General features: G+C 44.3%; 1 protein-coding gene across 3 annotated transcripts; it reads left to right on the forward strand.

Annotated features, from left to right (window-relative positions):
- The first annotated feature begins 686 nt into the window (after positions 1 to 686).
- On the forward strand, positions 687 to 37601 carry PIAS2 (protein inhibitor of activated STAT 2). 3 transcript variants are annotated; one of them, XM_086630007.1, is made up of 14 exons: positions 687 to 741; positions 10077 to 10551; positions 16490 to 16574; positions 17212 to 17262; positions 17389 to 17479; positions 21862 to 21996; positions 25482 to 25587; positions 28415 to 28488; positions 29356 to 29516; positions 30129 to 30262; positions 30699 to 30870; positions 33159 to 33298; positions 35118 to 35155; positions 36860 to 37601. In XM_086630007.1, exons 1-14 carry the CDS (start codon positions 718 to 720, stop codon positions 37043 to 37045), a joined length of 1872 nt encoding a protein of 623 aa, XP_086486133.1. In that variant the 5' UTR covers positions 687 to 717; the 3' UTR covers positions 37046 to 37601. The 3 variants fall into 3 exon arrangements, with proteins under 3 accessions (XP_086486133.1, XP_086486132.1, XP_086486134.1); XM_086630006.1 differs by having other exon boundaries at positions 36863 to 37601; XM_086630008.1 differs by having other exon boundaries at positions 36889 to 37009.
- The last annotated feature ends 33866 nt before the right edge of the window (positions 37602 to 71467 follow it).

Below are 71467 nucleotides of genomic sequence, written 5' to 3' on the forward strand. Positions count from 1 at the left end.
TTTGAAAATAATATTCTCAGCTGCACCTCGCTCGGCGTTTATTTTTCCGCGAATGTCTCAACACGTCCCGTACAGCAGGAAACCCATTATCCAGTTTCGACGCTTAAATGTCAGTGGCAGTAAGCTTCATTTTTTTTTATTGATGTGCCACGTCGCGATTCTATGAGAATGTTTTTGATGAGACGGATAAAACCGAAAGCTATAAAATCACGGCGCGAGTCCAACCTTTCCGTTTAACGCACGTCAATCGCAATCGTCCCTTTCCGCGAATACACCGATCCCGTTTAACCGCTGAGCGAGCGAGTCCTCCGCGGCGTTACCCCCGTGGCGGACGGAGAGCGGCGGCCCCGAGGGGCGCTCCCTTCTCCGCCAGCGTTCCCGGAGCGCCGGGCTTCCGCGTCGGGCCCGCTGGGCCCGGCGAGCTGCCTCTTCCCTCCCGCACCGCGGGGGTCGCGGAGCCACCAGCTCGCGAAAAAGCGCGGCTACCGGAGGGACGGCGAAAACCTTCGCTTCCCTCACGGCCGGCCGGGCGGGGCGGCCCCGGGAGGCGGCGCGGAACTTCCTTCCCCCCCCCCCCCCCCCCCCGCCTTCCCCGTTCCACCGGCGGCCGCCGCCGGAGCCGCCCGCCCCCGTCACGTGCTGGGGGCGCGCACAGGGTGCACGATGGTGGCGGCGGGGCCCGGCGACGGCGGTCGCGGCAGCAGCAGCGGGTAGAAAATGGCGGATTTCGAGGAGCTGCGGGTGAGGAGGGAGAGAGGCGGGAGGGGGGGGGGCGCGCGCGCCAAGATGTCCCCCGGTCGTTGCCGTTACCGGCCCCCTTTCCCCCGGGCCCTTCCTCGCGGGAGCCCCCGCCGCGCCCCTCTGGTGCGCGCCCGCGGGAGGGCGAGGCGGCGCGGCGTGAGGCGGCAGCCCGTCACGGCCGGCCGGAAACCATCGCGGCCCCGCCGCCGCCTGTGCGCTCCCCGGGGAGGAAGCGGGGCCGCCCCGAAAGGCGGCCGGGGGCCGGCGGCGGCGCCGCCGCCTGAGGAGAGCTCCCTGTCAGTTCCGCGGGGGGAAGGGGGGTGCCGCGGGGCGCCTGCCGGCCATCTCCGCCGTGCGGGGTTCTGTCCCCCGCGCCCCGGCACGTTAAACCCGGTTCGGTGGCGGCGCGGGCTCCGGCGGGCGGGAAGCCGGGCCCCGGTGCCGGGGGCTCGCATGGCGCCCGGCGGGCTCCGCGCCCTCGGCAGGGCCCAGTGCCGTGCTGGAAACTGAAGGGAGAATGCTGAGTAATTACCGAGTTCTTGAAAATACTCGTAATTAGTGAATTCTCGAAAATTCATAGGGCTCTTTCTGACCGCGAAAAGTGTGCCTGTGAAGCGTGGAATCCAGTATTTCTTTTGGGAGCTGTTTTGTCTTGGGTTAAATGCCTTTTATACTGGGCTCGTGGAATTGCTGTAATGGATTTTTCGGGGGGGGGGGGGGGGGGGGGTGGCGGCCTTTCATGTTTTGAGGTCTGTACGAAAAGAGCCGACTGTGTTGTTTCTGGTTTTCCTCATGTTTCTTGAACAATCTGTGCCTATCTTTGTTCGGAAGGAGAACGTTCTCCTTCTGCAGCATCCACACCTGCAGAAGTGCTGCCGCGGGAATACTGCATGCACACCGAAACCCTCCCCGACCTGGACTTCCCTACAGAAGGAATAAAAACCGATTATATCGGAACCACCATGAGTTAGGCTTTAGTGTAGAGAAAGGTCTGATGGCCGAACTGACTGTAGTCTGAAATATGCTGCAGTTGCCAGAGGATTTCCTACACTACGGCTTCTTCTGGTGCTAGCAGTGCTTGGGTTGAAGTAGATGTGGTGTAGCTCAGGTGCTTGGGTACGAAATCCTCGTGGAAAGAATTGCGTTTCGTGATTTCTAGACAACAGTGCTCTATCTTAAGTTTGAGAAGGGTAGGCTTATTTTTTCTTAGGTTAAACATTGTGTTTTTTTTTTTTTTTAAAGAAAAAAACAACTTGTTTGTGTTTACATATTTCTTGTTTAGTGTCCTCACTGTTTTCAGCCTGCTTTCTCAGAGGGTGTAGATAGGTAGGTAGCTAACCCCCTCTTTGTTGCAGAGATAACTCTTCATTGTGTAGTTCCTCTCCTCCAGGCTTGAGCCAGAGTTGCAAAGTGCTGTAATCCCTTATCTAGATATGCGTAAGTATTGATAGAATTGAGTACCTGAGTAGCTTTGAAATTGCATGTGCAGCTGGGTTGCTTGCCAGAAGTGACACAGGAAGTACGGGGAGGAAAAGGCAACTGGGCTTCAGGCTGTCCTGGTTTTGCTGGGATAGAATGGTGAAGTCAATTTTCTGTTCAGAGAAGCTGCGTTTTTAAAAAAAGCTGCAGCGCCCGATTCAGTGAGATCAAAGTTGATAAGACACTTTGTTTTAGTTATACCACCATAGCCATGGTATGCAGGTGCTCAAGGACATTTCAGCTTGTTTTTTCGCTCATGACCCAGATGTCCAAGAACCTGGGGGGAGTGTGGCCAAGGTAATTGACACCTAACTTGGCAAATGGGTATTCCATACCGTGCAACATCACGCTCACTATCAATTAGAAACTTTGTTGGGGATGTTTGCCATCCCTGGAGGGTCTCGCCCATTGTTCTGCTCCTGATGCCTGCTCTCTCTGTTCTGGGATTGAGGTTTCAGGACTCTCATGCTGTGGGATTGCTGGCAAGGAATGGGCTGGGCGTTGGTCAAGGGGTGGTGAGCAGCTGTACCATACGTCACTCATCTGTAGATATTATTGTTATCATGATTATTTTTAAATTTTATTATATTTCAGTTATTAAATAGTTCCTAACTCAACCCACAGGTCTTCCTTCCTTTTCCCGATTCCCTTCCTTGAGTGGGGAGGGATCACCGGGTAATAGAACAGCTGGCTGTTGTTCAGCCCATAGGCCAAACGTAGACTTAGGCCAGCTACAGGACTGCTCTTTTGTCACTCAGAATAATAGATATCAGTAGTTTAAAAAAAAAAACAACAGTAGTTGGAAGAAATGTCTTTTGATGTTTCCATTCATCTTGTTTGTAAACTGGAGTGCCAGTAAAATGAATGTCCTGGCCTGGAGCTTCTCTAAATGTCTGTTCAATATCTAGCTGATAATAATTCATGGTCCGTTTTGGGAAAGCTGTAGATATTTTTTGGAAGAGAATACATTAGACTGCCATGTGTCTTCAAGGCCTTTACTGCCTTTTTTTTTTTTTTAAAAAAATGAGGATACATTGGGATGTGTCTGCTTGAGTATGAGGCATTTGGTTTGCAGGTTCAAGTTTTTTTTAATTCTTCCTGCTTTTGGGCAAAGAAGAGAGATACTACCCCCACCCCCAGCAGCTTTCATTAATTGGCCTTTAGGAGTGATCTTAAACTGCTGCTGTATGGATTCATGTATGGAACACTTTTATGGCAGTGTTGTTTGCTGCCCTTTTGTTGATTGCAGTTTCCTGTAGTGTGTGATCTCTGCCTGCCTTGTAGAGGGCCACTAAGGGCAATCTGGAGAGTGGAATTTGTTGTAGTAAATTGTTAAGAACTGAGTAAAGGCAGGAGGTCAGAGTTCTCTCTTAAATCTTGTTTTTGAGGGAAACGCGTGGGGGCAGCATTTTTCTATTCTCGGGGCAAACGATCATTTTAATATTTGTTAGTACCATCCCTGCTGTCCTCTGGGTCTTCAGAGTAAAAATTCTGGGGAACTATGACCGATGGGACATAATCGTGCAGCTACAGTGACAGAAAACAAAGAGATTCAAAGGAACGTGCTGATAGATCATGTCCTTTGGAAATCTTCAGTGTTGTTAAAGGATTTGTGAGTAGCTGTAACCACAGTCACTACTTTCCAAGATATTGGTGAAAATATCCAACATTAAGGCTCACCGTTCCAGATCTTTCAATTAACCCTTAATTAATTAGGAGTGTTTATTGTATTTTGTAGGTTACTGGTTTGTGGAATACTGGGAGTTGTTGAGAAGATGTGGTGAGCATAGCTGTGTCTTTCTTGTATTTTGAGATACAATATCCAGACCTACTGCTCACAAATGTTTTTAAACATAGCTTGTACCTTCATCCATAATCCTCACTCATGGGCAGCCTGCTGAGTGTCAGAGGGATCCCACAGGCATAGGTGAACGTGGAACAGAAGTCAGCAGTCTGGTGCGGAGGCCAGAGATGACTTTTGAACACATTTTTTAAACAGAACTATTAAATCAGGGTTTCTGAATGCTGAAAGTAAGTAATAGAATCACAGAATGGTTAAAGTCCCGTTTTAATTTTTGCTCTTCCATACCCAGAAGTCCTGCGATTCAAACGTGAAGAGTGGTGTGGTTCAGACACCGTGTTAAAATACAGAAATTGAAGTCTTATCCTCGTGTGTATTTGGATCTCTCGTTCATACCAGACTTGTTGCCTTTCCACTCCTCTTTGTTTATTTTTCTGGTCTGAATAGGTAGCATTTGCCTGCTTACCAGGTGAAGCGGTGTTTAGGGCTAAATTGTTAGCCGAGAAGAAGATGCTGAGAGCTATTTTCACGTGTCTTCAAGTTCATTGCAAAACACTCTGTCGTACTTTGTTTTGTTTTAGCAGTGTTAATAACATCGTATTGTATACGCCAACCAGTTTGGGGGCTTGATGTAGAAATCAAATTCCGCATGTTGATCCGGGGTAAACTTAAAATGGTGGACAGAATAAATATTGAGAATCATGGAATTGTCTGGTTGGAAGAGACCCTCAAGATCGAGTCCAGCCGTTCACCCTGCACTGTCAGGGTCCCTAAACCATGTTTCTCAACACCAAATCCACACGTTTTTTAAACACCTCCAGGGATGAGGACTCCACCACCTCCCTGGGCAGCCTGTTCCAATACTTCACAACCCTCTCTGGAAAGAAGTTCTTCCTGATTTCTAACCTAAATTTCCCCTGGTGCAACTTGAGGCCATTCCCTCTTGTCCTGTCATTCCTAACATGGGAGAAGAGACCGACCCCCATCTCCCTACAGCTTCCTTTCAGATATTTGTAGAGAGCGATAAGGTCCCCCCTGAGCCTCCTCTTCTCCAGACTGACCAGTCCCAGCTCCCTCAGCAGCTCCTCATAGGACAAGTTCTCTAAACCCTTCACTAGTTTTGTTGCCCTTCTCTGAACCCGCTCCAGCACCTCAACGTCCTTCTTGAAGTGAGGGGCCCAAAACTGGACACAGTACTCCAGGTGTGGCCTCACCAGTGCTGAGTACAGGGGGACAATCACTTCCCTGCTTGTGGTGGCCACACTGTTTCTGATCCATGCCAGGATTCCATTGGCTTTCTTGGCTGCTTGGGCACACTGCTGCCTCATGTTCAGTCGGCTGTCGACCAGCACCCCCAGGCCCTTCTCTGCTGTGCAGAAACAGAAGTTTCTGTTGGTGATGTAGTGATCTTTAGATTGCAATTGACATCGAGTGTATTAAATAAGATGAAATACTCTGATAAAATACTGTTAATAACCTATGATACCTTGTATCTGTACATATCTGTATCCAGTTGGAGAGGGTCCAGAGGAGGGCCACGAGGATGATAAGAGGGCTGGAGCACCTTTCCTATGAGGACAGGCTGAAAGAGTTGGGGCTGTTCAGCCTGGAGAAGAGGAGGCTCCGGGGTGACCTTATAGCGGTCTTCCCGTACCTCAAGGGGGCCTACAAGAAAGATGGGGAGAGGCTGTTCAGGAGGGCCTGTTGTGATAGGACAAGGGGTAATGGTTTTAAAATAGAGGGAGGTAGATTCAGGTTGGATATTAGGAAAAATTTTTTTACCATGAGAGTTGTAGAACACTGGAACAGGTTGCCCAGAGAGGTGGTGTATGCTCCATCCCTGGAGACGTTCAAGGCCAGGTTGGATGAGGCCCTGAGCAACCTGATCTAGTTGGAGATATCCCTGTTCCTTGCAGGGGGGTTGGACTAGATGGCCTTTGAAGGTCCCTTCCAGCCCTAACCATTCTATGATTCTATAATTCCCTCCTTCTTCCTAGATGCATAGTCCCTTTTTCAGACCAGTGAGTCTTGTGATACGTTAAAAGCTTATTGTATTTAGACTAGTTAACGACTGATTATTGTGCTGAGACACAGTGATGGGGGGAGAGGAAGGAGGTAGTGTAGTTTATGGTGCTTAAAAAGTGAGGCTGCAGTGAAATGGGTCCAGCCTTGTTTTGAGTGTCTTGCGTGAAATGAACGTAGGTGTTTGATTTAGGATTTTCACTGTTGTATTAAATGCATGCAACTGTGGAGACTAATGCCTAACTTGGAGCCAGACTAGAGTTGCTCCAAAGAAAATTCCCCATAATACTAAGGAACTGATGGCTGTGCTGTTTGCACCAACTGTTGTGTTCTTCAGAGCTGCTCTTGCTGTGCTGTAGTAGTTACACAGATTTAAGTGGCATCGTTGTTCTTTCTCAGGGCTTGCAGTTTTTACCTATCGTTACACCAGTTTCCAGAATACATTTATATTGGTATTTTGGGTCAGCATAGATTCGGATTGTTTCTGCAGGTTCAAGTGTAGGATTTGCTGCTCGAGCAGTTGTGGTTGCCCTAGAAGCTGCAGTCATTGGTGCTTCTTGTAGATTTGTGTCAAGAATTTAACAGGCATTCTTGGTCACCTATCATTCATATTTCTGAGCACAGTGGCTGCTAAAATTGCAGGTAGCTTTGGTAGGGGTAGTGTGGAGAATAACATACCCCTTATTTGAGATATGTTTGATCCCTTACTTTGCTCCGAAACATGCCTGCCCTTAATTTCAGTGGTGTGTCAGCATTTCCTGGACTCCCTAACATCATCATCCCTGTGAAATGAGTGCCGTTCCAGATACACCTACAGCTTAATGCCTCAGAACAGTATTTCTGCTTATGAATCATGGTTGCTATAGCTTAACAATAAAACAAAAAACCCTGTGAAGCGTCTTATGACCTTCAAGTGTGAATTTCAGGGGAATAAGTGTTTCTGGAATATAAAAGTACTTGAGTTTTCCAGTCTGATTTCCTTCCTTAAAGTTCTGTCAAACTACTCTTTGTGCTCATGAAGAAACATTAAAAATAAAACGTCTTCAGTCTTCTGTGTTAAAAAAGCTTTTTATTGGGCTATGCAGCTGTGAAGCACTTAGGAGAAAACCGGTGGTGCTTACATGACACAACTTGAATATCTAATCTTAACTCAGTGATGTGAAAAGCATGTTAATAACTAGGCTGCAGCATTCTGCCATATTACTGGCAGCTCGAAAGAAAGTAACCTGGTAGAGTTTGTTGGAAGTAGGGTCTGTCTCACACCGTGACTACAAACGCCTCTTGAGCTTGCGTTACGCCTTCGTAAAACCGTGTTGATGATAGCCACTGTCCCCTTTGATAGACCTGTAAATGGAGTAGTAAGCTAAAAAGTGCAGGTGAGACTATCTGCGTCTTCACGCACATGGTGGTTGTTGCCGTAAAGGGAATGTACAGTCAGCGTTAGGAGGAAGATGTTGCAAAAGCCACTGTTTAATTACTTCCAGTAAAACTCACTTTTGCAAGACTTCTTTTAGAAGCATATGTAAGATTTTTTCATTGATGGACAAAACTAGGTGTTGTTTTTTTCGTACTCCCAAGCGTTTTTAATAGCAGTGTCGATTTAAAATCTTGCTACCTGTGGTAGTGAAACCAGCCTGTGCCTTCTAATAAAATTAAATCCATCATGTAAGAAAACGCTGGTTTGCAGAATTTCCACATACAATGTTAGCTGTTTCCAGGCGTGATTGACTGCACGTTTCACCTTGATTAACTTGCAGGAATGCACAGAAGGCAGCGGGCAGGGTAATAGACAGTATTTTGCAGTACACGCTGTGTTCTTAATCTCAACATAAAGGATTATTTTATTCATTTGCATTCTGATTATGGAACCCAGAGTCATGCTTGCTGCCTGTATCTGAAATAAAGGAGCTGATGTTGCTATCAAGCCGATGAAACTATCTATGGAAGCACTCAATGTGAAGTTCTCAGTAAATTCTTTAATATCTGTGTTATCATTTGCAATTAACATGATTTCTCTTTTATGTGGCATGACTATAAAGTTGTTGGAGTTCTTCAAGCTATTTTTTATGGATACTGCAGTACTATTTTCTTCATCCTGTTTGACGGTGAGACCAAGGAAAAGTAACAGGAGAAGGCCAGGCAGAAACTAACCTTCTCCAGCACCTTACAAGCTAGATGGAGTTCTGTCTCCATCTCCTTGTTTCTTGAATCGTTTCGCTGTCGAGAGGAGTTGCTGGGATGGAATTAAGGTGACGTCTGTCTGCTGTTTGTCTCTACTTCAGGAGTTAGGGTGAGCCACTCAACACCTGCGTGACCCTGCTTTCACTGATGATTGCATCTGTGGTGTGTTTGTAGATGGGATGTTGGGGGAATACCAGTTTGAAGGCTGCTGGGTTAGCTCCCTGATAGCAACTGGTAGAAACATCACCATACCTGAATTGGCTGTCTGGAAATGTTGAAATATCTGAAATAGGATACTCTCGTCCCCTGAGCACTGAGGAAGGGGTGTGCCTGACGCACCACCACAGTGTGTTAGATGGTTGTTCTGATATGCACGAATAACGCGGCCCTTGAAAAGGCAGATTGTGATTGCTCTCTCCTGCTGCCTTGTAATGGCACAGATTAAGTTTTCATCTGGCTGGGCTCCCTGATCTGTCTTCCTGAAGAACGATTCTCTCGACGTTAAGGAGAGAACAGAGAGGAAGCAGCTGGTGACGCAGGAGGAGTTCAGCCTTTTTGGTGGCTGGCTGTGTGGTTGTAGCGTAGTTGCGTTGGAACTTCAGTTGAGACCAGATCCACGTTGGCGTACTTGAGTGTAGACCCCGTAACTCCACAGTAGAGATTGAGGAAGGTAAACACAAAACACTGCCTTTTGAGTTGCGTCCTTTCTGAAATCAGCGCCCAAAGCTGTAAGTGCTTATATCGGATGAGTTCTTAAAAGTCAGCAATGCACTTTTGAACTGTTCTTAAAAATACCTTCATCTGCCAGTCACTGAGTCTGGAGTGGGTACAGTACAGCAGTACAGATTGAAGTCAGATGTTCTTTCGTCTTTAAAACTTAACCTCCTTGCTGTGGTGGAAGAGTCCTACAGAAACAGGAAGGAAGATGCTTGGAAGAATTCTGGACAATTTTATACCTCTCTGGAAAACGAGCTTGCTCACACAAATGTGATGAGATGGTGGTGCCTGTGCTAAGTTACTCGTTTGTAATGGGGAGAGGATCGGTTCCTCTTGCATAGCAGGCTTTTTTAATTCTTATTTTTTTTTAAATCAGAATCTTTCTTTTTATGAACTTCAAAGTTCAATCCTTGGTCTTCCACAACTAGCTCTCATAATCAGGTAAATAGTAGTATATATTCCTTTGAAGTGGTCTGTGTGTTCCAGGATAGCAGAACCTGATAGGAAAAGGACAGGAAGTTCTCTGTGATGTTCGGGAATAATCAGTTACATTGATTAAACAGTTTGTTAGTATGATACAATGTAGCTTTTTAAAAAGCGTCCACCTTGTTGTGCCATCCTTTCGAGGGTGAAACCTGATATGCCTGTCTCTGTTCACGCATGCATTTAACATGTACAACATAAAGGTTGTTTCAGAATAAACCATGCAGAACTTACACAGTTGCTTGTTTTATTTCTTAAAATGTGTTGGAAGACAGATGATAATACTGATTCATCTGTTTTTTTTTGTTTCACGAAGTGAGACAGATATTTTGTGTTAGAACTTAATGCTTCTGCCTGTGAATTTGAGATAATGCTGCATGGGTTGCATTAAGATTTGTTGTTGTTTGAGTGTGGAAGCAATCACAAGTCTTTGGAATCATTAACAAAACCAAACTTGATCTTCATCCTGAACTCTTCGTTTCTTTCCTTTAAACTAACTATACTTTTGTGTCGGGTAAGGGAAATGAGTAGTACTTCGGATGGCAGGTCTGACACTGGAATGATGGAAGTTCATATGCTTCACTGTGCTCCTCAAAAAGGCCTGAATAGGGTACTGTTTGTTCACTTGTGCTTATCTCTCTTTCCTTTCTAGAATATGATATCAAGTTTTCGCGTTTCTGAACTGCAAGTGTTGTTGGGGTTTGCTGGGCGTAACAAAAGCGGGCGGAAACATGACCTCCTCATGAGGGCATTGCACTTACTGAAGAGCGGCTGCAGCCCAGCAGTTCAGATAAAAATCCGAGAACTCTATAGGCGCCGGTACCCAAGGACGATTGAAGCACTTTCGGACTTATCCGCTATAAAACCCACGGTTTACAATTTGGACAGCAGCTCCTCTCCTGTCGAGCCTGACCTGGCTGTGGCTGGCATTCACCCGCTCCCTTCTACTTCGGTCACGCCGCAGTCTCCGTCCTCGCCTGTCGGTTCTGTGCTCCTCCAAGACACTAAGCCCCACTTTGAGATGCAGCAGCCACCCCCTCTGATTCCACCCGTTCATCCCGATGTTCAGCTGAAAAGCCTACCTTTTTACGACGTGCTTGACGTGCTCCTAAAACCTACAAGTCTAGGTAAGTGTTTAATAGCTCTGCAGGTTGCTTAATTCGTGAAATGTGTTGCTGATGACAGCACTAAGTCCAGACCTAAATTGCTTTTTGCAGCTGGGCAGAAGTGGAAAGTCCCTTCCCTTCTTATGTCTACCCTTGCCCTCTCTCCACCATCTGTCCGCAAAAGTGTCGAGTGCAGAAAATAGCGTTCTCTTCTGTAAATATTACACGATTAATATTTAATATTCGAAAGACAAAGATCTTCAGAATAGTTCAGTTGGAAGGTACCTACAATGACCATCTAACTGCCTGACCACTTCAAGGCTGACCAAAAATTAGAGAGTAATAGTTAAGGGCGTTGTCCAAGTGACTCTTTAACACTGACAGGCTTGGGACATGGACCGCCTCTCTAGGAAGCCTGTTCCAGTGTCTGACCAACCTCTGGGTACAGGAATGCTTTGTGGTACTTAGTCTGAACCTCCCCGAAGTTACTCTTGACTGAAAGATTTGGACCTCGAGTCTCGGCCTGGTAACAGGGGGGAACATATTTGTCAGGGCCAACCGGAAAAGGATTTCAGGGTTACTAATTAATGAGTCGCAACAACATCAGGAGAACAAGCTCACTGGTTCGTTAGTTTGACTTTTCTCTCACTGCAACGATTGTGCAGGTTCTGGTATCTGACTCTGAAATAAATACTTTGTGCAACAAATGTTGGGTGTTGTACTCAGTGAAGGTTTCTCAGCCTACCAGTTACCGTACTCAGTGTTAAAGTGTAGAGTAGACCTTTGTCTTCCTGATAACGTAAAATCTCAGTTTAGCTTCCTCATATGCCTCACCTTTAAACAGATTTAATTATTTGGAAAGATGTTGTTTTCTGTCTTGCCATTCAACCTGTCTTACCTTACACAGTAGAGAACGTTCCCTAACTATTTAGTTAACTATTTAGTAATGTTTAGAAACGCTTCAGCACTTTGCAAGCTGTTTGCATCCTCTTAAACATTTTCATCTCTTAACTGATAATAGAGTCTTTCAGGTTGTGACTAGTACCTCAGTGAGACACGTACTGATGATTGTTCATCCTGAAGCAGCAAAACTAACAAGCATTGTTTCCAATGCCTGTTACCACTTCTGTTTGTGTGTCGTGACACCCTGTTGGAGAAGAGTTTAGTATTGAACCCGTGTGTTGGTACAATAGCTGCGGCGGTGTCGGACAGCTCGACGGCTCATCATACCGTTACCTTTACAGAGATAGTCTGTCAGTGCCATGACATCCTGGCTAGCCACTGCTGATGTTCGCTGTGTGCAGTAGCTGAGTATCGTACCTAGCTTCCTGAATTACTCTGTACTGTGGGACAGCTCGTAGCTCACCAGATTGGTGGCCAGCCACATCGTCACCCTCTCCCCTATATAGCACAGTGTGTGCTCTGCCTTATGTTTCTGCTATGCAGTTACGTTTTGTTTTCTGGTCAATGATATGGAGAAGTGGCGATGATATACTAGAAACTTCCTTAACAGCCGTTTTCCTCAACTTTGGAAATGATCCCTTTATCCTGAAAGGAGACTGCTTCCTTAGGGCTTTCATCGTGTTACAGATAGAGGTGCCTGTAAATTCCTCTTTCGTTTGAAGCCCATAGGCTCTTCGTTGAATATTGACCGTTTGTCATAGGAGTGAGGATTATCTAGTCCTGTAACATCAGGTCCTCTTAGGACATGAGTGAGGGGGACAAGACTAATTTAACTGAGTACTTGCTTCCCTTCAAGCTCTTTCCAGAGCACAGTTCCTGAAGGTGGCAGCAGCCAGAGCTACAACTAAGATCTGTGTGAAGAAGAGTGGAGAACTATTGAATTATAGAATGGTTTAGGTAGGAAGGGATCTTAAAGATCATTTAGTTCCAACCCTCCTGTCATGGGCAGGGACACCTGCCACTAGACCGGGTTGCTCAAAGCCTCATCCAACCTGGCCTTGAACACTTTCAGGGACGGGGCATCCACAACTCCTCTGGATGACCTAGTCCAGTGTTTCACCATCCTCGTTGTAAAAAAAAAAAAAAAAAAAAAAAAAAAAAAAATTCTTCCTTATATCTGATCTAAATTTACTCTCTCAGTTTAAATTCATTGCCCCTTGTCGTGTCATTACACGCCCTTGTAAAAAGCCCCTCTCCAGCTTTCCTGTAGCCCCTTTAGTTTCTGGAAGGCTGCCAGAAGGTCTCTCTGGAGCCTTCTCTTCTCCAGGCTGAACAGCCCCAACTCTCTCAGCCTGTCTTCATAGCAGAGGTGATCCAACCCTCGGATCATCTTTGTGGCCCTCCACTGGACCTGCTCCAGCAGCTCCACGTCCTTCTTGTGCTGGAGACTCCAGAGCTGAACGCAGTATTCCAGGTGGGGTCTCACGAGAGCAGAGCAGAGGGGCAGAATCGCCTCCCTCAACCTGCTGGCCATGCTGCTTTGGATGCAGCCCAGGACACGGTTGGCTTTCTGGGCTGCCAGCGCACGGTGCCGGCTCATGTTGAGCTTCTCATCCACCAGCACTCCCAAGTCCTTTTCCTCAGGGCTGCTCTCAATCCATTCTCTGCCCAGCCTGTATTTGTGCATGGGATTGCCCCGACCCATGTGCAGGACCTTGCACTTTGCCTTGTTGAACTTCATGAGGTTCTCACAGGCCCACCTCTCCAGCCTGTCAAGGTCCCTCTGGATGGCATCCCTTCCCTCCAGCGTGTCCACAACACCACACAGCTTGGTGTCATCTGCAAACTTGCTGAGGGTGCTCTCAATCCCACTGTCCATGTCTCCAACAAAGATGTTAAATAGCACCGGCCCCAGTACTGACCCCTGAGGAACACCACTCATCACTGGCCTCCACTTGGACATTGAACTGTTGACCACAACTCTTGGAGTGCGACCATCCAGCCAATTCCTTATCCACCGAGTGGTCCATCCATCAAAACCATGTCTCTGCAGTTTAGAGACAAGGATATCGTGTGGGACAGTGTCAAAAAATGCTTTGGACAAGTACAGGTAGACAATGTCAGTTGCTCTTCCCCTATCCATCAATGCTGTAACCTCATCATAGAAGGCCACCAAATTAGTCAGGCAGGATTTGCCCTTAGTGAAGCCATGTTGGCTGTCACCAATCACCTCCTTATTTTCTATGTGCCTTAGCATAGTTGCCAAGAGGATCTGCTCCATGACCTTGCTGGGCACAGAGGTGAGACTGACTGGCCCGTAGTTCCCTGGGTCTTCCTTTTTTCCCTTTTTAAAGATGGGGGCTGTGTTTCCCCTGTTCCAGTCATTGGGAACTTCACCAGATTGCCACGACTTCTGAAATATGATGGATAGTGGCTTAGCAACTTCATCTGCCAGTTCCCTCAAGACCTGCGGATGCACCTCATCAGGTCCCATGGACTTGTCCACCTTCAGGTTCTTTAGATGGTCTCAAACCTGATCTTCTCCTACAGTGGGTGGTTCTTCATTCTCCCAGTCCCTGCCTTTGCCTTCTGTGGCTTGGGCTGTGCAGCTGGAGCTCTGGCCAGTGAAGGCTGAGGCAAAGAATTCATTGAGAACCTCAGCCTTCTCCATATCCTGGGTAGCCAGGTCCCCCGTTTCCTTCCGGAGAGGGCCCACGTTTTCCCTAGATCTCTTTTTATCACTGACATATCTATAGAAGTTTTTCTTGTTGCCCTTGATGTCCCTGGCCAGATTTAACTCTATCAGGTCTTTAGCTTTCCTAACTGATCCTGGTTGCTTGGACAATCACTCTGTATTCTTCCCAGGCTACCTGTCCTTGCTTCCACCCTCTGTAGGCTTCCCTTTTATGCTTGAGTTTTGTTTGGGAGCTCCTTGTTCATCCATGCAGGCCTCCTCGTGTTTCTGCCTGACTTCTTCTTTGGGATGTCGCTCCTGAGTTTGGACGAGGTGATGCTTGAATATTAACCAGCTTTCTTGGGCCCCCCTTCCCTCCAGGGCTTCATCCCATTGTAGTCTAGCGAGGAGATCCCTGAAGAGGCCAAAGTCTGCTCTTCTGAAATCCAGGGTAGTGAGCTTGCTGTGCACCCTCCTTGCTTCCCTAAGAATCTTGAATTCCACCATTTCATGATCACTGTGGCCAAGGCTGTCCTTGAGCTCCACGTTCCCCACCAGCCCTTCTTTGTTGGTGAGAACAAGGTCCAGCAAAGCACCTCTCCTCGTTGTTTCCTCTACCACTTGGAGAAGGAAGTTATCATCCATGCATTCCAGGATCCTCCTGGATTGCCTGTGCCCTGCTATGTTGTCCGTCTAAGAGATATCGGGGTGGTTGAAGTCCCCCATGAGGACCAGGGCTTGTGAATATGAGGCTGCTCCTGTCTGTCTATAGAGGCCTCATCTGCTTGGTCTTCCTTGTCAGTTGACGTGTAGCACACCCTCACTACGGGTCCCTTGTACCTGCCCTCCCTTTAATCCTGACTCATAAGCTCTCGGTTCCTCATCCATCCCCATGTGCAGTTCCATGGACTCCAGCTGGTCTTTGACATAGAGGGCAACCCCTCCTCCTGTTTTCCCCTGTCTGTCCTTCCTAAAGAGCCTGTATCCTTCCATTCCGACACTCCAGTCATAGGATTCATCCCACCACGTCTCCGTGATGCCAATAAGATCATAGTATGAGATGTAAGGAATGGCTTGATATGCAAATAATGCGTCCTTTTGATGGTGGAAGAATATAAATATTGGCTGAAAATCACTGTAACATGGATTCATGAGCAAATTTGGAAATGAGCTGTAATTTAATGTCTTTAGATTGCTGTGGACAGCTTATAGTCCCAGTTAGTAGACTCGGGTGACTGGGACATGCAACAAACAAGGTGTTTTTTTTTTCTGTTTGAGAGTTAAAGATTCAGAAACCAAGTAGGAGTATTGTCCACTTCACCGTGACTCTTTCAGAGGGATGAGTGCAGGTATTCGTTTGCACTAGTGTGAGAACGCAATAACAAAATATTTCCGTGATCTTTTTGACACGTGCTGCAGTGTTATTTTAAAATACAAAATGCTGAGGGATGTGTGTGTGTGCATACGCACACAGCGTAGCTGTTTTGAGTTGTTTGAGGAATTTGGTGTGCGTGTTCGCTCCAGCTGTGTTCAATTTCGTGTATGTGTCCTTTTTGTGTGTGATTTCTGGGCACAGAGATTGTCTTCTCGGAATGTCACAGTGTAGAAGACAGTCTGGCTCTTCCAAGTTTGCCTGGTTTAGTTGTGCTATTTTTGTGTTTGTCCTCCTTGCTGGTTACTTTAAGACTGGACAAGTCCAGTCTTCCTTTATTTCAGGTCAAGATTTCTACCTTCTCACGTGAAAGAAAGTAGAAAAGTAACATCCACATACTATGAACTTTTCATACTAAAATATTAGTGCTTTTCATCACTGACGGACAGGTAGGATTATGATATGAAAGTTGTATTTGTTTGTTCTTTTGCCAAATGCTAGTGAGGGGTAATTCCTGGTGATGAAGTCTAGCTGGCTTCTCTGGCATTAGGGGTTGTGCTCCCTCCGTCCCTCCTCAAGGACTTCGTTACCTTTAGCTGTTTCTGAAGAGAGTGATTTTCCAGCTGTCCATTAACAACTTCTGGTGCGCATTCTCTTCTTGTAGTATCTTAAAATAGTTGTAAACATCTTCTCTATGGTCCTCTCTTTGTCAGGTATCCAGTGTTGTGCTGTGTTGTGTGTTTGTTTCTCCCAAGGGAGAAGGGATTACAGCACAGCTTGCCAAGCTTCTGTCGTACTGAAATGTGATGTGATATTAAGCCACCTGAATGTAGTGGGATGGATGATTTGTTCCGTTGTTTTCCTGTTGACAGTCACATGCAGTTCGAAAGCAATTTGATTATATTAAGTGACTTGTTCCAGGAAACACTCAACTGCAGATCCTGTTTTAATCAATGACTTTAATCACCGTGGCTAAAACCTCTTTTGTGTCTCTTTTTTTTTTTTTCTAGTACAGAGCAGTATTCAGAGGTTCCAAGAGAAGTTTTTTATCTTTGCTCTAACGCCCCAGCAGGTCAGAGAAATCTGTATTTCCAGGTAAGACGTAAGAGTGTGCATAGTGTAGGTACACACTTCTGCAAAATTTCAGGAGAAAGTGTGGGTTTTTTGGTTTGTTTTGTGCATCACTTACGCTCACAGATGTGGAATGATAACCCTCACTGAAGTTATGCTGAGTTTATCTGTTCTGTTTTCTTCAGGAACTACTGTGCACAGAATTTATGTGCAGTTGGGATAAATCCTACACCACTGAAGAAATAACAATTACTCAGTTCCAAAAAATTGTGACTATTTAGAGAGGTGGTAAGCTTTTCTTCCCTGCATGTTTCCTGGCTGCAGGAATGGAAGGCTGCTTTCATCTTTTGTCCCAGGGTTTGTGTCTTGGCAAGACATATGGTGTAAGCCGAAAGAATTCATAGGGTTTGTTTCCTCTCTGGCATCATCATACTTTATTGTGACTATAAGATCTTGACAGAGGATGATGATCCTAAAGTCTTGCTTAACTTGCAGTAGCTAAACAGAGGTGTCGCTCATAAGACTTGTTCAATAAAAGAAAAATAACAGCAAAATTTAGTGGTGTTGGGGCAGGTGTGCCAGCTCTTTCTGCATATGAGTGGAATATGAGATGTGCTGTCTAAATGAACACTTCTCTTTTTTTTTTTTCTCTCTGTCACAGGGACTTCTTGCCAGGGGGCAGGAGAGATTACACAGTCCAAGTTCAACTGAGGTACTTGTTTCACCATGTTCTCTTCTAGCTTCTTAATTGTCTAAACTAACATAAGTCTAGATGTTTGTAGAGGCGTGTAAATGTAGTGACACTTGAAAATGACACTTTCTCTTTTTGGGGATGTAGGTTATGCCTAGCAGAGACAAGCTGCCCTCAAGAAGATAATTACCCCAATAGTTTGTGTATTAAAGTAAACGGGAAGCTGCTTCCGTTGCCGGTAAGCTTATTTATGTCTGTTTGTGGCTTCTGTGTGACTCGTGCTGTGCGCGTGTTTTCTGTCATGTTAACTTGCTAAAACAGTCAAGTTACTTACTGTTACCACTCAGATTTCCCTGGTGGCTAATGTTAGCCATGTGGTTAACACATTTGTTGTGTGAGATAGCCATTACTGCTATTAATCACGTTACAGCCACTGCATGGATTGTGTTTTAGCCACCCGTAGCAAACCTCACTTGTTGCAGTTAACGCAACAAAATATGTCAAAACCAAACCAGTATCTGCATGGGGAATCCTCCTCATAGATCTTCAGACTGAGTTTGACTTGATTTTTAGTAGTCCTTGCTGTTCGGGCTGTCAGTGTTAGAGATTGGCTTGAGTTCCTCCTTGTTACAAGGGAATGGTGTCACCGTCTTGTGCACCAGTGTGCTGCTCTGCATCTGCCTGGTTAGAGCAGAATTCGCTGCAGCGATGAAGAACAGACACATTTTAGGGTTCCTAGCATTTGCTGAATCTGGAACAGAACAGTGGTGGCAGTCACACACTTCACTGGTGTCTGATGTTGCAGAAGTTACACGTAGGCAGGGTCACTTCAAGGCTTGAGTATGTACTGAAAAGGAAAAGCACTGTCGTTGTTTTTGAAAAATCTCTGGAACAGATGTCTCTGTGCAACAGAAAAGAGATGAACTCTTACACAACCCATTGTGAAATAGTTCTGGAAGCTATAGAAGGTGGAAAAAGGAGTAGTATAGAGGGTTTTTCAGCAGTGGGTTTGGAAAAATGCTATGTGGGGAGACAAGGTGTGAAACCTCTCTTTCAGAATGTTTATCACCTTCTTGGTGTGTCACATGTGGTGTCCTGTACCCTCCCTCCAGCGATATGCAACCATGACTGCTTTTTTTTCTTCTACTCAGCTTAAATGAGACTCTAGCTTCTCTTCCCTCTACTTGTTTAACCATTGCATCACTGTTCTTCTGTCTTCAGTGTGTAAGAGGATTTCTTTCATATGTTTTCAGGTCAGTATCTTCTGCAAAATCCAGTTATGTTCTCTGTGATAAACTTGCAGGGTTTTCTTGTTTCTTCAGCAGATTGTCTTCCTTTATTTAAGCAACCCACTAAAAAGCATTGGGTCTGATGTTACACTGGAGACATCAATGTCTTCTGGTTCTCAGTCTTGCTAATGCAGTTTATGCCCTGCTATGCTGTGTTATGCTATCCATTTTGTAGCGAAAATGGTTTGCAATCCTGGATTCTTGCTTTGCTTTAGATGTAAACCCTGTAGGTTCTTCCTGCACATTATAAGGTGACTCTTTAATCTGTTCAGCAGAAACTTTAGGTGAGAAAATGAATAAACGACTCTTGTCTTGGCAAGATCCTTTCCTCTCCTTCTTCAGTGCAAGCGGAATGACAAATACTGTCTCAGTTCAAGTGGTCCTGCAAACGTTTTTGTTAATTTTGTCACTGTCTGCATCGTTCTGGTGGTTCCTTTCTGTTGCAGGAAACGTCAGATAACTTCTTTGCCTCAAAGACTGCTCTTGTCCAATTCAGTGTTGGTGTTAAGTAATTAATCAATGATACCAGCCTCTATTGCCAACTTGTACAACTCTTCAGCGAGTACCGTTCCTTTGTGCAGCAGTTCATGTCTCTGCAGAGGTCTGTAAATGGTTCTTGGTTGTCTCCTTGGCAGTAATCCTTACCAGAAACTTCAGAGAAATGCTGCCAGCGTGCCAGTACTGCTTCAGGTTGTGCCAACTCACATTGACATGGTGTTTTCTTGTATTTCTGCCACTATCTCCTCTTACAGTGTTGCTTCTGACTTAAAAGGAGTAAACGTAGAGCTGTGCATACTGGTGTCTTGGCCGGTACCAAGGATTTTATACATAATGCGCTGCAGCAGGTGGTTCTCCCGTTGACTTCTCTTGTAGGCAAGACAAAGTGCAAAAGTCCAACAAGGTTATTTGCCTTTCTTCCCAGGGGACCTCCATAGACCACTGCAGGGCTCTTACAAAGGATGAGATCAAATGTGTCAGGGCAGGCTGGAAGTAGCCACGCAGAAGAACAGTCAGCCTTTCTGCTGATAGATTTTTCTGACTCTAGCAGATTCCACCTACTTTGACTAATATGGTTCTCGCAAGAAGCATGGAAGACTCAAAGACGCAAATAACTTCTGGCACTTGCAGCCACGAGAGTTGGCAGACTAACTGAATGGTGCTAGACCATGCTGATTGTGACAGACAAGCAGAGTGCTCTCTACTTAGCTCCTGGAAGGCTAGGAAGAGAAGGTTTTGAAGTGCTCTAGGAGTACAAGATTGAATCTGATCTCAAGGTCATTGCTCTGTGGAAGAAAACATCAGAAGCTTGGTTGAAATGAAGCATGTGAGCTGCAGAGGCTGTCTGTGAAAAAAAAAACCAACACAACCAAACAAACAAAAAAAAAACCACCACAAAAAAAAACCCAAACAAAAAACCCCAACAAAACGAAAACCCAAACAAAAATTCCCCAGAAACCTTGGGACATATAAGAGAACTTGCATCCTTGCTCTCTTGAAAAGAAGGAAGCTTCATTTTAGGTTGGAGACCAGCAGGATTATTGTGACAGGTACAGTGTGTGTGGAAACACTCTCCTAAATATTGCAGGGATGATGTGTTAGTCCACATCAGCTCATTATAAAGTCACCATAGTGGAGAAAGGCCTACTACAGCAAAGCAGCTGGGGAACACGCTCTGTAAATGGCTGCAGCTGTTGTGTCTGGTTAAAAAAATGGCAAATCCTTCATTCTTTTAAATGTGAAATTGTCAGCAGTCCCCATACATCTGCTGCCTCTGTGTTCTGCGGTAGAGCACACATGGGTGAGGTTCATAACAGCTACTGGATCACTCACCTGGGGCGAGAACAGTTTTGGAGAGAGCTCTTTGGCGGTGCTGTCTGCCGCTCTGGCCTGGCAGACCTGCCTGTAGAAGCTCTGAGTCCCTCCTCTGTCACTGCAAGCAAGTGTCCTGTCTGAAATTAATCAAGGGCAGTGGTGAGGCACAGCCAGGGCTTGGCTGTCAGGTGAAACGCATGGACTAGGAACAGAGCTGCTTTGGAAACCTAGGTAATGATGTGGCAACTGTCGAGTCCTCCCTGGGATAAGGACGGTGATTATCCTGTGGTATACGTGACTAACGAGTGGAAGAGGCTGTTTATTTCTGGATTTTCAAACTTAGCATCTTTCAAAGGAACTCTTTTTCCAAGCACTAGGCTGTGAATGCGTGTGCTTCTCTGAGTAAAAAAAAAATATATATTTATGTGGGTTTTCAGCTTATAATTTCTGAGAGAGTTTCTTGAGTAGAACAACACTGTCTTGAACTAAATGAAATCTGGCAGTCAGTCCTGCGCAAGACACAGGGCTGGAATCTCTTATTGGCATCCTTCTGGTGCAGGGTGAGCTTTTTTGAGATGGGTGGACTGCAGGCTGCCTGTGTGAGCTCAGAACAGAGATTCTGCGAGTTTCTGCTGCGGACTGGCTTGCTTTCATAGTGACAGGTGAGATCTATAAGCTGCAGTGCTTATGATCTCACATGGCACAAGTACTTCCTGCTCACGATACACTGGAGAGCGTGTGCTTGCCTAGAAGGAAAAGGGAACCGGATGGCTCCTAATTCAATTCGCAAACATCATAATATAGGAAATAAAACTGTAGAGAGAAGCTGTCCAGGTTATGGAATTTTTCATCAAAGCTGAGCAAACAGTATCTAGTTTATGTTATTTCTGCAGACAACGAACGGCAAAGCCTCTCAGCTCTTAAATACAGCTGATATTCCATGTACAGCCCTTCTTCAGGGGCCTTGGCGGAGTACAGATGACAACCTGCCACTTGTGGGGCCGAGCACAGCTGAGGCGAGGCAAAGCAGGCACCAAGGAGATGCAGAGCTCTTGGAACAAGACTTTATTATTTCTTAAATACAATCAATGAAGTGTTTTCTGGGTGCGAAACACTGAAAAAACTCTTTGTGACTTGCTATGTTTGTCGCTACGTCTGTGTCCTTGCAATGTTCTGCTCTCTTTCACTGGCGGGGGGGATAAAAGGATAAAGCATCAGCATTGCTTTTTACTTTCCCAGTAAACTTACCTGGACCAAAACTGTGTTCTCTTCCACCTTTTCAGCACTTCTGTAAAACCACTCTAAAACCTAAAAAGACTTCAAAACGGTGGTTGACTTACGGTATCAGACTGTTGAAGACTGATATTTCTCAAAGTGTAGAACTTAATCTCCAGCCTAGAGAGCCTCTAGGCTTACCTGCTTCCCACAGATCTGTTTAGAACTATCAAGCCTGTTTCAGCAGGTTTCAGGGTACAGCAGGGGGACTTGGTAACATTTTCATTGTCTTTTCTTTCCATAGGGATATGCTCCACCACCAAAAAATGGAATTGAACAGAAGCGACCGGGGCGCCCCTTGAATATAACATCTCTAGTTAGGTTGTCATCAGCAGTGCCAAACCAGATTTCCATTTCCTGGGCTTCTGAAATCGGAAAGGTAAACTGCATGTTCTGTAGGATGTGGAAAGTTGTCTAAATAACCTCATCTAGCATTCCTTGTCCCCTGCTGCCTGATGTTGCTGGCAAGGCATACACCTGCGAGTGTTCAGTATGAGGTGGCTAAACTTATCAGTGGCAGGAAACAAAGAATAGAAGTGTGGTAGCTTACAGTAATGTACATAAAACTTGCATGCTGACTCCAAAGACTTCCTTATGGAATTCACATTAGGCGGCCTGCCATTAGGCATTGCCTGAAACGAGTGTCAAAAATACCAGAATCTTTTTGTGGTGCAAGTAGTACAAACCAGTTCAGAGATGACAAAATAACACTTCTCAGTATCTGCTGTAACTTCCCATAGGAGAAGGCTCTTTAAACTGACCAGATGTGCCAAGGCCACAGGGATGGAGACAGGCATTTCCTTTTCAGGTTTTTGTGTTTTTCAACCTGGTAATACTAAGTAATTTTACAAAAGCAATTTTTATTTCATAGGAAGAACTGGTTAATGGATGTTTATTCTTCATTTTCATTCTTTTGAGATTACTTTTTTGCATGAAAATTACCTCTCTGAGTTGATTCAGAACTGCACTTCTAAATAAACTAAAACAGAGGTGGAACTTCTAGCTCAGAAAGCTCTTAGATGGCAGGTTGCTTAAAAGGGTTTACTGGGGAGGTGTCAGGCCGCTGGTGTCAACTGGTTTTGGGCTTGATGGATCTCAGTCATGCTTGGCTGGACCATACTTGTGTGGCATGTAATGCAGGATATCTGAACAGTGTGTGTTTTCTTAACAAACGAAGAGTATTCCTGGAAGCTTGGGTGACTTGAGGGAAAAGCAACTCAATGTGCGAAAGGATGGAGCGCTGGGAAAAAGTGTGAATTGAAGCCTCTTCATAGTGCAGTTCTAAACTTCATGGAAAGCTGCAGTGGAGGAAGAACACTCTAGACATCAGGTGGCAGGCAGTAAAGGGGCAGTGACTGAAATGATACCTGTTGCTTTGTAGTGCCTGCAGTCATTAATCATGGAGAAGGATTTGGGGGTGTTTATAGATGAGAAGCTCAACATGAGCCGGCAGTGCGCTCATGCGGCCCAGAAGGCCAACCGCATCCTGGGATGTATCAAGAGAAGCGTGGTCAGCAGGTCAAGAGAGGTGATTCTGCCCCTCTACTCTGCTCTTGTGAGACCCCACCTTGAACACTACGTCCAGTTCTGGTGTCCCCGCCATAAGAGAGACATAGATTTGTTGGAGCGTGTTCAGAGGAGGGCCACAAAGATGATCCAGAGGCTGGAGCACCTCTGCTACGAGGACAGGTTGCGGGAGCTGGGATTGTTCAGCCTTGAAAAGAGAAGACTTCGGGGGGACCTAATAGCTGCCTTCCAATACCTGAAGGGAACCTACAGGAAGGCTGGGGAGGGACTTTTTACAAGAGTGTCCACTGATAGCACAAGGGGAAATGGGTTTAAGTTGAAGGAGAACAGATTTAGATTAGATCTTAGGAAGAAATTCTTCAGTACGAGGGTGGTGAGACTTTGGAATAAATTGCCCAGAGAAGTTGTGGATGCCCCCTCCCTGGAGGTGCTCTAGGCTAGGTTGGACGGAGCCTTGAGTAGCCTGGTCTAGTTGAGAGGCATCGCTGCCCATGACAGGGAGGCTGGATTAGATGATCTCTGAGGTCCCTTCCAGCCTATGCCATTCTGTGATTCTATGATTATAGTTTAAAAGGAATTAGCCTTTAAAATGGCTGTGTGGCTACTCAGAAATCCCTCTGTGGATTTATTAAAGAACGAAAGGGAGAGTGTGAGGAATTTCTGAATTCTTCCTAGATTTAAATAGCTGTTACAGCAGCCCTTTCAGCTGTTGGTAAGTCAAGAATTACTTACTCCTTTATCTGTGGATAGTTGTGTCAATCTTTCTGGATTCAGTTATTGAAGTAGCTTACCTCCTGCTTTTTTCTTCAAAATCAAAATCTGTGGACCTGAGACACCATATGTTTCAAAGTGAGATTTCACTATAAACTAGAAAGAATTGTGTCTGATGTCACCCTATAGACACCTATTTTATACACTAAAATGAAAAAAAAAAAAAGAGAGAAAGCTGATGTTCAGGAAATAAATGAAAGGCAGTGCTGATAGCAAAGTTTTTTCCTAAAACAGAGATGGAGAAGAAGACCTAAGCCATTGCTTCCCAATCATAAAGCACAAGAATCTTGAAATGACTGCAGGGTTGTGTGTGGTCTCAGCCTCTGCTGCTGACCCCTGCTTTCTCCTTCCCCTCTATCTGCCAAAACATGTTCTGATGGAAGCCCAGGAGTTGGAGGTTGTCCCAGCATTCCCCCTTGCCCTCAGAGGTATGAAGTGGATTCTGTGGTCTAGTGTTGGCGCTCTGCTCTAAGTGTCCCAACTTGCACAGCAAGCCCTTGCTGTTCGTCCTCTACATGAGACTCTTGGGGACAGCGTGGGGCGTCATTGGGCTCACGTGGTCACAGCTTATCAGCGTGTACTGGACTGATAGCAGAGGGCTTCTGAGAAAGGGGGGCTTTAATCCCACAGAGGTGGTCAGCCTGGAGCCTGTAGAACTCTTTCTGTAGGCAATGTGTGGTCATTTTTAAAGAAAAATAAGTTTTTCTTAGTGGTCTCCCATGCGTTTCATTAACTTCATCCGCTCCTCTAGGTAAGAGCTGGTTTTCCTGTAGGTGGTGAAGGAGGAGCAGGGCTGTAGGTGCTTTTGTTTGAAACTCTTCTGCAGGACCCGGGTAGTACAGGAGCTGTAAGATGGCTGGCAGGGAGGGAAGGTAAGAGATTGCAAGGTCATGTTCATTACGCAGATGAAACCATTGTTATTCTGCAGTAGTGGGACTTGCAGAATTTTCTCCTCATTAGTGACCTTGAAGAGAGAGTGAACACTGAACAAAAGAAGCTGGGGAGTGGTGTGAATTAGGGAATAGTAGGAAACGATGGGGAACGTGGCCTCAGGGGTGCAATGTGGCTTGGCTTACAAGTGCAGAGCAAGCTAAAGAAAAGGTACTGGGAAACTGGTGCAGTTGTGCGCCCTTTCAAGGTGTGTTTGCACCTGAAAGAGCATTCATCTTTTCCTTGTCACATGATCTTCTGTGAGCTCCCTGCTAACGGATTGAGCCTGAAAAAAGGGAAGGCGTTAGGAGGCAAATATGAAAAGTTCCTAAAGACTGCATGTGTGAGAAGGTGTGTCACCAGTCCGAATCATCCTTCCAAGAAGAGAGCCCGGACTGTCTCTTGGTTGTGGGGTTACTCTAAGCTCAGTCAGAGCTGGAGTAAGACAGTTGGACTGGACTGGCAGGAGAATTTTGGCAGAGTATTGGACTCTTTCACAGTAATGGAGTTGTCTGTTAAGTCTTTTCATAATTTTGAAATGCTTTTCACTTTTTACTGTGCGCTACAACTAGTAATCTGTGTCATGGTAGAAGTACTGTGTGAAATCAATGTTTGATCTTTAATCACTTTTTGTAGAATTACTCCATGTCTGTGTACCTCGTTCGTCAGCTGACGTCAGCTATGCTTCTGCAGAGGTTAAAAATGAAAGGTATCAGAAACCCTGACCATTCCAGAGCACTGAGTAAGTCTGATTTGCTTGTCTCTACTTCTTGAGGGTGGGTGGTGGCTCTTTAAAACTAGAACTAGTAATACTTCGGGGATTCGAAGCATTTTGAAAAGAAAGTCCATGCCCAGATTATCAAAGGTTCCTTTTGCTGTTGCTGAGGCATTGTGCAGTTCTTCAGTGACAGTCCCTGAGCTGGTGGGGAGGCATGCGTAGAGATCCCATCTGACATGTTCCTGTGGGAATGCTGTGAGGTGCAGGAAGATGTCCTAAATACAGGTTCTCTTCACTTGCACATGGTGCCGATGGTTTTTATGCCTCACTCACTGATGATTACTTTTTTTGATCTCTTCACATGTTGGGTTGAATTTGCTCTATTGATCGTTGTGGCTGTTGGTGCGTCTGCTGCACACCAAACAATCTCGTGATGCAGAGTGTTTGCCAGTTGCTTACCAACAGTGGGACTGTTGTAGTTTAACCCGGCTGGCCACTAGCCACACAGCCAGTCACTCGCCTTCCCCCACTGCCAGGGCAATGGGGAAGAGACTCGTGGGTTGAGAGAAGATCAACTTAATAATGAAATAAAATAAAAGTTAAAGTATAAATGCTAATATATGATAATATATAAAATTATAATAAGATATACAAACAAGCGATCATAGAATCATAGATCACAGAACGGTTTGGGTTGGAAGGGACCTCAAAGATCATCTAGTTCCAACCCCCCTGCCATGGGCAGGGACACCCACTACTCCAGGTTGCCCAAAGCCTCATCCAGCCTGGCCTTGAACACTTCCAGGGATGGGGCATCCACAACTTCTCTGGGCAACCTGGTCCAGTGCCTCATCACCCTCAGAGTGAAAAACTTCTTCCTTATCTCTAATCTAAATCTCCCCTCTTTCAGTTTAAAGCCATTGCCCCTTGTACTGTCACTACATGCCCTTGTAAAAAGTCCCTCTCCAGCTTTCCTGTAGGCCCCCTTTAAGTACTGGAAAGCTGCTATAAGATCACCCCGGAGCCTTCTCTTCTTCAGGCTGAACAGCCCCAACTCTCTCAGCCTGTCTCCATAGCAGAGGTGCTCCAGCCCTCGGATCATCTTAGTTTCCTAACCTGATCTCTGCTTGCTTGGACAATTGCTCTGTGTTCTTCCCAGGCTACCTGTCCTTGCTTCCACCCTCTGTAGGCCGTCTCTTTGTGTCTGAGTTGGTCCAGGAGGTCCTTGTTCATCCATGCAGGCCTCCTTGTGTTCCTACCTGACTTTCTTTGTTGGGATGCACCGCTTCTGATCTTGGAGGAGGTGATCCTTGAATATTATCCAGCTTTCTTGGGCCCCTCTTCCCTCCAGGGCTTCACCCCATTGTACTCTAGGGAGGAGATCCCTGAAGAGGCCAAAGTCTGCTCTTCTGAAATCCAGGGTAGTGAGCTTGCTGTGCACCCTCCTTGCTTTCCTAAGAATCTTGAATTCCACCATTTCATGATCACTGTGGCCAAGGCTGTCCTTGAGCTCCACGTTCCCCACCAGTCGTTCTTTGATGGTGCGAACAAGGTCCAGCAAAGCACCTCTCCTCGTTGTTTCCTCTACCACTTGGAGAAGGAAGTTATCATCCATGCATTCCAGGATCCTCCTGGATTGCCTATGCCCTGCTATGTTGTCCCTCCAAGAGATATCGGGGTGGTTGAAGTCCCCCATGAGGACCAGGGCTTGTGAATATGAGGCTGCTCCTGTCTGTCTATAGAGACCTCATCTGCTTGGTCTTCCTTGTCAGTTGACCTGTAGCAGACCCCCACTACTATGTCCCCTGTCCCTGCCTTCCCTTTAATCCTGAGCCATACGTTCTCAGTTGGTTCCTCATCCATCCCCAGGTGCAGCTCCATGGACTCCAGCTGGTCTTTGACATAGAGGGCAACCCCTCCTCCTCTTCTCCCCTGCCTGTCCTTCCTAAAGAGCCTGTACCCTTCTATTCTGACACTCCAATCATAGGATTCATCCAACCATGTCTCCGTGATGCCAATGAGATCATATCCCAACAGGCGCACACACACTTATAACTCCTCTTGCTGATTCCCCATGCTGCGCGCATTGGCATGAAGGCATTTAAGTTGGGCCCCAGATGGATCTGACTTCCTGGCTGGAGTGGCTGGAATTCCTTTCTGCTGCTCTTCAGGTGCTTCCAGCATATCTTTATCAATCTTGATATTCACCCCCTCCCCCTTCGATGCACAGTGTGGGTGCTCACCACCTACTGACCAATGCCTGACCTGTCCCAGCAAGCGATCTCGAAACAGAGAGGTCCCAAAACTGCAATTCCAGAAGAGTAAGAACTCCAGAAAGAGATCCCGAGAGAGCAATACTGAGAGACCCAACCCCCATCTCTATACTTGGCATGATGTTGCATACCATGGAATATTCCATTTTGCAGTTTGGGCTTCAATCCTAAATGTAAACTGAAATCTTAAGCTAGTTGTTGTTGGCTCTGTGTCCCAGCATGCTCCCCCCCCGGGCTTGTTGTGCTCCTGCACGCTGGCAGAACATGGGAAGCTGAACAGCCCTTGATGTCTCAGCACCAACTATGAACATCAGTGTGTTACCAACGTTCTTCTCATAACAAATCCCATGCTAAATTCAAAACACAACTATTTTAGTTGCTAAAAAGAAAAAGACTGTTCTAGCTGAAACCAGGACAGAACCTACTGATGTTTGGTATGGCTACGAACTAGTTTCATAGATGCTTAATTTTTTTTTTTCTTTTTGACATAGCTGGAAACAAAGTTCGTGTACTGGTGAATCGAGATTAGCATTTTAGATAATGGTGTCTGTGTGTAACTTCTTAATTTATTTTAATAGTTAAAGAAAAACTAACAGCAGATCCTGACAGCGAGATTGCCACAACCAGTCTGCGGGTATCTCTCATGTGTCCTGTAAGTATGGCTGGACATCACCGTGTACAGATCTGTGTTCTCCTCTTTAGCCCAGAGTTGGGCAGCTTTTAGAAGGCCCTGCTTTAGGAACCGCTCCAGCTTTTCTTACACACTGATCCATCGGTATAAAGAATGGGGAGAAGGGTGCATCTACCAGCACCTGATGGCAGCAGCACTCACCCAACTGTGGCTTAGAACTGTGAACGCCCCAGTTGTAGTGCAGTCAGAATCGAGTCACTGCTCCTGTGTGTACAGGGAGCCTCTGGAAGGAGTCATCTTGTACATTGAGGTGTGGAGACTCGTTGGGTAGAGTGGCAGAGTAATTAAAGGACATGGTGGTAGAGAAAACGTCAGCTCCTCATCTTGGTAGTGTTGCGTGTACTGCCAGCTGCTGTAACAAACCAAAACCTGACCCCTGTGTAACCAGGTAGTGCTGCCGTGGGGGTTCTCTTCCCAAGCAGAAGCTGGCCTTGTGATAGTGGCTGGTCTGTGAAGTCAGATGGTGAAATGGGTGTTGTGCCATTCGGAGTCTACAACTGGAGCTCACAAAAACCCTTGAAATGTTTGGCTAAAATAAAATGATAGAAGCAGTTGTTTCCGTAGGTCTTTGAATAAAATCCTGGAAATAACATTGATGCAGGTCTATTAGAAATGCTTCTGACATTTCAACTCGGTGAAGGCTTCGAGGACGGCTTTATTGTGCCTTTAAGTGCATGGTCCGTGCTTTGATGGGGGGGATCTGCCTGCAGCGACCGTCGCACTGGGCACCTCTGTAGATACCTCACCGACTGCCTCTGATTTTGTTGTTAGCCATCCAGGCCTGCTTCAGCCTTCTGTTCTGACGTTCTCTAAATGCATCTCCTGCAGCTGGGGAAAATGCGACTGACAATCCCGTGCCGGGCTGGTACTTGCACACACCTGCAGTGTTTTGATGCTGCTCTCTATCTTCAAATGAATGAAAAGAAGCCTACTTGGATCTGCCCTGTCTGTGACAAAAAGGCAGCTTATGAGAACCTCATACTGGATGGGTAAGGGACTGGGTTTGCAGATGACAGAATTACTTGAATTTTTTCATCATGTACTTGACAGCTATGTCTGTGACTTGAGGTTTAGCTATTTTCTACTATTTTCTGTGTCAAAATACATTAGACTGGGAGGAACCATTAGACTCCATTAGTTTCCGTGCTCATGAAATGAACCACATAAACATCTCTCCTAACCACATCATCAGTCTCTTGAGCCTCAGTATATGTCCTCTGGAGAAATCCAGTTGTGACACCTAAGGATAGGTCTCCCTTTATACATGAATCTCTCTCTGAAGCTGTTAACTTCAAAACTTAAGCTTGTAAGCTGTGTCAAACTTGATTCCAAGGATGATGATCTCTGCTTCCGTATGGAAATCTATGAATTGCAGTAATGTTGGAGTGGTGGAATATGGATAGGTTGGGATACTCTTTTAGGTTTGGATGTCTGCAAAGGCTGCACTTACAGCCTTTTAGGTAAGATGAACTAGGGAGAGAGTAGGTGCAGTGGGTCAAAGGTGATCATAATTAGCTTTTCAACTGTGTCTACTTTTCACTTAGAATAAAAAAAATCTCTATTTGGAATCAAAATTGAAATCACTCAACTTTATTTTTCAGGCTCTTTATGGAAATCCTTAATGAATGTTCAGATGTGGATGAGATCAAATTCCAAGAAGATGGCTCCTGGTGCCCCATGAGGCCAAAGAAAGAAGCTGTGAAGGTCTCGAGTCCACAGTGCACCAAAATAGAAAGTATGTACATCTGAGTGCTGGTTGCAAACAAACAAAAATTGTTGGAGTCTTAATTACAGCTGGGATAGTTGATACTTGTTTTGTGGGAGGGTTAATACTTCTCAACTTACCTTCATTTAAACTTACAAAAAAGAGTTGGATCTCTCAAAGCACGCATTTGTGGGTTTTGTCTTTGCTCTTTGTCATAGCACTGACGGAAACAAAAGGTTACCCTTGTTTTAGGTCCTTAGACCCATAAGTGAAGGTTAAAACTTGGGCTTCAATGTTCTCAACATGATACAGAACGCTGCTAGTAAAACTGTTCCTGGGTCGTAACGTTCTCTGTAGTGGCCAGGAAGATGAGCTAAACCAGGATTTGAGTTCCTGGTTGCTGCAAATAGAAGCCGCTGATGTCAACAGCCTTTAGAAAACAGCGATATCTTATTTTCTTGTTTAGGTTCCAGCGTTGTTACCAAACCATGTTCTGTGACGGTGGCCAGTGAGGTAAACAAGAAGAAAGTTGACGTTATTGACTTGACAGTAGAAAGCTCTTCTGATGAAGAGGAAGACCCTCCTGTCAAAAGGAAGTGCATGTTTATGTCTGAAACACAAGGAAGCCCAACCAAAGGGTTTGTCAATTTTAAAGTCAGTTGTTATTCTGTAATGTCTCAGATAAACTGATGTGTAGATGAATGGACTTGAAATACCTCTTCGGGATCCAGCTGCACACTTCCAGAGGAGAAGTTCTAGGCCTCTCCTTGCAGAAGGTTCTATCCATACAGTACCTTTGTACAGGCAAAACACTATTAAATAGTTTTACACCTCACAAAAGACTTGCGCTGACTGTTGCTGTGTTTGCAGGGATATTTCTCCATAGAAAAGGAAGCTATTTAAGGTAATGGACAGGATTCTCCTGAGAAAGCAGATTGTGCCAAGTGGAGGAGCTTTATGCGTTCTTGCTAAGTTAGTGTCATCTTAAAGGCTTTTCTCTCGCTGTCTGTTACACCCTTTATCTAATCTGCTCTGGTGCTCAGGAACCTTGGCTGGGTTGCATGTTTCATCCATCCTGTCAGTCTTGGAAGGGAGGCTCTTTGCTGTTCTGAATCAAGACAAGCTTTTCTTCCATCTCTCTGTCAAACTCTGGAGTGTCTCGGACGCTGTTGTGGCCATGGTTATCAGTCAGTCCTGCACCTTGGTTAGCAAAACAAGCGACTTCGGAGTCCTCTGACTGCTGCATCCTTGTTGTCATGCCTGACTTCAGTGGCAGGCTTGACCGGCTGCCTTACTGTCGTGCCGCTTTCCGTCTGTCTGTCTGTCTGTGCAACTCAGCTGCACTTACTGCTTGTGGCTTCCAGAAGGTTCTTGCTCTTGGTCCGTAGGGTGCAGGAGACGTGCAGGAAGAGAGGGGTACTGATGAGGCTCACCAGCAGTCACTGCTCCATGAGGTGATTCCAAGCATCAGCTTTGAGTGATGGCTTATTAATTAGTGTTGCTGCATGCATGAGGTGTGTGGGTCTCAGCGTAGTGGCTTGTGTCTTGTACTATAAAACCAGTAACAAATCCAAACCCCTTCCGTTTTGCCAGCTCATGGAGCAATGAGCAGGTGTACCGTGGGTAGTCTACAGGAACGTGTGGTCTTTCGTGAGCAAGTAGCTGGTTGTCTTCAACCTTCAGCAGTGATGCTGAAATGCTGTTGCTTGTTGTGAGGACTGTGGAGGAAACGGACTCTGTTTCCTATTTTTACAAGAAAAAATAGCTACAAATACCTCTCTTAATGAACTTTCAGAAGGCACCAAGACTTCCTTGCATGCTCCTGTGTTTGTCCCAGGTGACTGTCCCAACTGTAATTGTAGAAGGACTGAGTTTTCTTGTCTATCTGTGATGAATGTGTTTCCCTTACTGTTTGGATATGGAAATGGCATGTTTTCATTCTTCAAATCCACGTCAAAGCCAGGCTTTTGGCGAATAGCTCATCTTGTGGAAACAATGCTGCCTGAACGCTAGTTTTGGCAAAACTGTGGGGTGTCTTCCTGTAGGCAGAAGCAACTTAGGCTGAAGTATAAGAGGTGCTTGAGAAGGGAGGGTCTGGAATCCAAGCTTCCAAAATCAGCAGTGGCATAAACGCACCAGTGCAGTGGACTGGGGAGGAAGATGTGAGTGGATAATGCTCATGGCTGGTGGGCTGGAAGGAGCGATGGGGAACAGCTGGGAGTGGGACTTTGGGTGTTTCCACCTGACTTGGAGTTTATGAAAGATTTGAGGGATGTGGCTAGTGCCAGCACACCTGTGGTGTTGTCTTTAACAGTGCTGCAAATTAATTGGGAAGAAGATGAGGATGCAGAAGGGTTTTAACTGGTTGCGTGCTCCTGGAAAGCTGAAGTTAGCTCGGGCTCAGGCTGTGAATAAAGATGGTGTCATGTTGTGACACAAGGTTTGATATTCAGCTCCCACACGTGTAACCTCTGCTCCAGGGGCTGAATAGTCGTCCGTTGTGCCTTTGGCATGACAGGTTAGGGTCGAGGAACAGTTCTACGTGGAGAAACTGAAACGAGTGCTCTCCTCCTGGCTCTGGCTACCTGCACTTCCCTCCCAGGGTGCTCCACAGATACAGATACCAATACTGATTACCACTCCGAGATAGAAATCGGTGGCTATCATAAATGACTCCAGCACTGTCTTTAATGCCAGCTTGCTCTTATGTCACACCTGCTGTTGAAAGCCAAAATACAGTCATGTTATTTTGAAGACTATTAGGAAACCTAGGGGAAACTAGAGAGGAATGCTGCGTAGCAGGTAGCCACGCTGTAGCTGTGTTGTAACGTAGTGACCTTGTGAACAAGAGTGCACAGTGGTGCATAATTTCTCTTTTGTAACTAACGGCCAGGTTGTTTGTAACTTCCCGTGCTGTTTGAAACAGGGTTCTCATGTATCAGCCATCTACGGTGGGAGTGCCCAGCGTGACAACGGTCGATGCTGCTGCTATTCCTCCTTCATTAACAGACTACCCAGTACCATTCCATCATCCATCAATATCCAGTATTTCATCAGACTTGCCAGGTAGGTGGCGGCTATTTTTCATGTGTTTTCTGACAGCCTGTTAAGTTTGTGGGGTGGGTAAAAATTGGGAGAATTGATAACACTTTTTTTTTTTTAAATGGAACAAGACTGTATGCAGTATCGCACTGATATGATGTCTAGATAAGTCCAGTACAGGCTGTCTTTCCAGTTTCAGATTGCACTTCGCAACAGTGATGTGAGAAGCATTATTTCTGGGGTACAAATTGGGACTTTGAAACGGCAGCCAGAAACACTCCTCGCTATGCTCAGTTAGACTTTTGTGCAAACGTCCGGTCGTTACGTGTCGTAGGTGCGAGGGAGTGTAGCTGCTTGTGTAAGTGACAGACGCGTGATGGCAGGGTGTCATCCCAGCTCTAGAGGTAGAGATACTCTGCTAGCTGATTCTCGTGGTGCTCTGTCTAGACTGTATGAAAAAGGTTAAGGTGAGCTACAATATGTAAGCTGACCTCTATCGAATTTTTTTACCTAGACATACCCTAAATGCCTATGATGTATTCTTCAACACTGCTGCTAAATATCAGACAAAAGGTGGGGATACTGATTGTTTTCTATCCTGGCTCCTTGAAAAGAACGCTGTGTATATAGGGACTCTGGGGGTTCTTTTTGCCAGCTGTAACAAACCCAGAGCCCAGGAAATGGTGACCTGTGGTGACAGGTGTCACATTGGCCTCCTGTACTTCCCTCTTCCCACTCCATTGCCTGTCTCCATTTCTCCCCTGCAACATCTCTGGGTTTACCTCTTCTTTCAGCACCAGTTTGGCAATGGGATGGATATCTTTCCCCCTGTTTCTTTGTCCATTTTGTTTCCCTTACCGCTCCCTCCCTCCACTTCTCCCTTGTCAAGAGATCGGTTGTCTTCCCAAATTGGATAGGAGAGTGAGCTGAGAGAACGGAATTCTAGAACTGTTTTGTCCATCTCCGTCAACTGAAGTTCTAGAAATGTGCAAGAACAGAAGAAGCTGTCAATTCTGTAAAAGCAGCTGAGTTTAAATCTCCTTCAAAATTTTCCTCTAATGTAGCAGAGGAGGAGAGATGCCACTGGCCAGAACAGATCTGGAGGCGAGGGGAGAGGGAGAGAGGAAGTTGACCATTTCTTTCTGTTGACATAGCAAACACAAGGCCAATGTTCAGAAACAAAACAGAAAAGGCTGTGATTTCTCATGGGTTTCGTAATTTTATACATCTTGCCCTAAATGCTTACACACTAATGGTGTATAAGACGGACGCTAGTTGTCACTACTCTTGGAGGATATAACTTGAACTACTTGTAGTTTCCTCTTCTTCGTTCCTTTTATTTGTCTAGACACAAAACGGGGATGATATTAGAAATGTTTCCTTATTGGCTGCCCGTGGGTGGAGGAAGAGACCTGCTGCTTGTTTTTGGACTTGTGCATGTTGTGACTTTACTTCATTCCAGCATCTTTAATGTGATGACACTCTTCATGTCCCAGTTTGGCCAAGTCAGGTACAATGTGCAGTGAAACTTGCATTATGAACCAACAGCTCCAAATGGCAACCAACCCCCATCTAAGCAACCACATTGAACCACCCTGCAATATCCAGTGAATAACATGTCATTATGTCATCCTCATTCTTAAAAAGAGCTACTTGTACTAGATAACTCGTTTTGCTGCTGCCTGAAGTAGTCATTGAGAGTGGTGTCACAGTGGTATATTCCATTTAGAAACTGTGTAACAATTGCAAAATCTGTTCTACGACCACAAAAAAAGTTCCTTAAATTTGTTGTGTACGAATAAAAGAAAGACGCATCAATTTATTATCTTTCTCTTCTTCCTAGGTCTGGATTTTCTTTCACTAATCCCAGTTGATTCACAGGTATGTTTCTGAGCTGCTATGGGGTTAATTTCCAAGTCTGTTTGTTGTGACATACTGCTGAAGTAACTGTCGGGATGCTGTCATCATCCATACCGTGTTTGCAGTCCACTTGCTGAGACCTAACCACAGACCAGGAACATCCATTTTCCCAACAGGAGGCAGCGATGAGGATTAATGAAGGGAAGATTTGGTTTGGTGTCACTATTGTAAATCCAGGCAGGGAAACTGGCTCTTTATTGATAGTTGGCCTTTCTAAAGTGGCTACTTGCACAGCACTAGCGTGAACACACCCGTTATGTACTTCATGGCCGCAGCTCACACAGTGTATTTACTGAGCGTAATCTGCCCTACGGATACCCTTCACTGATTGCTGTTGCTGTTGGTTTTGATGCTAGTAGGAGATAAGTTTTAAAGAAAATACTGTCATTAATTTGACAGGCACATGACTGAACACTTCTGTAATAAATCCGTCCATGTAACATCTAAACCTCATTGGCTTTGGATTACATGGAAACTTTGTAGGTCAAAAGTAAGCAGGTGGTGCTTTTCGTTCCCTGGAAACTTCAGCTTTGCACAGTTAGGGAGAAGGATTCTTACTGTAACTAGATTCTCACACAGTCAGACTACAGCCCTGAAATGTGGGGGAATACTGGCTCCCCAGCGAAGACAAGGGGATCTGAAGCAGACCCTCTGTTTGATGTCTCTGTCACTAGAAGACCACAGTCATAGGACCCTACTGTAGAGTTGACTTTCTGGTGCCTTAAGAACAAAGGATGAACTTCCTCCTTTTCTTTCCACTTACTGCATCTTGCAATACTCTGTGCCTGACCTTGAGATCTGAACTGCCAAAAGTGGGAATAACAGAAGTTTGTTCATGTGGGAGACTGGAAGCAGGTATGCTGCTATGAAGTGTCCCCTTTGGACAGTTCAAACAGTTCAGGCTCAGTTCCAAACACATGCCCAAGATTGGAAACCACAGGGTAAGAGAAAGTAAGGTGTGTTGACCGTCGTGTGTGCGTGCGCGCGTGTGGAAGTGCCTTGTATCACCCTCTTCTTTGACACCTGGCAACCTTGTTCTCTTTCTAAACGCTTAGAACGTTCAGCTCTGCTTTGAGAAGTCTTGTCTTCCACTCCAGGAAATCGAAGTCAACTCAGTAGTTTTTCTTAATCAGACTTGATCAAGGCTTGTTTATCACTGCTAAAATATTTCTAGAGACCTGCATGTGTCATTGCAGGTCGATGTTACAAAAATGCTGTACAGCTGCTGCCATTTGAGGGGTTTACCCCATTCTAACCTCTGTCAAAGTAGGAAAAAACATTCTGCTACCTTTCATGATGAAAGGAGCCTGAAATAGGCAGTTGTGTCCTGTAGCTGTGGGCAGTGAGCATTCTCCACATGCTAATGTTTTTTCTGTGATCACCATGTGATCACGATGGTGTTTCTTAATGCACTAGTAAATGCTCAAGCTAACCAGTTAGTAAGGATAAAAAAGAAAAGGGGGGCGAAGGATGAGGGAGAAGGGCTCGTGGCTACCACCTCTGCTTGCTTACTTGCTGGTTTGTAGAACTTCAGTTCTTGCTCTGCATGTGTTAACAAGATTCTGCTAGTAATGTGTTTGGTGCTTGTTGTAGGGAAGATGTATCTTCAGAGCATACGTTTCCCTTGTGCAGTTAGTCTCTTCATTCTTCATTGTTTGTTTCAAGCAGTACTGTCCTCCTATGTTTTTGGATAGTCTCACCTCAACCTTAACAAGCAGCACGCCTGGAAGCATCATCACATCAACCAGTCACCAGGAGAGCAGCACGCACGTTAGCTCCTCCAGCAGGGGCGAGACAGGAGTGATAACCAGCAGCGGAGGCAGCGTTCCCGATATCATCTCACTGGACTGAAGCAAGGGGCAGCATGGGACTGGAGGAGAAACTGCACAGAACTGCTGCTCCTACCACTGGAACTTCAGCATCTCGGAAGTTATTCTGGTATTTATTGAAAGGATTTGCCTTCTGGAAGATGGAGTGAATTCATCTGCACTAGGAACAGAAGCGATAGATTTCTCTTTCCCCTTGCTCATTAAATAGCTGGTGTAGAAAAGGCCCCTCTGGAACATGCTTTTATGCTTCTGGTTTGTTCTGGGGAAACTGACTTTTTGTTGCTGGGTGGATTCCACAAATGGTTTTTGATTTCATTGTAAACCACAGCAATAATGTAAAAACAAATAAAAACTTTTTTTTTTAATAAAAAAAGGCACTTAACCACTCTAGAACAACAACCTGGACAGAGGTGCAGAAGCATACGCATTGATGAATTTCTAATATTTTCACTGGGGCCTGTAATATACTTCATTTAGGACAGTGAAGCTTTGTGAAATAGCCATGACTTGTATGTCTTCCCTCTTACCTGGGGATGTAGGGGAAGCTCCTGTAAACAGGATTGAGTTTGTTTCTTTGTTGTTTTTGGGGATTTTTTTTTTTGGCCCGATTTCATGATTTTCACAAATGCAACAAAATCCTAAGCTGTGACTTCTTCCTCTTAATGTTCTTTGTGCTGAGGAAGGGACAAACTATGCAAAGCCTGCATCACACAATCTCTGTACTGTCATGCATGTGGAAGAGGTTACAGACCAGGAAAATCAAGTCATTTCCATAGAGCTGGAATAACGGTATTGATTATATATGTTGACGTAGCAGCCGGCTTTTCCAGGTGTTGTTTTTCTGTTGAGTGACTGTATTTGGGATTATTGCTTCCCTAGTTACCAGCTTTCATATTTTCCTAATTTTGTGTTCTTTTTTCCTTATTTCTTTAGTCAAATGTCTGGTGCTTTTTACCTTCCTACTGTTACAGTGTTTGAATGAAGTATACGGTTAAGAAATATTGGAGCAGGATGTGTTGTAACTCTTGTCTGCCCTACTCTCTCATCTTTTAACGCTGCATCGCTGTTTCTCATTGCCTTTTTTGTATAACTTTCAAAGCAGTCTTCAGTTCACATGCGGGTCTTAATATTGCATCCAGTCTTTTTTCTCCTTTCCTTTTATGTTGAATTTTTAAATTTGTTTTTAGCAGGATTTATTTCCAATAAAGCCATGCTACTCATGAAGTTTTTTCCTAATGGCCTGCAGCAGATCAGTGCTTTCTGCATCACAGTTGCACAGTAACGTGAACTATAAATAGACTGTAGAGAGGATCCAGAGTCCTTCTGAATAAAGTGTTTCAAACTGGTGTCTGTTGTTGGAGTGCAAACAGCATCTGTTGATGAGCAGCTGAAGTGTGACTTGGGCAATGGCTGAAGGGATGTAAACGTGGAATGAATCAAAGACTGATTTGGGTTGGAAAGGACCTTAAAGACCATCCAGTTCCAACCCCCCTGCCATGGGCAAGGACACCCTCCACTACACCAGGTTGCCCAAAGCCTCGTCCAGCCTGCCCTTGAACACTTCCAGGGATGGGGCAGCCACAGCTTCTCTGGGCAACCTGTGCCAGTGCCTCACCAGCCTCTGAGTGAAAAATTTCTTCCTTATATCCAATCTAAATCTGCCCTCTTTCAGTTTAAAGCCATTGCCCCTTGTCCTGTCACTACATGCCCTTGTAAAAAGTCCCTCTCCAGCTTTCTGGTATCCCCTTCAGGTACTGGAAGGTTGCCAGAAGGTCTCCCTGGAATCTCCTTTTTTCCACGCTGAACAGCCCCAACTCTCTCAGCCTGACTTCAGAGGAGAGGTGCTCCAGCCCTTGTACCATCTTCATGGCCCTCCTCTGGACCCACTCCAACAGGTCCATGTCCTCTTGTTAGCGGGCCCAGAGCTGAATGTAGTACTGCAGGTGGGGTCTCACGAGAGTAGAGGAGCAGAATCACCTCCCTTGACCTGCTGCCCATGCTGCTTTTGCAGATGACACTAAATTGGGAGGTAGTGTTGATCTGCCTGAGGGTCGGGAGGTTCTACAGAGGGACCTGGACAGACTGAATCGATAGGCAGAGGCCAACTGTATGAAATTCAACAAGACCAAGTGCGGGGTCTTGCACTTGAGCCACAACAACCCCCTGCAGTGTTACAGGCTTGGGGAAGTGTGGCTGGAAAGCTGCACAGCAGAGAAGGGCCTGGGGGTGCTGGTCGACAGCCGACTGAACATGAGGCAGCAGTGTGCCCAAGCAGCCAAGAAAGCCAATGGAATCCTGGCATGGATCAGAAACAGTGTGGCCACCACAAGCAGGGAAGTGATTGTCCCCCTGTACTCAGCACTGGTGAGGCCACACCTGGAGTACTGTGTCCAGTTTTGGGCCCCTCACTTCAAGAAGGACGTTGAGGTGCTGGAGCGGGTTCAGAGAAGAGCAACGAAACTAGTGAAGGGTTTAGAGAACTTGTCCTATGAGGAGTGGCTGAGGGAGCTGGGACTGTTTAGTCTGGAGAAGAGGAGGCTCAGGGGGGACCTTATCGCTCTCTACCATTACCTGAAAGGAAGTTGTAGGGAGATGGGGGTCGGTCTCTTCTCCCACGTTATGAATGACAGGACAAGAGGGAATGGCCTCAAGTTGCACCAGGGGAAATTTAGGTTAGAAATCAGGAAGAATTTCTTTCCAGAGAGGGTTGTGAAGTGTTGGAACAGGCTGCCCAGGGAGGTGGTGGAGTCCCCATCCCTGGAGGTGTTTAAAAACCATGTGGATTTGGTGTTGAGCAACATGGTTTAGGGACCCTGACAGTGCAGGGTGAACGGTTGGACTCTGATCTTGAAGGTGTCTTCCAACCAGACGATTCTATTATTCTATGATGCAGCCCAGGACACAGTTGGCTTTCTGGGCTGCCAGCGCACATTGCCAGCTCCTGCTGAGCTTTTCCTCATGCAACAATCCCAAGTACTTCCCTTCTGGGCTGCTCTCAATCCATTCTCTGCCCAGCCTCTACTTGTGCTTGGGATTGCCCCGACCCACATGCAGGACCTTGCACTTGGCCTTGTTGAACTTCATGAGGTTCTCACAGGCCCACCTCTCCAGCCTCTCAAGGTCCCTCTGGATGGCATCCCTTCCCTCCAGCATGTCCACAACACCACACAGCTTGGTGTCATCTGCAAACTTGCTGAGGGTGCACTCGATCCCACTGTCCATGTCTCCAACAAAGATGTTAAATAACACTGGTCCCAGTATTGACCCCTAAAGAACACCACTCATCACTGGCCTCCACTTGGACATTGAACCGTTGATCACAACTCTTTGAGTGTGACCATCCAGCCAATGAGAACCCTTGAATATTAATCATCATTCTTGGCCCCCTCTTCCCTCCAGGGCTTCATCCCACTGTACTCTTCCAAGGAGATCGCTGAAGAGGCTGAAGTCTGCTCTCCTGAAATCCAGGGTAATGAGCTTGCTGAATGTCCTCCTTGCTGCCTTAAGGATCTTGTACTCCACCATTTCATGGTCACTACAGCCAAGGCTGCCCTTGAGTTTCACATTGCCCACCAGCCCTTCTTTGTTGGTGAGAACAAGGTCCAGCAAAGCACCTTTCCTCGTTGGTTCCTCTGTCACTTGAAGAAGGAAGTTATCATCCATGCATTCCAGGAACCTCCTGGGTTGCCTATGCCCTGCTGTGTGCTGTCCCTCCAACAGATAGGAGTGGTTGAAGTCCCCCATAAGGACTAGGGCTTGTGAATGTGAGGCTGCTCCTGTCTGTCTATAGAGGGCCTCATCTGCTTGGTCTTACTTGTCAGTTGACCTGTAACAGACCCTCACTATAATGTCCCCTGTCCCTGCTCTCCCTTTAATCCTGACCCATAAGCACTCAGTTGGCTCCTCACCCATCCCCAGGTGCAGCTCCATGCACTCCAGCTGGTCTTTGACATAGAGGGCAACCCCTCCTCCTCTTCTCCCCTGCCTGTCCTTCCTAAAGAGCCTGTATCTTTCTGTTCCAACACTCCAGTCATAGATTCATCCCACCACATGTCCATGATGCCAGTAAGATCATAGCCCTGCAGGTGTGCACACATCTCTAGCTCCTCTTGTTTAACATCTCACAAGGCTTTAAGAACAGCTAAGGGTGAGTGCCAGGTGCTCTAAATCATTCGTGGCATTATAAAACATGGCTGGAATTTTAAGTTAATTATTGTGCCCTGTTAGTGGTTACTTACCAGGGCTGAGGTATGGTTGTGTTCTCCAGCTGTTCTGGGCAGGAGTTTTGCAGCTGCGTTTAGCTTTAAACCTTCTAGGCCCATGACAGCCATGTCCAATGCAAACTGAAGGTGTTTGAGCCCTTCCCATTTGGGAGCAAGCTCCACTGTCACGGGCTGTGGTGTGAGGTAAGTGTGCAGGTGAACAGTGTCGTTTCCACGCAATGCTGATGTACACATGGTAGGTAACCACTCGTGTAATGCCTAAATCCTTTAATTCACTTGAGTTTGTGGATGATGTGTATGGAGGGGTTGGAGTACTGCGGTGCAGTCATGTCGCCCATTCGATACACCTTCTTCCACAAGACAACAGCAAGTTTACTTCAGCATTGGTGGGTGGAGAGGGGATCAGGGATTTCAACTTAATCGAGGCCTGTACCACTCCAGGTGTGCTCCCTGCTCCAAGCAAGGCTGTCCAGTGTAGCTAGATGAGTTTTTGCTTTCATCTTCTTTCAGCAAGTTCTAAAATGCATCAGAATGTCTATTTAAGAACTTCTAACGAGAAAAATAGCGAAGAAAAGGTTAGATGGCTTCTTACCTCTTTGTTTCCACTATGGACGTATCTGGTTACTGCTCTGAGTGGACTATATCAAAGACACCTTCAAACCAACTGCAGAAGGAAAGTAAAGCTTATGAGACTGGTAGAAAGTCCCTCTACTGCACAGACAAAGAGCATGCAATGAAAGCCATGCTGCAAGAGCTGGTCCTTTTTGTCCACCCACCCATTTGCAACACCATTTTCTGGAAGGCAGGTGAGCTTCCTTAGGAGAGCTAGCTGCTAAAATACTAGTTACAGAAAGACTGCACCTATATAGCTGGAGACTGTTAGCCTGAGCTGGTTTCTAACGTTCATGCTTCCAGGTCAGATAAAACTGTCCAAAACACTCATGAGCCATGTAGGCAGGACTTTGGTGCCCAATGATACAGCACCAGCCTCAGGAAGTTCTGCACCTGTCCAGCACCAAGAATTCAGGCATTTCCAACACAAATTGACATCTTCTGTGTCTGCCTTTAAATCAAGGTGCTGGATACTAGAAAGCTTACCTGTAACTGCAAGCCTTTCACTATCAGTCTTCAGGAGCACAGAGGATTTGAGTTTGGAAATGAAAGAATGCATCTTCTGGCCGAGAGGACAAAACCTGACAGTTTAAGAATTCCTGCAAGAGCAACAACAAAGGGAGCTGCTTCCTAGGTTAAAAGACAATTGTGGATTAGGCAAACTGTAAAGAACACCATTAGTCCTAGGCAACTTTTTTTTTTTTTTAATGTGTATTTTTGACATGGGCATCAGTGACGACAGACAGGACACAGGCAACAACAATCCCATAAGTCAAATTAACACAGTATTTTTATTTCTTTTTTTAGTAGGTGATCATGCTACCATCACGACATCTTAAGTCTGTGTGTGTATTCGATGTGACACTCTAAAAACTTTCCATTTCCTTCCTGGTTTTATGAGGAAATGGTATCAGGACAAAACTAGGTAGTGTATCACACAACATGAAACACAAGTGATTATAACTTATCTAGGAAGTTATCCAGAGGTGGAATACCCTCCTTCAAGCCTCTGCATTTATGTGTTTCAGCCACAATGGGCCAAGGACGAGAATTTGCGTCATAAGGGTCTCGAGGCAAAACCTGCCAGTGATCAGACACGCTGTGGAAAAGTGTTGGATCTCAAGTTGGTGGTAATACCTAGTGGGAAGGAAAAAATAAAAAGGGATGAGCCAGCTACAGGAAAGAATCCAAACAAACTAGTTTATTATGAACTTCTGCATAGACGAAACCCTAAAAACACTATCCCAGAACCTGGGTATGGTACTGTTAGCAAACTGCTACGTTCCAGGAGATTCTTTCAAGCCGGTAAAAATGAGACTAACACCAAAGAACTGCAGGAAGATCTAATGTGATCAAGTAAATTGGCAATAAAAAGGCAAACAAAATTCAATTTAGATAGATGGGAAAGCATATGAGAAAAATTATGTTTTATATGTAACAAGGCCTGAACCGATCACTACTACTCAGTTTGAGATCTCAGAGTTACGGCAGGTAGTACAGACGTGTTGGGTCAGTGTTCAGAAGCAGTCCAAAAGGGAAGTCACGTTTTAGTACCCATTATGAAAGGAACAGAAAACAAAACATTATGTCCCATGAAAGCCTGCATCTTGAATACTGTGTGCAGTTGTGGTTCTTTTATTGTAAAAGCAATTACTGCAGAAAAGTTTCAGGGAAAGGGAATACAGATGATCAAAGCTCCGAGCTGGCTTTCAGGCAAAGAAACATGCTTAGGAAGCTAGGATTCTTCAGCGTGGAAAGAGCAGAAACATAGCAGGAAGGATACGATGGAGGACGAAAAATTAAGCAACATGGACACAGTGGATAAAGATCGGAATGAGCTCCTGCTCATTTTGATGCAAAGGAAGCATCAGTTGAAGCTGGCAGGAGCAAGGTTCAAGAGACACAAAAGGAGGCAGTCCTTCACACCTCCTGATCAGTGGCAGGCCTGCGGATGCTGGTGTTTTACACTGAGAGGGAGGCTAACTTCATAAAGAAATCCATCGAGGGTTACTGAATTAATCTGAAAATGACTTCTGCACCAGGAAGCCTCTGAAAGTGGTGGTAGAAAATCAACTGGGGGAGTTTCACACCAGCTCAACTTGTTCTTTTGCTTCCCTAAGCGCTCACTTTCAGCTGCTGGTATAAACAAGACGCTGGGCTGACTCGACATTTAGTCTGACAGAACAGGAACGTTACATTTAACTGGAAATATATAGGTGTTTCCTTTGCCATTTCTTCATCTTCGTAGCAGTGTCATCTCCTTCTCCTCAGTATTCGGTCTGTGAAGAGCTGCTGCCTGTGAACTGAGACTTTGCTACCGTGAGAATGTTTGTAAGCACTAGTTTATAGGAATTATAATTAATAATCTTTCTAATTAATCCTTCCCCGCATGCTTAGATTGCTGTTTCAGCAAAATTCAACAGCAGTTTTGGCAAGGAACTAGAAAGGCAGTTTTGCAGAATATGGATGTTAACGTGCTATGCAAGTGGAGACTGAGAGCCTGGTACAATACACACCCTACTGAGTCTAAGCTTACACTTCTTTTTTGGTTTTCCATGTTCGGAAAATTAGTCTCTTTATGAAATTGTTTTAAGCTCTATGGAAACTTGGAAAAGGGAAAAAAACCCACAAAATACTCAAAACCCAGTCACACAAACACATGTGTAAATTGTTCCTTTAAGAAGTTAAATTGTCAGTTTAGACTTTAAAAGTTAAGTGTCTCTTATTTCGTCACTAATTATTTTAGCAGTTACCACACTCATGTAATTTGGCAAAGAAGCCCCCTCCAAAATAAAACATGACATTTAGAATCACAGAATCATAATCACAGAACGGTTTGGGTTGGAAGGGACCTCAAAGACCATCTAGTTCCAACACCCTTGCTGTGGGCAGGGAAACCCTCCACTACACCAGGTTGCCCAAAGCCTCATCCAACTTGGCCTTGAATTTCTTACAGTTTTACTGTGTGAGGAGTTCCAAACATGCTCCACGGAACCGATAAACTTTCTGTCATAATGTCCCAGGATACTCTTGAGGTGCATTTTTAAACAAGGGAAACAGGACACAGAAACAAACCACAATGCCAGAGGAAGGGCTCTGCACCACACTGAAAAGTTGAAGTTTGGCACCCTCTGCTAGCATGAAAGCCTGATGGAGTAAACTGCCAGAAAAAAGGAGGAGTAAACCATTTGTTCTGAACTGAAGATGCAGAGCGACAACACAAGGAAGCTTGGAGCTAATAAATTGGGAATACTTTAGTCTCTTTCATCCGCAGAGGTCTTTCTGTAATTGCATGTGAGTAACAAAAAAAGCGTTGTCTTACCAAATGACTCTTTTACAAGTAGGTGCACCTTGACCACAAACATTCCTGCCACTTGGGATTCTCCAAAAACATGTTCCCTTTTCCTGTTCAGCACACCATAGATCCCACCAACCACTTGTTCTGAGCAGTATTAAAAAAAAAATAAAAATCAAGTTAGATAGAAATCACCAATTATTAAGACACAGCCAGGCAGCATTAGCCAATGCCTCTAGACAGGTCTCTTGATGTTTTCTCCCATGATAGTTCCTCACTCGAGGAATTTCTCTCATGTGTAACAAGTGGCTTCACTCTCATTTCCAGGATGTCTTTCAGAATCTCTGCCTGCCTTCTCTGCCTCACATGACTGTGCAGTTTTCAATTGCTGTTTATATACTGACTGTACTGGATTGCCATTTACATACACAAAAATAAGGCAAAAGTGCACATACTGAGTGAATTACCTTCAGCAGTCTTTGGACACAAGAAAGCATAATCCTCTAGTGCTTTGTAACAAATGTATTTACTACAGGACACAAATTTTATACAAATAGGATCTCACCACACCTTATCTTAGAACTTACTGACAAGTTAAGTAACAAGCTGACAAGCACCCTGATAAAAACTGCACTTAAAACCCCACATTTGCTTAGAAACACACCATTCAGGCTGCAAAACCCCCCTGCTTTGTCACAATAGGTCTCGCAAGTCGTTGAGGTGAAAAAATTGTCCATTTTGCTCTTTTGTGCTTACTTGCACTCATCTTCAGCCCTGTGGCTAAGGTGTTTTTTAAGCAACTGAACTGGTAGATTACCTGCCCGCTGCTCAGAACAGCAGTCTCCAACTAATTTTTAAAGCAGGTTTTCCAATCGCTTTTAAGTCAGTTAAGACAAATTGGTATGTGAATAGCTGTACTTTGTGATAAATAAATACTTTTGGCATGGGATATATTTTCCAGCTTCTTTCATGGAAGAACTTCATCTGCCAGGAAAATCCAGTTATTCAAAGGACAGAAGTTAATGTTCACACAGCTCAAAAAAAGCTTATTAAAAAAAAAAATCCTTATTTCTGTGGGTTTTTTGTTTGTTTGGTTGGTTGATTGGGGTTTTTTTTAGGACACCCATCGTTTACAGTGACAGAAAGAAAGGAGGTGAAAAAAAAAAATCAAAATCATAACTTTCCCAAAGGTACTGGCAATTCTCAAAGAACAGAATAATTCACCTCCCCATCTACATTTTGCTGTTTCCATTTAACCCTTTCCTAACTTTGGAATGAAAAACCTCTTCTCAAACAAAGTCTTTGCATCGCTGATCTGAAGGACACAGAACAGAGCTGTCAGGGTTTACTGGAAGAGAATGTGGAAACACAACTGCATGTCTATCCGTTGCATTTCTGTTGGCCGTGTTGGGTTAATGGCTGGACTCGATGATCTTGAGGGTCTCTTCCAACGTAAATGATTCTATGATTTCATACATAATACCCTGTTGCACACCTGTAATGTGTAATTTCCTGCAGAAATGCCAGACAGATGGGCTCCAGAAGCCTGGGTTGTGCTGTAAGAGTAGAGGTGCACAGAACCCTCCTCGCAGTAGGAATGATTTGCCCACCACCATGGTGAAGGGCATCAGCGTGCAGAGTGCCATCATGGACATCAAGATGAAGACCTCTCACGTCCTCCTCACACAAGACACTCTGCAGTATTAAAAGGGGAAAAACAAGGTGTGATGCTACTCAGGAGTTTCTGAGATAAAAACCTTCACTTAGCAGGACTCTGGCCAGATTTAAGTCACTCACTCTGATGCTAAACAGTTACATTCAGACCAAGGCAGTGTATGCTACACACACAGCGAAGTCCTTCTTGGAAAGACTCAAGTGATCCTCTAGCATTTGAGAGCTCATGCTTGGAACAAACATTAAAATAACCAGACAACAATGCGTTTATTACAAGTTCTTCAGCGGGGACAAATTCCCACTAGGCCACTACTCTGTTCTTACCAGTTCTCGACAGTTTCTGAAGATTTCACATGAACAGAGCTCAGAGACATTTCAGTAACACAAGATACAACATACAGAACTACACTTACCTCTTTCATAACCCACTGGAAACCAGCAACAACACTGTCTTTGGTTTCATTTAGATACTGGACACCTTTCGTGTCCAAAAGATATTTGGACCGGCACCATCAGGTCCAAAGCACCAAATCCTATGAGCCTCAGACACATCTGTAATACTTTTCTGCCAGGCAATGCGCACGCTCTTTCAGTTCTTGACAGGAACTGACTTCCCCTTGGTCAATGCCCTCTGCCAGGCCATCAGGAAAGGCTCCAGCCTTCATATGCAGACTGTCGTGTTTATTGGGAGATTTGGATAAGCACACCTGGCTTGACTCTTCACCAACTGTCTCATGGTAAGATAAAACTGGGTCTGATTTCTGTCAAGTAGATCAAAGACAAAAAATGCCCAAGTACAAAGCTGATCATTTCCACATACCAATCAAATACCATTCAATCAAATGTGGCTTCTCCTCCTAAGGCAGTGTGTTAATGCTAGGTTCACTCAGTCATCCAGGCATGCTCTGCTAGCTTCATCATGGAATGTCTTTTGCATGCTGCAACACACTTAGGTCCTGTTATCCCTCTAGCAAATTCAGTGCCATACATTACTAAGCACTTTACTTCAAACCAGGACATTCCTGATCAGATTATAAAAAGACAATTAAGGTAAGTTGCTGTGGATTTTAGCAAGACCTACAAGACTGTTCTCATGACATAGCTCAAGAGTAAGAAATGTCACCACGCTGGCAATTCCAACAAAGAAGAAAGGCCAAGTTACCTTAAGAAGGGGTTTTCCTTCTTTATCTCCAACTTCAATATCTAGCTTGATACCAAGTTTCTCTACCAGTTTGGTTGCCTCTTCCTTCTTAAAATTCATAACGGCATCAAAGATCTAAAAGAAGTTTATAGCGACTGGAATCAGTAATATAACAGAGACAAGTTTTGCTTACCATTTATCTTAAACATGTATGTCTGAAAACCCTCTGCTTTCTCTGTTCTGAGCTTTCCTTTGAGAAACTATTTGCAAGGATCACACAGCTCAAAGATTCATAAATTATACCAAACATTTCTAACTCCACAGAAAATTTCAAAGTCCTGTCAGGGGTGCTTCACACATAAGACACACAAATCTTTAATCTAACAATTTGCAGAATATGTTATTTCAGTGAACAGACCATTCAGGTTCGCTGCCTTCTACTGCTGTCCCACCTTTTGCACATCGTTCTATACTGCAGAATTTTTCTGGTCTCTACAGAAAGTGTAGACCTACTTTACAAGAGGGACGGCTTTCCTAAGAGCTAACCTGCTAAACTAAAGAAAAAAGATATCCTTAAAGATAGGATCCAGAACTAGCTGGCAAAATGTCCTTGGCAACTATCCATCTGGGCTAGTGGCTGAGTTCCTGAATTTTCCAGTTGCTGGATCAGAATATCTAAAGACAACATTTATACCCAGCTTGAACTTGAGAAGTATCCACTTTTTCTGCAAATTTCTGCTTAGTTATTTTTAAAATAAAACTTTGTAAAGTTTCACATTTAAGCAGAGGTTAAAATAGCAGAAGAGTGGCTAATCCTTATTTGAATGTAGCAATAACTGTTAGATGTTTGGGGAGGCAAAAGGTGGCTTCTTCTTTGTTTAGGTTTTTGAGATTTTTCTACTACACTTAAATGCACAAATTTCAACGTGCATTTTTAGGCTTTACAGGAAACTGGGCACTATAAGCAAACCTGTTGCCAAGAATTCTCATACTCCACCCTGTTATCTATAACTGTCTTTTGAAGCCTTGCTAAAATAACTTAAATGCCACACAAGATAAACCTTGGAGTACCCAATGAGATACATCAGTCAAGGTAGATTAATTTCTTACAAGGCATCACAAGACAAGCAAAGAAATTAAGCTTTCGCACATGTATAAAGCGTTCAGTTAACGGCAAGCTGTGTACACATCACCTCACTTTGAAATTAACTCCATCGTTTAAGAGACTGGATTTGGTCCGTAATCTCATGTTGTGTAATAATTTTACCTGTGCAGTTCGATAAAAGCCTTTATGTTCTGAAGTTCTGTGGGTGAATCTTCTCTCTCTGCTCCTACGGAGCAGTTTATCGAAGCTCACCGCAGAAGGCACCGCACGGTATATCTGCGTTACAAAAAACTGCCCCTCCCAAACACATAAACATTTCTGTTGCAAGAGTTATAAATCCATGTCTCTAACCAGCTTCCTAAGCTGCCTGTGAAAGGTCAGTGTGACAGAAGCAGAAACTCAACACGTACTGTGTTATTTACTTATCAGCCCAGAGTTTTTTCAACATACCTCACTTTGAGCACTCAGCTGGAGGGAGTTGTGCTTTTTCACCTTTGGCAGTGAACATGGTTACATATATCTCAGCAAACTGCTTCAGCGTAAATGCCCAGCCGTGGAGACCAGAGCCAAACCCAACTGTACCAGTAACCGGATCAACTTTTAAAAGGAGAAAAAAAGTGAATGCATTTCACAAAACACTGATTTGAAAAGTATGAATTGCTTTCAGTGAGGGGTAGGATCAGTAAAGATGCCAAATATTTTCTGAAGCGTAGAACAAGGAAATATTTCCCCCCAAATGGGTCTACTGAATGTTACTTTGAAGCAAAAACCTTGCTTTCTCCCATACAGTGGAAATATTTATAAAAAAGTCTAAAATAAAAACTTCAGAAATATATTTGTAAAGTGATAAGTAGAATTTGGAGCATTATGACTTTGTAAAGAATACAAACTGAATTGTTAGTGAACTTTCTCTGGAAATTAAAATATAGGTGGCTCATTCCTGTCACACAGATAAAACTGGTCTGACTTTAGAATGGCTGAGGTTCATAGAATATAAGAATCAGAACACAATCCTAGCCAAGAGTCCGTTGTTCCAGTAACTAGATTAACAGGCAGTCAATTTCAGCCATAAAACCAGCCAGTACAGGACAATCCCATTTAAACAAAGTGAACCAGGTCTGAAAACTCTGTTGACGAGGTCTGTTTTGTAGCAATTTGGTGGAGAAAATAATGTCTGAAAGCAGCCTGATTCTGACAATTCCTTACTTTAACAGCTGGACCACCAGAGAAGACTGGCAGTTACTTTGGTTTTTTTATTTTACAATTCTCTGCTGCAATATAGGAAATACTATTCGTCTTTCAAAGCCTCCTTCCAGAGATATCCAGCATATTATGATATAATTACTGGGACAATAACAGAGACCTACATCTTCAGATCAGAAAAGAGCAAATTAAATGTCTTATCAGTCAGGAATAGCAGAAAGGCCATGTTTCTTGTAGTGTGAGTGACATAAGCAGCAAATTCAGGCACAGAAAGCTAATCTTCTGGCTTCTGGCCCTTTGCTTAAATTTCAAGACATAGCTTCCCTTCAGCAATTTCCTCCAGGCAAGTCTGACATTTGATGTTTGAATGACACTGAGTAACTGGCTTGAGGTTACTCATTTTGCTAGTGAGAAAGTATCACTAGAGGATAATCTGCTTTGTGATTTCTCCCCTCTCTCCTAGCTGCTTTCGCTCCCCAGTTAGCTGGTCTAAAATAATATCCCCAAAAGAAAAAGCAGGAAACAGTGGGGTGGCAGGGGACTGAAGAATGGCTCCTTCGTGTTGGCCAGAGACCTGAACTGCCATAAATATATGGAATTTTTTCATATCAAAACTGGTATTCTCCAAAATAGGATTTCAACTACAGCAAACTTTTAAAGTTGGTGGGGTTTTTTTACCATAATAATACCGATTGGTCCAGTTTCGCCCTCGTTGTAGGTAGAAATTCTGACACTGACATTTTCCACAATAGGCTGAAATGTCTGGTAAAGTTCCTCAGGCTCCAGCTGCAATTCCAGCAAAGCACGAGCCATTTTATTCATCGTCAGTACTGGTCTGATACTTTCTGCAATAGTCTGCCGCAGAACAGTCTCTGTCTGTACACAAACCCCTTAAAAAAATAAAGCACAATTAAAACATCCATTATATATATATATGTGGGCAAGATCTCTGATCTGCTTTGTACAACCACGACTGGGAAATTCAAACTGCGAATTTGGTGGTAAATCTCGGTGCTCCCGAAACTGTCGTTACTCAGTCGCATGTGCTGCTCCATTTTCTAAGAAGAGGCAGCTCCACTCCCTAGGATTTTGCTGAAGGATAGATTTTATTTCCTCAGTTACTCTACATTCAGCCCATGAGCTGTATATGGAGTGGATATAATCCTCTAAGACACAGGAAAGCACATGGGCTAAGTCAGCAAATCAGAATGCATACATTAGAAGTTAAACTTTCAGAGAAAGAAGCTTCTTCCATCACTCTTTTTTTTTTTTTTTTCCTGAAGACAAACAAATAAAATGCACTGAGGTCTTTCTAATTAGAAGAGCATGCTTACCTGAAAGACTGTCAACCACAAGAAGGGCACCATCAGTGACACAGAGAGCTGCTTTAACTTCAGAGAAGAAATCGACATGTCCAGGGGAGTCAATCAAGTTAATAAGAAAAGATGAACCATCCCTACAATGTTTGATGAAGGCCAAGTTGTTGTCTGAAATTTCATAATATGTAGAAATTGCCTGCAAGAGAAGACAATTTATTTTAATAATTTAATAATGTTTCATAATTTGCTGATTTTAAAATCTCCATTGGTGAGGTAACTCTACCTGCCTTATTACAGTGCCAATATTTCTTGATGTACTTAGAGCAAAAAACACAAGAAGACTGCCATATTTCAATTTCTAAAGTTCTTAGGATCTAAAATTCTGCTTTGGATGAAATTAATTTTTGTTCTTATTCAAAACCAACACCTCAAGACAGCAGTCACAGCATAACATCACTGTCAGACACTCGTAGAGTCATGCTCCAAATCACTTTACAACTTGTTAACTTTGCAGTTGAAGACATCAAAGACAGAGGTAATAGTAACAAGACACAGCCCACTAGTGGCTTGGAGAAAGAGAGTATTAGTCTGCAAGCAATCCAATAAAAATAAAAGTTACTACTAAGAATCCTTCCAAATCATCTTTTTCCATAGTGAGAAGCAGGTAAGAACAGTCACTAGATATCACTTACAAGCTCTGTTCCAATATTTCCCAGATTGCACTCTGAAGACTGTGAACTTCTGTTCTGTAATGCACAGCTTGATTCACGTGTCAACTTAAAAAAGATCCGACAAGATGCAAGGCTTTGAGCAAAGCATTTTTCTGTCTCCAGATCAAAAAGAAAAAGAAATGGAAAAAAAAAAAGACAGACACCAATAATTTCTATGTAGACTTGATTGTTATACCTCTCTCTTGCTCATCTTTCCATGTGTCTGTGAATTGTGTTTCTCTGGCTCTGACTGAAGCAATGATGCCCACTTTACACACCAGGGAGTTTGTCAAGGTTGATGTGCCATAATCAACATAAGCAACCACAGACATATTCCTAATATCGGACTTCTTGTCCATGATTGCTTGGATCTGGTCTCCTATGAAATTTACCTTGATGTGGGAATTAAAAAAAAAAAAAAAAAAAAAAGAAAACCAGCTATCGCTTCTTTTTAAAGCAAACAAAGGTCTATGCGAAATTTTGAACTTTTACTATTTGTTACTAAATTCACAATCTAAAGAAGAAATGACGTTATTCATACTTTTAAGCTTAGTATTACAGAGAGTTGTTCACATTTTTGGCATGTTTTCATACGTGTGAAGAATGGACATATAACCTAAAACAGGGCTCAGATTTTGTGTCACAAAATACCAACTGCCACAAAAACGAAGAATCCGCTTGCAGAGACAGAACAGCTCATCCCTGCCAAGTGTTACAGGAGGGTTAGTGCACACAACTTCAAGCTGCAGCTGTCATCAGAGCTTCCACACACATCCTCCTCTCCTCTCCTCCCACCACGGCCCCTCACTTGGCCAAGTCTTCCTCCCACACCTGCTCTCTGTCTCCCAGGGCTTTCCAGGTGAGCCACTCTCCCTGTTTCCGAGAGGAGGCTGGGTCTTCTCCTTTTGTAGCGAATATATCAGCTTTAGAAACCAATGGTCCAGCTCTGTCAAAAACCTCTTCCAAGACCTAACTACTAAAAAGCAACATTTTCAGAGCCCCTCTCACAAATAATATCTCAGAAATGTTTATCCTTTCCATAATTCTTCTATCTCTTGCTAATTCAATTCCCCCTCTTCAATCTCCAGACTGTTCAGCCTGGAGAAGAGAAGGCTCCGGGGTGATCTTATTGCAGCCTTCCAGTACTAAAAGGGGGCCTACAGGAAAGCTGGGGAGGGGCTTTTGACAAGGGCGTGTAGTGATAGGACAAGGGGTAATGGCTTTAACCTGAAAGAGGGCAGATTTAGATTAGATCTAAGGAAGAAATCCTTCCCTCTGAGGGTGGTGAGGCACTGGCACAGGTTGCCCAGAGAAGTTGTGGATGCCTGGAAGTGTTCAAGGCCAGGTTGGATGAGGCTTTGGGCAAACTGGTGTAGTAGAGGGTGTCCCTGCCCATGGCAGGGGGGTTGGAACTAGATGATCTTTGAGGTCCCTTCCAATCCAAACCATTCCATGATTCTATAATTCTAATTTGCAGGGAAAAAATCTTGACCCTCAGAAGCCCTGGTAATTACGTATTAAACACGTGACAACTTAGTAAAGGAAGACGAGATCTTACTAATCTCACTCAGCCTGTCTCATTCTGTAACGAGAGTCACCTGCAGGTCACAGGAGCACACTTCAGGTGGTTGCTCTTGCAAATCCCTTTAATGCATGAAGTGCTTCATAGGGACATAGAGAAAGAATTGGAAAGAAAAAAGTGATGGTGAATATTAAACAAACAAACTCAAAAATCACATACCACATCAGTAGCTTATAATAGCTGCTGAGGTGAAGACAAATATACCGTAAGAAACATTTAAACAGGTTCCTCATCTGTGCTCGAGTTGCAAATGACATAGAAATAATGAAGTATGAATTCCTATTGCTACACCAACCAAGGTTTCTAACACAGTCTGGGTCTTAATGAGCGCATCTGAACACAGGGAGCCTATCTTCTTGCAAGGATGTGAATTAAAAAAAACCCAAACCAGCTCAGCTCAAAATCTAATTATATATAGCAGACAAAACAAGGGCTTTTTACATGAACAGATACACTTCTGGTATGTAAGATATTGCTGCATATTTCCATATTAATGTCAGATCTTCAACATTTTCATCATACATTTTCACAAGAAAACAGTTCTTACTAACAAAAGAAATATTTCTAACTAAAATAGCCAACTTCTTGTTAGAGATGAGAAATATCCAAAACTAAACAGCACCCTGGCCTCTTCCCCTGTATTATTTCCCCACTCTCCTCTACATTTAAACTTTCTTGCACTGAAGGCCTAGTGTCTTAGCTGTTGCTACATTAGTGCTTTCTGCCAGGCATACAATACAATACAGCTGGACATGAAGCTTTCAGCCTCTAGGAAGTCAATACTGAGAGTCAAGCTTAGGTAAGTGGCCGTCCTTTATTTTTGTTTGGTTCATCCCTTGGCCCAAACTAGTATTCTTAAGAGCTTAACACAGCTGGCTCACTTCCAATTCACTTTGTGGTATCACAGCGGCTGTTCTTGTCAATACAACTTAGTAAACCATTCTTAAGTTCCTGTTAATTAGCTTGTTAATAAAATACAGTATATCAGAAAAGACAAAGAGCTCAGTTCAAGCATTAATATTAATGTCTTACCAGGCCTTTTGGCAGGAACTTCAAGATTACATATTAAATAAATGCTACACACTTCCAAACATATTGTTTACCACTTCATTTACACAAATGCCAAAACAGAGTTACCATATGTGGTGCTCTATAACAGGGAGAGGCACTGGCATCACAATTTTTTTTGGTCATAAATACAACCAAAACCAAAAAGCCTGATTAAAAAATAATAGTAATTTTAATTATAAATGTTTTTCATTAAAGAGCTGTTACAGAGTTTCTGTTCTGCTGTGACAGACAGCAGCCAGACCGAAGTTACCTTGCTACAAAATGCACGCTGTACAGGGGTTAAGGTCTTTCATATGCAAGAGCAAGGAAAAACCGAAGGAGATGAAAGCACTATCATGGAAGGGAGAAACATCACTGCTAATTTATTACAAACAGAACATCACTTTTGCCAAAACTTTCAAGTTTCATGATCGCTGCACCCAGAAAATGACCTTGTTCCTTTTAACTAAAGCATTGCATCATTTGGGTAGCCCTGTTGCTTATTCCCAGCTATCAGTAACGCCTCCAGAGCAGACTGTGCTCCTCTTCTCTCAAAGATGCTCAAATTCTTACTGTAATGAACCACGACATAGCTTCGATTCAGACATACATATTCTAAAAACAAAGAAAAATTAAACACTTATTGAAGCTGACACAGGTAACTAGAATGTCCATTTCATTAACCAGTAATATTTATACAATGAAAGATTACTAGAATTAAAAGGTAAAAAAAAAAATAAAAAAGGTAAGAGTAACAATAGAAACAATCAAGAAACGCACAGATGTACAAACATCTGTTTATCACAGAAACAGGCTGGTAAATTCTGATTAACTGGGGGGAAAAGAGACCCAAAGCAGGTGAAACGCACGACCAGAACGGCAGTGATTTAAAATAACGGGGCAGGCTTGCTGAGGAGAAAAACAAACTAAAAAAAAAAACCACAAAAAAAAACCCCAAACAGCCCACCCTGTAGTGTTTCTGCAAGACTGATTTCCCTGAGAAAACGCTGATCTGATTCAGGTCGGACCACTCTTCCTCGGGACCAGTGCGGTGCAGCACGGCAGAACACACACATTCACACACACACACACACGCCGCCCTCTCCCAGTCTCACTGGAAGCGATGTTTTTACCTCCCACCCTCACGAACACTGACGATCGGGGTTTTACCCCACGTCTGACACCGGAATTCGCCACACACGCGGGCGAGCAAAGCCGACGGACACGTTCAGATCGGTGACCTACCGACGAGCTGCGCTCCCCGTACTTACAAAACGAGGAGAAGCAGCGAGGCAGCGGCACCCTCCCCACCCGTGCGCCTGGCAGTCTTCTAATAAAAGACCATGGCGGGTTAAAAACTAATTAATCAGCTCAGCGGTCTCCGAGTCTCACACGCGGGCAGGCAGGGACGCGGCCGGCACCGCCTCAGCGTTACCGGGCGCCGCCACCCCGGACTCCTGTCAGCACCGGGAGGGCGGGAACCGCCGTCCCCCCACCCTCCCCGGCCGGCCTCCAGGGCTGACGGAGAACGTGGAGAAACTCCTGCCGAGCACCGTGCTCCGGCGACGGCCAGCTGGGCTGCGCCGACCCGCCAACCCCTTCCCGCCCGGCCGCTGCGCCTGCCGGGCAGCGCTGTGACAGGCGCGGCGAGAAGATGGCCGCCGCGCCCACAGCGCTCGCCACCTGCCCTCTTGCGAGGCGCGGGCAGAGCCCGGCTGCCTCGGAGCACCGCTGCGGGCCCGGCCGCCTCCCCGCGGGACCACTCACCACCGCGGCGGACGGCTCCGACTCCCACCTGCCGCCGCCGCCTCAGCCGGGCTGCGGGAGGCGGGAACGAGCCGCGATCAGCTGCTGCCGGGCTTGAGCATCCCCCTCCGCTCCCCGCTGCCAGGCGGGGGACTGCCTTCCCTCACGGCGGCGGGGCCGGGCGGCGTCCCTGCCCCGCTTGGCCGCCGCCCGCTCTCCCGTTGCGACCCTTCCCCGCAGGTGAGCCGCCCGCTCCCGCTGCGAACCTCCCGGCCGCTCCTTCCCGGGCTCCTCACGCCGCCATGGCTCCCACGGGTCTCCCGCGTCCCTCAGACTGGCGGGCGGCGGCTGCCGGGGTGCCGGGAGGGGACGGGAACCCCCGGAGGGCGCGGGGAGGCGGCGGCGGGCCGGTGGCGGGCACACCCGCCGCCGCGGGGGCTCGGGGGGCCCCGGGTTCATGAATTCCCCCGTGGCTGGGAACTCCGGGGTACTGCGTGGAGCTGGAAAGGAGTCCCGACTGCGGCCATCGGGCTCGTTCTCCCTCGTCCAGCCTCTGTCAGCTCCCGGGCAGACGTTAGGTGGAGCCCCGTCCCTTCCCCTCAGCGCGGCCGGCACCGGGGTCCCACCGCTCCGCTCCTGGGAGGAGCGCCCCGGCGGGTTTTCCCTGGTGGGATGCTCAGCGGCAGGTTGGATTTCTGGCTTTGGACAGGCTCGGTGCCGTCACCCCAGGTTAAATGGCTGGTCGCCTCCCTGTTGGAATGCGAAGACGGTGTCGCGTCCCTTTGAAAACAGCGTGCTGTCAGGAGCGGCACTAAAGCATTTCGCGTTTCCAGTACAGGCTTTCACCCAAAAACGTCTTCTAGAAATATCAGGTAATTAACTTGTCAAGCACAGAGTGAGCGCGCGAATGTCTTCACTGAAAGCACCAACGTCTGAGATCAAACTGAGGGAAAATTTATATGGTAGTACTTCCTAAGAATTGAGGATCGGAAAAGAAGAATATCAAATCAAACTATTATGCAAGCATATTGTTTTATATAAAGCACTATGGATGGAGTAAGTGGCTGTATCAGCCGTACAGAACGAACGGTCCTTGTCAGAAACCGCTTCCAGGCTCAAGTGTGGAAAAATACTATCCTGTTACTTTCAATAGAGCTTCTGCCCAAGGATAACTTGCAGGATTTTACTCAATTAAAGTTTGATACAATCGATTATGTGTAGGATACCAAAATAGCAACAGCAAGCACTCAGGAAGGAGCAGAAGGTGGGAATGTGATTAGGAAATTCCGACCTGCAGTCTTTTTTTTTATTTAGCATTGATTTCGGTGGTCATAAAAAGCCAACAGGAGTTCAGAATTACATGTTGCCTCAAAGGCATTACTTGTTTTATCAAAGAGCAAGTATTAGTTGCACCATAGTCCTCAAAGCAGTACTATAGCAGAGGAGAAGCTGGACCTGGGAGCTCCAGACCTCCTTCAGCCAAATGCTTAGCAACTTCACATTGAATAGGCTCTAAGCCCAATGTGTTTGCTGCCTTGTCAGTACTTGTATCCAAAACAAAGTAATCTATTTGAGCAAAGTCCTTTACTTGGCCAAGAAAGAAAAAAGCTGAGAGCTTCTTTTCATTCACCTCCTGTGACTTTAAATGCTGTTTTATTCATCTGTGTTCCCCAAACAAGAGTTCACCAGATGCTTACTGGCAAGCTTTTTCTACCCAAAGGTTCATTTTTCTTTTATCATCTCTTCCAGAGGTTGTGAAGCAGACATCAAACAGCTTCCTTTAATCAACCTGGTTGTGTCACAACAGAGGAAAAGCACTGTTGTTGTGTTCTGATGAGCTGGGCAGCACTCATACGGACTTCCTTATGCAGACTGAAGTTCAGCTCTGCGCACAGTTCTCTGCCAACATGGAGAGTTCTTTCTGAAGACCTGACGGCTGATTACAAAGCCTTTTCCTTCTGCCTGCGTGCATGCACATAAAAAATTTTAGGACCGTTTTGCACACCCAGCTGGTACTCAGCCATAATCCTATAAATGTCATTGAAATTAACTTTATTTTCCTTTTTTATTGCATTCCAATTTATGCCAATCTGTGCAGGAAACAAACCTTATAGAACTGTTGAATAGTTTCCAAGTTAACAGGCTTTCTGAAAAACACTTCAGTGTTTACTGGCTTGCCATCTTTATGGGTATTTTACCCTTTACACAACCTCCTTTCCATTTAAAAATCACATTTACACAAAGTATTTTTTAGCGTATACACTACCTACAAAAATCGTCTTCAGGTGTTAACCATTCCTCCTCCCACATATTTTTTACAAACAGCACAGCTTTCTTTTGTATTTCTGTAGCAATTATGGTTCTCATTCACTCCTCTACAGTGTCACCTTCAGCCATGGATACAGAGAGTGCTGTACTAAACCCATTCTGGTTGTAGCTTCACTAAACCCAATCAATAGGGTCAACTAAATTGTGCCTGAAAAATGAAAGCTCTCCCTATAGAAATAGCTCAGCCATAAGTGAAAGGGCACAAGTGAAATAGAAGTGATATATTATTTTTGTACCTGCCTTCTGCACCGACTTGGATTTTTTCACATGCTGTGATATGGCCTATGGGGAATCTGAAATTATTTCATGTAAGTGACTAATTTTTCTGTGTTTACAGCAGCATAAGTAAAAGCAGACAGCAGAAAATTTTGGAAGTTTGAAAAAACTTTGAGAAGAGAGGTTTGTAAAAGTGTAGCTGAGGCTTCATGAAAAGAGGTTCGTCCAAACTGTACCCAGTGCTTCTTCACTGTTGTATTGAGGGTACAAAGAGCCAGAGTCCTTATTCAGTAAGATGTACTGGAACAGGAAAAAGATTGCTTTGTTGGTTATTACCTGTGCTGAGGAGAAGCCGTGATGGAACAGGAGGAGCCGTTTCCTGCTTCCAGTGAGTTTTTAATCCGTTTTCACTTACTGTTTTGCTCTGGATCCACTCCTTCTCATAGACGTGTGTAAGTTTTTCCGATGTAGTACCTGATGCGCTTTGGTCTGGATTCTGCGTTCCATTCGACTCGGATAGGTTTGGCTTGCTTTGTAGTGCATGGAGTACTTGGTTTTCCATGGCTGTAACTGAGCCAAATGGTCCTGTTGTCTATACAGATTAAATTTGATAACATTCAGTGGTTTAGAGGATGAGAGTTATCAAAGGTTATTTGGACATGGACTTGTGTAGACAGGCAGAACCTTCTCTGGCTATCATCCAGGTTAGCTAAGTAGAAGGCAGCTCTGACCTGAAAGCCAGATAGCCTGTTTGGTCTGGTTTTGAGCTAATAAAATCTGTCTTTTCTCCTGGACCTCCCCCCCACTTCAAACCATGACACTCAGGGTGTGTGTTAATTCAGGGTGGCACTCCATTATCATTTCTGTATAGCTTCCACGCTGGTGTTACCTCAGAGCTTGAGAGTTTTGAGTGCATCTGAAGAGCTCAAGTCTGACTCATATATAGGATTTTCCTCAGAACAATTCAAATTTGAAGTCTACAACAGTAGCTTTCACTGTTATAGGTGCCTGATGAGGCAACTGTTTCGTTACAACTGATGATTCCCATAGTTTTTGGGCCACTAACAGGCACCAGTCCTGCAAGTTTTTCCTCAGTGGAGCATTTACCTCCAAATACTGCTGTGAATCTTCTGCTTTACAATATTTCTATATGAAATGGCAGCAAAACAGTGCCTGATCAATGCAGTAATAGAAATTCTGTGAAACTGATGCCAGTAAACCTTGTAAAGGGCAGAAAAGTTTACAATTCTTAATTTTTAGGACTGTGAAAAGAAAATCCTATTAGTTGTAACTTGAAGCTATGTGGTATAATAATCTTTAAAAGGCAGTGAATAATTTCACTACCAGTTTTGGGGATTTTCCAGGATAGCACTGTTTTTAAAGCTGGAAGTTTCCCTAATCTGTTGCCATAGGGTTTTTTTTAACTTTGCAACCTGTCATTGCAGGTAGCCTGTGGGTTTAGAACCTTGGCTATCCCACTAAACTTAATTTCATCTTGAAATTCAGATAACCAAGAGTATATAGTTATATATAAAGTGTGACTTCAACTTTTCTTTCCCTCATAGGCTTTTTCCTAACAGCATGCAGTTCCTTTAAAACTGTTAATCGGAAAGCTGATGAGTTCTGTTGCTATTTTTTATTTTTTAATTATGTGTTGGCTATAGTAAAGCAATCTCTTCAGATTTTGCTTCCACTTCAGAGATGCCTGGGTCCACCTCACAAAACGTTAGGCATTTAACAGAGATACCTCCACTGGAGGCCTTACATAGCAATGAAGAGAGACAGGCGTTTCAGGAAGGCAGTTCAGCTTTTTGTTTGCCTGGGATTTGTTGTGACCGAATGACTAGTAGAATATGCCACATGATATTATTTCTGCTCCTTCACTGGGTGGTTTGCAAGAATAGCCGGTATTGATACTAACAGATCAAAACAGCACACATGATTTTCAAAAGTGCCTTTATTCTGTTCTCCTTAAATCAGTGAGATTGCCGTTGTCATTGGTTCGAAATAGTTTGGCCCGAAAGGGCTGTTTTTGAAAACCCCAGCTGCAAAAATGAGTGTTTTGCAAAGACCAGGATATGTAAATTTGAAATGGATTGTGTGATCATTTGTGCTAGCGAAACACACTTGCTTGTCTGCATATACCAGATGAGCAAGAACATGCCTGAACCAAGTTCATGTACGGAGTTGAGGGTTGGTCTCGTAAGTAAGGCACCTGACTTGGTTTGGGAAAAGAATGAAAGACATTGCTGAAAATCTACATCATCTCTTTGCCGGAAGTCCCTGATTGTGAATGAAATTAACAACGCTTCCCTACCTTATCATAATTTATTAGTACAATATGTCTTATAAGTGTGATTGTTTTAAATTATAATATTGGAAATGGTGATATGAATGTAGAAATACTTATGTTTTATCAAAGAATCAGGAAAGTTTAGTAATAATGTTCCTTCAATTCTGGTTGTAAAACAGAATGAAAAGGAAGTGAAAGTACGAGGAACGAAGTGGTTTTCTGCTTCAGGAAGAACGCAGGCAGATTTTCTGCAGTGAATTAAATAAGAGCTACCACTCAGCTTTCTGGTGACTTGGCTACATTGAGAACATCTGCCAAATTGCACTGAAAAGGTCACATCTGTTTATCTGGGAGCAGGATATGTTTTGTAATTGGTTGAAAAGAATGGCATAGGCCAAGTGGCAATGCAATAAGGCTGCCCTGAGCAAAGCCAATGTGGAAGTAAATACAATTTCAAGAAGCTCTGCCAGGAGCAAGCAGTCTCAGTGAACCCACATGGGCAGGGTTTGAAGTCTCCAAGGAATCTCAGGACCTTTATTACTTAGGAAGTGAACAGATTAAAACTGAAAGCCAGGTTCCTTCACCGGTAAAACCACTGTGAGCACTTTAAAGTCTGGGGTGGAGGAGTTGACCTTCAAAGCCCATTCGGATTGGCTGCCTGGGGCATTCAAACGTTATCTCTGGCTACAGCCTGCCAAGGCAGATGTGCCCCTTTGAGGCGATGGGTATCACAGGTGCAGTGAGAGATGACTGGAGGAAGGGCACCCTCACTGAAGAGGGGTGGAACAACCCTCCATAATGATCATGGAATCATAGAATGGTTTGGGTTGGAAGGGACCTCAAAGATCATCTAGTTCCAACCCCCCTGCCCTGGGCAGGGACACCCTCCACTACACCAGGTTGCTCAAAGCCTCATCCAACCTGGCCTTGAACGCTTCCAGGGATGGGGCATCTACAACTTCTCTGGGCAACCTGGTCCAGTGTCTCACCACCCTCAGAGTGAAGAATTTCTTCTTTATATCTAGTCTAAATCTCCCCTCTTTCAGTTTAAAGCCATTGCCCCTTGCCCTATCACTACACGCCCTTGTAAAAAGTCTCTCTCCAGCTTTCCTGTAAGGCCCCCTTTAAGTCCAGGCTGATGAAGCAAATCCAGAGTTTCATCATCTTCCTTTCATATCACAACTATAGTGAGGCTTGTAATAATTAACTTTATGCACTTTTTTTTTTTTTTTTAAAGGTGACTCAATATAGTCCTCTTCAACCAGAACTGATCCAGGATGACTCTCTTAGAGCTACTGTGGGGACATCGAAAGCATTATTGCTACAATAACACCACTGTTAAATATTGCTGCTTATCTGAGTGATGATAGGATAATTATAAGAGCTTTTTGTGTAGTCTCTTATTCTTCTAGAGACTCCTGTCTTCTAACATAACTTCTTCCTTCATCTAGCAGCAGTCACGAGCACTTTACTATAATGATGAATGCATTCACCCTAAAAAATGGCATTATAAAAACTGACTGTAATCAGGCGTAAAAGTGTCTTTTGTGGTGCTGAAAATTTGTTCATGGTCAGTTCTTTACAAAGCTGTATTTTTCATTTTACAAGTGGAAGAATGAGTTTTATAATGTCTCTCTCTCCAGTGCTCCCTGAGAGCTGAAAAATAAAATTTGTACTCTTTAGTGTCCCTGGCATAACTCTGAGGCATCAGGTTTCTGCAGAACAGACAATTTTGTCAGTGAGGCATGAGACAAATTAGAATCTGAGCCATTCTTTCAAGTTTTTGTTTGGTCATAATGCCAACAGGTCAAGGGACCTGTTTTTGTCATTAGTGGGAACAGATAGGAACTTTTTTTTTATCCTTGGCCTGAGTGTGTTTCATAATCAAATGTTCCTTTAAAGCTGGAAAATTACGTTAACATCAGAAAAAAAAGAAAAAGGAAGAATTTCTGTCTTAGGAGCTGCCATATGTCTTTCCAGGTGGAAATACGACAGGGTGCAGTAAGGCAAGGATTGTGGAGGGACCCTGTTGTGCTTGACTGTTGGATAGCATATGGTGTAATAATGTTCCAGCTCTGACTGTGAATTTTCCTTCTCTTGTCTGCTCTGGCAAATATAACCATTCTAATATACGTTCAACTGTTCTGTTTGTGCCTAGGAATAGCGTGCTCCTCCATCATCAAAACTACCTATTAGGTCAGATCCCACTTCAAAAAGAACTCTAGAAGAAACAGAAAAGAGGTAAGAAAAATTTCCTCACCTGTCTGAATCACCTTTATAATGTAGAAGAGATTACAGAGGCTTGGATTTCAATGACCTTAATGGAGACTTTAGGATGCTGAAATTCCCAGAAAGGAATATCTCCCCATCTTGAAGCGATAGCTGCTAAAAAAAATCCAAAACAGTGATGGTCCTCAGCCAAATTTTGTGCCCTTTCAGTGATGCTGAGCTGCAATTGGCTTGGTCTCAGGACTTCCTTCCTAGCCTTGGAGGTGACTGCATGGAAAGTATTGCATTTCAGAATTTATTATTTATTGCTAAAGTTTCTCAGTGCACTCTTCAGGCTGTGATGCTGCAGAAATGTTAGCAAAACCTGAGTTTCTGTCATCTTGCTCTCCTGTGCTTGGCCAGCCATGCCTAGGACTGCACAGAGAGCTTCACATCTGCAGGGCCTTCGTTTGCGTGGAGTCCAGCGAAACGCTTCAGACAGTTGTGTAATCAGAGATTACAGCAAAAAATAAGAGCAGTTATATTTGCTTCAGTATCATCTTTCAGCGTCAGGTCAGTGTACAATGCAGTTCCTGGGTGAGGCGGTCACTTGTGGCTTCTGAGGAAAAAGCTGTAAATCTCAGGCAACTGGCAGTTTTGAAATTAGAAGCCCACACAGGGAAGCTTGTCTGTCATCATGAGCAGTTTAATGGCTGGCTTCTATTCTGAAGCTGGAGGGGGTTTTATGTTTCCTAAAACACATCATTATTATCTCTAGAGCTATTATTTGCAGAGTCCAGTCCTTTTTAAAACTCCCGTTAGGCTTTTGACCTCTATCATTTCTATCTGCACAAAATCCCTTACAGCAAAATTAACCCCTTACAGAGTTCGCTCCAGATAGACCCCTGAGGGTGTTTCTACACCACAGGCTTTCTGCACTGTGGTGTCCAAAAGGTTAGCACTCTAAAGCTCTGTTAGCCAGTGTGGCTGGAAGGAAGTTGGGATGCGTATTTGAGCAAGGCTGTCATCTGCCAGCTTCGCAATGTGGTTGTAGTAGACCTGTAGCAGAGCTGAAATACTGAGTTGTTTACTATGCTCCTAAAACTAGCTGTGCCTCTAGCTCTCTGCCTTGCCATATCTGCTCCTTGCCTGTTGTCCCCAAAAGCTGGAAATGCAAAGTAATGCAAACTAACTCAACTCACACACAGTAGACGCGAAATAAGTGTTGCAGATTCTGTTGTAAAGTGGAGTCTGATTTGTGCTTGCAGGCAGCAGCTTGTGAGCATCACCTGATGTGACTTGGCAGGCACACGCAGAGCATCCATCAGATTGTTTATCTGCCCGGCTGCAGTGCTGCTGCTGTTGAAACCTGTATATACGGGTTGAAGGAACTGGACATCATCATCATCGTTGCTGTGTTCTTATTCCAAAGAAAATACTTTCTCTTACTTCAGAAACGTTGAGCAGAGCAGAACAGGCAACATTTATGGGAATGTCATTTGTGACCTTAATAGGAAACTGGCAGCATCATCTTGCTTTCCCAGCAAGTACATGCTCTCTTAGCACGCTCCATCTGCCGAGTACATAATTCTGTTTTGCTTAGTATTTTAATGTTTTTCTCCGTGGTGAGGCTACTGCTCCACAACCAGAGCAAAAGAAGATAGCAAGGTTTTCTAACAGTAATGGTGGACACTGCTGGGTTGGTAACAATATCCCTTGGAACTGGTAGGACCTCATCTCGTCTCTGGTCATAAGCACCAGATCTCTTCAGTTGCCTGTGTATGCACCCTTACAGCATTTTTAACATTGATGTCTTTTAATCTGCTTTTTTGCATCTTTGAGGGATGTCTCTGTGAATCACCACTCTTGAGATACCTAGTCTGAACTTGCCATTTCTCCTTGATCCTCAGGATCTGATGAAAACATTGTTCTCCCTTTCCTTTTTACTGCCTTTTCTGTGGGAGGAAGCAAAATTCTGAAAAATTCAGAAATGTCAACTTAAGGAGTTTATAACCCTTTCTGTCCATCTCCTGTTGGCCCACTGTTATCTGATGGTGGTGATGGTGATAAATAAAGGATGAAGTCATACTTCTATAAGAGTAAACACAGTAAGGTATAAAAAAAGCACAGGGAGAAACCTATGTAGCAAACTTTCACAATTCTCATAAAAACCAACTCTTTCATGAGAAGTTTTGAGAAACATTCCCATAAACTATAGGGCTCTGAGGTTAGTTTATTGTGGGGCCTCGGTGCTGGGACCTCCTTATGACCACCAACTCTTCTCCATGAAGTGCATTTTTCCCTCCTATTCCCTTTTCTCCTAGGGAATCCTGCAAATTTATCTGGTTTGGGAGTTCTAGTCTACCAATGGGAAAGTTGGAGTATGGTACAGTCATTAATTTTGCTGTGTTAAAGTCCAGATTTAGTGGTGGTGTGTTTTAAACAGACCGAGCTGCCCAGAGCTTGGGGAAAGCACTTGCTAAGTGGGAATGTCAAGTAAACTGGTAAGTTATGACAGAATTGCAGAGATGGCAAGCTGTACCAGAAATGGAGAAATCCTGCAATGTGACTTCTTGCCCATCATCTTATCTATGTGACTATATCTACCCAAGCTCACACATTTATCCAGATTTAAAACTTCAGACCCGATCTGAGGTGTAAAATGTAATGGAGAGTTGATAAGGCAGAGATATTTCTCCATATGTCATCAGCAGTCTGTTGTTATTGTTCAGTCTCACTGGAGATGTACCTGGAGGCTTTTAGCAGGAGCAGAAAGCTGCTTTGTGCTGTGTGTTAAAGAAACAGCAGCAGGCAGTCCTGGCCTCTATTAGCTATTAATCTAATAGCCCAGATTCTTCAAATTTTAACCTGTTTTGTGTTACCACTATACTCATGTGAGTGGCCCCAAGCAGGTCAATGTTTGAGCCAATTTACTGATGAGACAGTTCGCAGGATTAACCTGTAGATTCAGTGTTAATCTCAAAATTATGCAGGAAAGAAGTCGTCTGCTCCTCTTCCTGCTTTTCAGCAGTCATACATATAAAAAGTTGCGTTGATTTAGAATTTAGATTTAGAATCTTGTTCACATTTTAAGAGAGATAAACCTCTGCAAAGACAGTCTAAGTAACTTAAATAATTTAGGGACGTGGTTTAGTGATGGATTTGGCAGTGTTAGGTTTATGATTGAACTCAATCTTAAAGGTCTTTTCCAAACTAAATGATTCTGTGGTTCTACATGCTTCTTTTAGATATAAAAATAAAGCTTGATAGTAGAATTGCTCCTTAGAGAAGTTTCTTGTCTCCAGGGGATTTCAGTGCCACTGGAGCAAATGAAAGCGCTGTTTCCAGCAAAGGCAAGGATTTGGCTCAAGAAAGAGGCTTTCCCCAACACAAACAGCTGCTTTTTGTCACGAAAGCGAGGAGAAAAGCCACAGAAGAAATAGCACATAAAGTTCAGAGTGAATCAAACTGCTGCTTCCCTACAAACATCCCTTGCAAAGTCTGGAGCATAGGAGTGCTTTCCAGCTCATGATGCAAGAACCCAGGCAGGGGGTGGGTTTCGTGGGCTGGGCTGAAATTTGACATCAGGAGGAAACTGGAACCCAGCATTGGTGGAAGCTGTCTGTGATGCAGAGGTGAAGGCTGGATCTGGCTTGACGCTCAGGGGAGGTGAAAGAGGGGGACAGCCCGCGAGTCAAAGAGCGAAAGAAGCAGAAGTCCACGAGTGGCAGTGGAGAAACAGAGAGAAAGGGGCAATCTGGCATAATGAGAGGGCAGCCACAGCACGTGTAGAAGGTAAATAAGTAATCACAGTAGAATAAGGGGCAATTTGATTGGAGAGCGTCTGGTTGCTGCTGCTCTCCTCGTCTGACTGGATTTCTTGCAGCTGGTATGTGCTGTTCTCTCTACAGCATATTTCTGATACTTTTGTGCAAACCTTTAAAGGCAATCTAGCTCCGTAGTGATCTGCATTAATCTAAAATCTTTGTTAAAAATTGTGAATCAGCTCCAAACACAAAAGAATTAGTTTTGAAACGGTGACTTATTATTTATTTGGTTTTTAAAAGTAAAATAACGTTTGTATGGAGGAAAACGAGTTCAGAGACAGGCATGGCACATCTGTGAGATGCATGCATGTTACGGGAGGGGGGATTAAAAGCTAAAGATGACTTGCAATTAGCTACTGAACTTCACGTGTGCTTTAGATGGCTTCCTTTAGATGTGTTAGCAAGCTGTTAACACCTGCACCGAACACAGTTGCCAAAAAAACTTGGAGTATTTAACTAACTCTAATAATAGTTTCATATGTTAAGAGAATGGTGTGGAATTATAGAAGTAGGAAATAAAGAGGGCACGTAATGGAAACTGACTGTGTGATGAAGTGTAAACAAATCAGAAGTCAAATTAAGTCCTATTAAATCTGACTCAGATATGATTTGCCTCAACTTGACTTCTCTGGGGTTGCAGGGTGTGTTTCCCTGTGCTGCCTAAATAGTATTTGAGCATTGTGCAGATGCTGCCAAGTTAATCAAATGAATAGTCATTTGAGCACGAGCACGAGTTTTAGGGATGAGGCATTGGGGCATTTGCTGAGGCTGCAGGTCATAAGGGACCCCATTAAACGAAATAGCAGTGCAAATCATCCAGTGTGTGGGTGGGAATGCGAGAAGAAAGGAACCTGAATCTTAGCATCTGACCCTACAAATTCGACATTGGCTCTGCCCTTGAACAAAGAGATTTAAGGTCTTGCTTCCTGTTTCCAAGTAAATCTCTTATCTAGGATCTAGTATCCACTATCCACCAATATGTTGAAAGACTGCAATAACGGATCTTTCCGTCGCATTCGGGAGAGGCTGCTAGCAGCACTGCACCTCTCTGACATTACACGCTCTAATTACATGCAAGGTTTTTAAGAGTGCTGAAACATCACAGGAAAAAGAAAAAAAATAAAAGCCAAGATTTCAAAAGATGACAAATCAGGACCTGCCAGATAAACTCCAGCAGAGAAAATGCAGCTTGTTTCATTTTGCGCTTGTTTCATGGGCAAAAAAGAATGCCTAGGTGTTCCTGAAGGAATGCAGAGACCACAAACACAGGCTGCAGTAACTGCAATTAATTTCTCTACAGAGGCATGATGCATCACCCATGTCCTACTACAGCTTTGCTTTGGAGAACTAAGTGACTCCTCAACCACCCATTGAGCCCTGTGCTCAGCACCGTTCTGCACCCTGTCTCTGGGCAGAAGGCCAGGATGTTTATGTACCTAACTACCTTCTGAAAAGACTTTTTCACAGGTTTATCAGGTTGAGTTATTCGATGGACTAATTAGGTGTAGCATTTTACATGAACGGTAACCAAACAACTTGATTTTTGCTCAAAAATGATCCAAATTTTGTAATGGACAGGATCAAAATAAGCTTGGTTTTGGGTCAATGTACAGAAGCACCTAAACCTGTTTCCAGAATAATTCTAAGATTTCTAAAGCACTTGAATAAGTGAATGCGTTGTGGCTTTGAAAGACTGCAACTATTTTTGACTAAGGTATTTAAAGACTACAAGTATTTTTTACTACCAGTGGTGGTTTCCTCCAGATCTAAATCTCTGCTTTTGCAGGGTGATTTTGTCCTTGATTTTTATTCTATTTATTGTAATGTTAACTTATTTTTAGAAGTACACTTCACAATTCAGGCACAAGTGTGTATTTCTCAAGTATTGAAAAACAGCAGTGTTTTCCTGTCAGGAAAAGAGAGAAAATGGGCGTAGTCAGTATTTGTATTTATATAGCATTTTCTCTCAAAAGATGTAGAAGCACTTTGAAAATACTAAGTCGCCCAAGATCCAGGGGCTTTTCATTAAAAGATTGTGTGATATTTGCAAATCTACTACTGACGACACTGAAGGTGATGAAGGAGACACAGCCAGGAATCTTTGGCCTCCAGGATTTACATGAGAAAGGAAACCTGGAAGAAGGGAAAACAGTCTGTCTCATTAAAAAGTTCAGCTGTTTATTCTCTGACCCATAGGCATGATATACTCTGGATGGGCAACCTGGTGTAGTGGAGGGTGTCTCTGCCCATGGCAGGGGGGTTGGAACTGGATGATCTTTGAGGTCCCTTCCAACCCAAACCATTCCATGATTCTATGACACCTGGGGAGCCATGCGTGAAGGAAGGGACAACCTTAAAGTGTTGCAAAGTTGCCACGTAGCTTTTAGAGCTCCAGTCTAACTGTCTAGAGCTTTGGCAACTGGGTCAAAACAGCTTCGGTGCTGTAGACAGTATTGTTATAGGATTTAATTAGGATAACCCCTTTTTTATTGAATTCTGGGAATGTCAGCCTGCTAATTTTACCTCTAGCTCCTTTTCAGGCCAGTGTTTCCTTAGAAGGTACTTTTTAAATTGAGATGTGGGAGGCTTATTAGGTCACTGAAAGTGACACACCAGAGATGTAATCCATAGTTCATTGTTGGGAAAGAGGGTGCCAGAGGAGATGTTGCAGGCCAGGAGAGTTGCTCTAACATGACTCAGAGGCACAGACCAAGAAAATTACTTTTTATTTTGTTTGCTCATCATCATCAGTTACAACCCTTAGTGTTCATTTATCAATTTCTGAATGATTCCCCAAAGAATTAGGGTGCATATGCCTTACAAAACTCTCAAGAGTGTGATTCTTACTGTTTGGGTATGAAGATGTGAAAAGGATTCTTGTAAAATATTTAAATTTATTGCTTATAACTGTCATTACAGTCCCTGTTAGGAAAATTAGCTTTAATTAGTACAAGAATCATAGAATCATAGAATGGTTTGGATTGGAAGGGACCTCAAAGACCATCTACTTCCAACCCCCCTGCCATGGGCAGGGACACCCTCCACTACACCAGGTTGCCCAAAGCCTCATCCAGCCTGGCCTTGAACACTTCTAGGGATGGGGCAGCCACAGCTTCTCTGGGCAACCTGTTCCAGTACCTCACCACCCTCTGAGTGAAAAATTTCTTCCTATATCCAATCTAAATCTCCCCTGTTTCAGTTTAAAGCCATTGCCCCTTGCCCTGTCACTACATGCCCTTGTCAAAAGCCCCTCCCCAGCTTTCCTGTAGGCCCCCTTTAAGTACTGGAAGTTATGCATGTCCTGACTTGAGATCTGAGAAGGAAATAGCTGTTGGCCTGTTTCTACTGGCATCGTGAGAACGGTGTGCTCAGTTACCAGTTCTGTTTTGCTGCTGCTTCTGTCAATATCCCATCAGTGATTTTACATGTGAAAGCTGTGCGTGATTGTCATCATTGGAGGGACTGTATGTTCTACGTGACCCTGGCAAGCATTCCATGTTTTCTGGTTCCCAAAGTGTTACCTGTTATCTCCTCCTTTGAAGCAATTTCTTATTTTTCAATTCTATTTATTTTATAGTTAATTCTAAAATTCTGTTACTTTTAGTATTTCAGTTCTGATCTGTTTTTCCGTATCCTAGTAAGGGGAGTGTATCTGTCAATATTCTTTCCTTGCTTGACTCATGTAGTTTGTGATATTTCTAGAGTGCAACAGTCTGTTCTAAAAAGAAAAGCCAATATCGTTCAGTTTTAGTGGATGTCTATTTTTGTACTTTTTCACGTAAAAACAACCATATTTACATGAAGAACCTCCAGTTTAATGGATATATAATTTTTGGAAATAAAGACTGCAGCTGGTGGAATTTTCTTAGCATGGCAACTTCCTATACCTGCAGCTGAAATTGAAATACTTTC

The sequence above is a fragment of the Tauraco erythrolophus genome, chromosome Z, assembly GCF_009769465.1.
Source record: "Tauraco erythrolophus isolate bTauEry1 chromosome Z, bTauEry1.pri, whole genome shotgun sequence".
Classification (NCBI taxonomy): domain Eukaryota; kingdom Metazoa; phylum Chordata; class Aves; order Musophagiformes; family Musophagidae; genus Tauraco; species Tauraco erythrolophus.

What these genes read in the sequence shown, in the direction of transcription:
- PIAS2 (XM_086630007.1), top strand. Translation starts at nt 718, where the DNA reads ATGGCGGATTTCGAGGAGCTGCGG. An exon ending in AGAGAAATCTGTATTTCCAG is followed by an intron (nt 16,575 to 17,211) that starts GTAAGACGTAAG and finishes TCTCTGTCACAG; the next exon opens with GGACTTCTTGCCAGGGGGCA. An exon ending in GGAAGCTGCTTCCGTTGCCG is followed by an intron (nt 17,480 to 21,861) that starts GTAAGCTTATTT and finishes TTCTTTCCATAG; the next exon opens with GGATATGCTCCACCACCAAA.